This window comes from Odontesthes bonariensis, chromosome 16 (genome assembly GCF_027942865.1).
Source record: "Odontesthes bonariensis isolate fOdoBon6 chromosome 16, fOdoBon6.hap1, whole genome shotgun sequence".
In the NCBI taxonomy this organism is placed as follows: domain Eukaryota; kingdom Metazoa; phylum Chordata; class Actinopteri; order Atheriniformes; family Atherinopsidae; genus Odontesthes; species Odontesthes bonariensis.
This window is the reverse complement of record NC_134521.1, coordinates 32731524-32802839: the sequence shown is the minus strand read 5'-3', so window position 1 is coordinate 32802839 and position 71316 is coordinate 32731524. Positions and strand designations below refer to the sequence as shown.

Sequence of the window (71316 nt, the reverse complement as noted above, 5' to 3'; positions counted from 1 at the left end):
ATACAATAGGGTCCTTGCAGTTTCACTGCTCGGTCCCTAATAATAATAAACCTTACAGATACAATAGGGTCCTTGCAGTTTCACTGCTCGGTCCCTAATAATAATAAACCTTACAGATACAATAGGGTCCTTGCAGTTTCACTGCTCGGTCCCTAATAAACCTTACAGATACAATAGGGTCCTTGCAGTTTCACTGCTCGGTCCCTAACTAGAAAGCTGCAAGCAGCTGTGAGCGGGACCGAGGTGTGCGTACGTTGGATGTGCGCGCGTTGGGCATGCGCTGGATGCCGTAGTCGTGCAGTTCTGCCCACACGCATGATACCCTCTGCGTACGTACGAGCACATAATGACCCCAATGCGGAGGGGTTTTTGAAAATTTCTAGGGGGCGCCACTGAGCCATTTTGCTCCGCCCACACATGATACCCTTTATATATGTACGAGGTGGTGAGGGTGGACGTGTGTGCCAAGTTTCATGACCTTACGATTATGATAAGGCTTTCAAATCACAAACGCCATCACACGATTTTCACCGACTGGCCACGCCCACATCATTCTGAGTTTGGAAAAGTTTCTCCATGAATTGTTGCCCCCATGTCTTAAGAGTAACCAGGCCAAGTTTGAAGCTTGTAGCATTAAATCTTTAGGAGGAGTTTGAGGTGTGGAAAAAAAAGACGTTTCCAACCACCATTAGGTGGCGCTGTAGGTGTTTATTACTATTTTATATGTGCGCGTTCAGGCTGGGTCCAGCTATCACCGTATGAAGTTTGGGATAGATTGGATAATGTGTCTGGAAGTTATAAGCGACTTAATTTTTCATGGCGAGTCATAAATTTGAGGCGTCGCCACGGCCACGCCCTTTGAGTTTCTCCATGATTTTATACCCCCATGTCTTAAGAGTAACCTGGCCAAGTTTCAAGGTTTTTGCATTAAATATGTAGGAGGAGTTCGATTAAATGCGAGGTGTGGAAAAAAAAAGACGTTTCCAACCACCAGCAGGTGGCGCTGTATGTGGATATCACTATTTTAAATGTGCGCGTTCAGGCTGGGTCCAGCATTCACCGTAAGAAGTTTCGGACAGATTGGATAATGTATGTGGGAGTTATAAGCGACTTCATTTGTTGTGGCGAGTGATGGCGAGTCATCGAACTTTGAGGCGTTGCCACGCCCACGCCCTTTAAGTTTTGAAAAAGTTTCTCCATGAATTTTTCCCCCCATCTCTTAAGAGTAACCTGGCCAAGTTTCAAGTCTGTAGCATTAAATCTGTAGGACAAGTTCGATCTTAAGCAAGGCGTGGAATCGGTCAAAAATGGCACGAAAACGCACTTTCCATCCAAAATGGCCGCCTTCCTGTGTACGTGGGACCATGGCGGCAATAGACCTTTTTGTGCGTCTGGGCATGATGAATGAGTGTACCAAATTTCGTCGTTCCACGCGAAACTAATCCTATTGCGGAGACCATTTTTAAGCATCATAGGGGGCGCTACAGAGTCAATGAGCGACTCCCAAAAATATAAAGTTTAGATTCTTTCATGTCGTCGACTGGCAGGTGGCGCTCGCAAAATTTCCTGAGTTTTCGCATACCCTTTGCAAAGAATAAGAAAGAAAGAAAGAATAATAATAACTAGAAAGCTGCAAGCAGCTGTGAGCGGGACCGAGGTGTGCGTACGTTGGATGTGCGCACGTTGGGCATGCGCTGGACGCCGTAGTCGCGCAGCTCTGCCAACACGTACGATGCCCTCTGCGTACGTACGATGCCCTCTGCGTACGTACGAGCACATAATAACCCCAATGCGGAGGGGTTTTTGAAAATTTCTAGGGGGCGCCACTGAGCCATTTTGATCCGCCCACACACAATACCCTTTACATACGTATAAGGTCGTCAGGGTGGACGTGTGTGCCAAGTTTCATGACTTTGAGATCATGATAAGGCTTTGAAATCACAAACGTCATCACAAGATTTTCACCGCCTGGCCACGCCAACGCCATTCAGTTTGGAAAAGTTTCTCCATGAATTTTTGCCCCCATGTCTTAAGAGTAAACTGGCCAAGTTTGAAGGTTGTAGCATTAAATCTGTAGAAGGAGTTTGAGGTGTGGAAAAAAAAGACTTTTCCGACCACCAGCAGGTGGCGCTGTAGGTGAATGTCACTATTTTATATGTGCGCGTTCATGCTGGGTCAAGCAATCACCGTATGAAGTTTGGGACAGATTGGATAATGTATGTGGGAGTTATAAGCGACTTAATTTTTCATGGCGAGTCATAAATTTGAGGCGTCGCCACGGCCACGCCCTTTGAGGTTTGAAAAAGTTTCTCCATGATTCTTTCCCCCCATGTCTTAAGAGTAACCTGGCCAAGTTTGAAGTCTGTAGCATTAAATCTGTAGGACGAGTTCGATCAAATGCGAGGTGTGGAAAAAAAGAGATGTTTCCAACCCCCAGCAGGTGGCGCTATAGGTGGATGTTGCTATGATAATATGTACACGTTCAGGCTGGTTCCAGCATTCACCGTATGAAGTTTGGGACAGATTGGATAATGTATGTGGGAGTTATAAGCGACTTCATTTTTCATGGCGAGTCATAAATTTGAGGCGTCGCCACGGCCACGCCCTTTGAGGTTTGAAAAAGTTTCTCCATGATTCTTTCCCCCCATGTCTTAAGAGTAACCTGGCCAAGTTTGAAGTCTGTAGCATTAAATCTGTAGGACGAGTTCGATCAAATGCGAGGTGTGGAAAAAAAGAGATGTTTCCAACCCCCAGCAGGTGGCGCTATAGGTGGATGTCGTTATGATAATATTTACGCGTTCAGGCTGGGTCCAGCATTCACCGTATGAAGTTTGGGACAGATTGGATAATGTATGTGGGAGTTATAAGCGACTTAATTTTTTTTGGCGTGTGATGGCGAGTCATCAAACTTTGAGGCGTTGCCACGGCCACGCCCTTTAAGTTTTGAAAAAGTTTCTCCAGGATTTTATCCCCCCATGTCTTAAGAGTAACCTGGCCAAGTTTGAAGTCTGTAGCATTAAATCTGTAGGACAAGTTCGATCTTAAGCAAGGCGTGGAATCGGTCAAAAATGGCACGAAAACGCAGTTTCCATCCAAAATGGCCGCCTTCCTGTGTACGTGGGACCATGGCGGCAAGAGACTTTTTTTTGCATCTGGGCATGATGAATGAGTGTACCGAATTTCGTCGTCCCACGCAAAACTAATCCTATTAAGGGGACAATTTTTAAGCATTGTAGGGGGCGCTACAGAGTCAATGAGCGACTCCCAAAAATATAAAGTTTAGATTCTTTCATGTCGTCGACTGGCAGGTGGCGCTCGCAAAATTTCCTGAGTTTTCGCATACCTTTTGCAAAGAATCGGAAGAATAATAATAATAATAATAATAATAATAATAATAACTAGAAAGCTGCAAGCAGCTGTGAGCGGGACCGAGGTGTGCGTACGTTGGATGTGCGCACGTTGGGCATGCGCACGTTGGGCATGCGCTGGACGCCGTAGTCGCGCAGCTCTGCCCACACGCACGATACCCTCTGGGCACGTACGAGCACATAATAACCCCAATGCGGAGGGGTTTTTGAAAATTTCTAGGGGGCGCCACTGAGCCATTTTGCTCCGCCCACACACGATACCCTTTACATATGTACAAGGTCTTCAGGGTGGACGTGTGTGCCAAGTTTCAGGACTTTGCGATGATGATAAGGCTTTCAAATCACAAACGCAATCACACGATTTTCACCGCCTGGCCACGCCCACACCATTCTGAGTTTGGAAAAGTTTCTCCATGAATTTTTGCCCCCATGTCTTAAGAGTAACCTGGCCAAGTTTGAAGCTTGTAGCATTAAATCTGTAGGAGGAGTTTGAGGTGTGAAAAAAAAGACGTTTCCGACCACCAGCAGGTGGCGCTGTAGGTGGATGTCACTATTTTATATGTGCGCGTTCAGGCTGGGTCCAGCATTCACCGTATGAAGTTTGGGACAGATTGGATAATGTATGTGGAAGTTATAAGCGACTTAATTTTTCATGGCGAGTCATAAATTTGAGGAATCGCCACGGCCACACCCTTTGAGGTTTGAAAAAGTTTTTCCATGACTTTTTCCCCCGAAGTCTTAAGAGTAACCTGGCCAAGTTTGAAGTCTGTAGCATCAAATCTGTAGGACAAGTTCGATCAAATGCGAGGTGTGGGGAAAAAAAGACGCTTCCGACCACCAGCAGGTGGCGCTGTAGGTTGATGTCACTATGTTATATATGCGCGTTCATACTGGGTCCAGCATTCAACGTATGAAGTTTGGGACAGATTGGATAATGTATGTGGGAGTTATAAGCGACTTCATTTTTTGTGGCGAGTGATGGCGAGTCATCGAACTTTGAGGCGTCGTCACGGCCACGCCCTTTAAGTTTTGAAAAAGTTTCTCCATGATTTCCCCCCCCCATGTCTTAAGAGTAACCTGGCCAAGTTTCAAGTCTGTAGCATGAAATCTGTAGGACAAGTTCGATCATATGCAAGGCGTGGAATCGGTCAAAAATGGCACGAAAACGCACTTTCCATCCAAAATGGCCGCTTTCCTGTTTACGTGGCACATTGGCGGCATGAGACTTTTTTGTGCGTCTGGGCATGATGAATGAGTATACCGAATTTCGTTGTCCCACGCAAAACTAATCCTATTAAGGGCACCATTTTTAAGCATTATAGGGGGCGCTACAGAGTCAATGAGCGACTCCCAAAAATATAAAGTTTAGATTCTTTCATGTCGTCGACTGGCAGGTGGCGCTCGCAAAATTTCCTGAGTTTTCGAGTACCTTTTGCAAAGAATAAGAAAGAATAACGGAGGAGAAAAATTATAACTAGAAAGCTGCAAGCAGCTGTGAGCGGGACCGAGGTGTGCGTACGTTGGATGTGCGCACGTTGGGCATGCGCTGAACACCGTAGACGCGCAGCTCTGCCCACACGCACGATACCCTCTGCGTACGTATGAGCACATAACCCCAATGCGGAGGGTTTTTTGAAAATTTCTAGGGGGCGCCACTGAGCCATTTTTTTCCGCCCACACACAATACCCTTTACATACGTACGAGGTCGTCAGGGTGGACGTGAGTACCAAGTTTCATGACTTTGCGATGATGATAAGGCTTTCATATTGCAAACGCCATCACACGATTTTCACCTCTGGCCACGCCCACACCGTTCAGAGTTTGGAAAAGTTTCTCCATGAAGTTTTGCCCTCATGTCTTAAGAGTAACCTGGCCAAGTTTGAAGATTTTAGCATGAAATATGTAGTAGGAGTTTGATCAAATAAGAGGTGTGGAAAAAAATGAAGCTTCCAACCACCATTAGGTGGCGCTGTAGGTGGATATCACTTTTTTATATGTGCACGTTCAGGCTGGGTCCAGCATTCACCGTATGAAGTTTGGGACAGATTGGATAATGTATGTGGGAGTTATAAGCGACTTAATTTTTTATGGCGCGTCATAAATTTGAGGCGTTGCCACGGCCACGCCCTTTGAGGTTTGAAAAAGTTGGCCAATGATTTTTTCCCCCCATGTCTTAAGAGTAACCTGGCCAAGTTTGAAGCTTGTAGCATGAAATCTGTAGGAGGAGTTTGATCAAATAAGAGGTGTGGAAAAAAAAAGAAATTTCCAACCACCAGCAGGTGGCGCTGTAGGTGGATATCACTTTTTTGTATGTACACATTCAGGCTGGGTCCAGCAGTCACCGTATGAAGTTTGGGACAGATTGGATAATGTTTGTGGGAGTTATAAGCGACTTGATTTTTTATGGCGAGTCATAAATTTGAGGTGTCGCCACGGCCACGCCCTTTAAGTTTTGAAAAAGTTGGCCAATGATTTTTTCGGCCCATGTCTTAAGAGCAACCTGGCCAAGTTTGAAGGTTTTTGAATTAAATATGTAGGAGGAGTTCGATCAAATGCGAGGTGTGGAAAAAAAAAGACATTTCCATCCACCAGCAGGTGGCGCTATAGGTGGATGTCACTATTTTATATGTGAGCTTTCAGTCTGGTTCCAGCATTCACCGTATGAAGTTTGGGAGAGATTGGATAATGTATGTGGGAGTTATAAGCGACTTCATTTTTCGTGGCGAGTGATGGCGAGTCATCAAACTTTGAGGCGTCGCCACGGCCACGCCCTTTAAGTTTTGAAAAAGTTGGCCAATGAATTTTTCCCTCCATGTCTTAAGAGTAACCTGGCCAAGTTTGAAGTCTGTAGCATTAAATCTGTAGGACAAGTTCGATCTTATACAAGGTGTGGAATCGGTCAAAAATGGCACGAAAACGCACTTTCCATCCAAAATGGCCGACTTCCTGTGGACGTGGGACCATGGCGGCCTGAGACTTTTTTGTGCGTCTTGGCATGATGAATGAGTGTACCGAATTTCGTCGTCCCACGCGAAACTAATCCTATTGCGGGGACAATTTTTAAGCATCGTAGGGGGCGCTACAGAGCCAATGAGCGACTCCCAAAAATATAAAGTTTAGATTCTTTCATGTCGTCGACCGGCATATGGCGCTCGCAAAATTTCCTGAGTTTTCGCATACCTTTTGCAAAGAATAAGAAAGAATAATAATAAACCTTACAGATACAATAGGGTCCTTGCAGTTTCACTGCTCGGTCCCTAACTAGAAAGCTGCAAGCAGCTGTAAGCGGGACCGAGGTGTGCGTACGTTGGAATGTGCGTACGTTGGGGCTGGAGCTGGACGCTGTAGTCGCGCAGCTGTGCCCTAACACACGATACCCTCTGCGTATGTACAAACACATAATGACCCCAATGCGGAGGGGTTTTTGAAAATTTCTAGGTGGCGCCACTGAGCCATTTTGCTCCACCCACACACGATACCCTTTACATACGTACGAGGTCATCAGGGTGGACGTGTGTGCCAAGTTTCATGACTTTGCGATGATGATAAGGCTTTCAAATCATAAACGCCATCACACGATTTTCACCGCCTGGCCACGCCCACACCGTTCAGAGTTTGGAAAAGTTTCTCCATGAATTTTCGCCCCCATGTCTTAAGAGTAACCTGGCTAAGTTTGAAGCTTGTAGCATTAAATCTGTAGGAGGAGTTTGAGGTGTGGAAAAAAAAGACGTTTCCAACCACCAGCAGGTGGCGCTATAGGTGTTTATCACTATGATAATATGTACGCGTTCAGGCTGGGTCCAGCAATAACCGTATGAAGTTTGGGACAGATTGGATAATGTATGTGGAAGTTATAAGCAACTTAATTTTTAATGGCGAGTCATAAATTTGAGGCGTCGCCACGGCCACGCCCTTTGAGGTTTGAAAAAGTTTCTCCATGAATTTTCGCCCCCATGTCTTAAGAGTAACCTGGCCAAGTTTGAAGCTTGTAGCATTAAATCTGTAGGAGGAGTTTGAGGTGTGGAAAAAAAAGACGTTTCCAACCACCAGCAGGTGGCGCTATAGGTGGATGTCACTATGATAATATGTACGCGTTCAGGCTGGGTCCAGCATTCACCGTATGAAGTTTGGGACAGATTGGATAATGTATGTGGGAGTTATAAGCGACTTAATTTTTTGAGGCGAGTGATGGCGAGTCATCAAACTTTGAAGCGTCGTCACGGCCACGCCCTTTAAGTTTTGAAAGAGTTTCCCCATGAATTTTTCCCCCCATGTCTTAAGAGTAATCTGGCCAAGTTTGAAGTCTGTAGCATTAAATCTGTAGGACAAGTTCGATCTTATGCAAGGCGTGGAATCGGTCAAAAATGGCACGAAAACGCACTTTCCATCCAAAATGGCCGCCTTCCTGTGTACGTGGGACCATGGCGGCATGAGACTTTTTTGTGCGTCTGGGCATGGTGAATGAGTGTACCGAATTTCATTGTCCTACGCGAAACTAACCCCATTGCGGGCACCATTTTTAAGCATCGTAGGGGGCGCTACAGAGCCAATGAGCAACTCCCAAAGATATAATGTTTAGATTCTTTCATGTCGTCGACTAGCACGTGGCGCTCGCAAAATTTCCTGAGTTTTCGCATACCTTTTGCAAAGAATAAGAAGAAGAATAATAATAATAATAACTAGAAAGCTGCAAGCAGCTGTGAGCGGGACCGAGGTGTGCGTACGTTGGGATGTGCGCACGTTGGGGCATGCGCTGGACGCTGGAGCCGCAGCTCTGCCCACACACACGATACCCTCTGCGTACGTACGAGCACATAATAACTCCAATGAGGAGGGGTTTTTGAAAATTTCTAGGGGGCGCCACTGAGCCATTTTGCTCAGCCCACACACGATACCCTTCACATACGAACGAGGTCATCAGGGTGGACGTGTGTGCCAAGTTTCATTAAGTTGCGATGATGATAAGGCTTTCAAATCACAAACGCCATCACACGATTGTCACCGCCTGGCCACGCCCACACCGTTCAGAGTTTGGAAAAGCTTCTCAAGAGTTTTCTTCCCCCCTAGCTTAAGAGTAACCTGGCCAAGTTTGAAGATTTTAGCATTAAATATGTAGGAGGAGTTTGATCAAATGCGAGGTGTGAAAAAAAAAGATGTTTCCAACCACCAGCAGGTGGCGCTATGGGTGGATGTCACTATGATAATATGTACGCGTTCAGGCTGGGTCCAGCATTCACCGTATGAAGTTTGGGACAGATTGGATAATGTATGTGGGAGTTATAAGCAACTTAATTTGTTGTGGCGAGTGATGGCGAGTCATCAAACTTTGAGGCGTCGCCACGCCCACGCCCTTTGAGGTTTGAAAAAGTTTCTCCATGAATTTTTCCCCCCATGTCTTAAGAGTAACCTGGCCAAGTTTGAAGTCTGTAGCATTAAATCTGTAGGACAAGTTCGATCTTATACAAGGTGTAGAATCGGTCAAAAATGGCACGAAAACGCACTTTCCATCCAAAATGGCCGACTTCCTGTGGACGTGGGACCATGGCGGCATGAGACTTTTTTGTGCGTCTGGGCATGATGAATGAGTGTACCGAATTTCGTCGTCCCACGCAAAACTAACCCCAATGTGTGGACCATTTTTAAGTACCCTAGGGGGCGCCACTGAGCCACTTTGCTCCTTCCACACACGATACCCTTCACATACGTACGAGGTGTTCAGGATGGACGTGTGTGCCAAGTTTCATGACGTTGTGATGATGATAAGGCTTTCAAATCACAAACACCATCACACGATTTTCACCGCCTGACCACGCCCGAATTGTTCAGAGTTTGGAAAAGTTTCTCCATGAATTTTTGCCCCCATGTCTTAAGAGTAACCTGGCTAAGTTTGAAGCTTGTAGCATTAAATCTGTAGGAGGAGTTTTATAAAATGTGAGGTGTGGCAAAAAATGACATTTCCGACCACCAGCAGGTGGCGCTATAGGAGGATGTCACTATGATAATATGTACGCGTTCAGGCTTGGTCCAGCATTCACCGTATGAAGTTTGGGACAGATTGGATAATGAGTGTGGAAGTTATAAGTGACTTAATTCTTCATGGCGAGTCATAACTTTGAGGCGTCGCCACGGCCACGCCCTTTGAGGTTTGAAAAAGTTTCTCCATGACTCTTTTCCCCCTTGTCTTAAGAGTAATCTGGCCAAGTTTGAAGCTTGTAGCATTAAATCTGTAGGACGAGTTCGATCAAATGCGAGATGTGGAAAAAAAGAGATGTTTCCAACCCCCAGCAGGTGGCGCTATAGGTGGATGTCGTTATGATAATATGTACGCGTTCAGGCTGGGTCCAGCATTCACCGTATGAAGTTTGGGACAGATTGGATAATGTATGTGGGAGTTATAAGCGACTTCATTTTTTGTGGCGAGTGATGGCGAGTCATCGAACTTTGAGGAGTTGCCACGCCCACGCCCTTTAAGTTTTGAAAAAGTTTCTCCATGAATTCCCCCCCCCATGTCTTAAGAGTAACCTGGCCAAGTTTGAAGTCTGTAGCATTAAATCTGTAGGACAAGTTCGATCTTAAGCAAGGCGTGGAATCGGCCAAAAATGGCACGAAAACGCACTTTCCATCCAAAATGGCCGCCTTCCTGTGTACGTGGGACCATGGCGGCAAGAGACTTTTTTGTGCGTCTGGGCATGGTGAATGAGTGTACCGAATTTCATTGACCTACGCTAAACTAACCCCATTGCGGGCACCATTTTTAAGCATCGTAGGGGGCGCTACAGAGCCAATGAGCAACTCCTAAAGATATAATGTTTAGATTCTTTCATGTCGTCGACTAGCACGTGGCGCTCGCAAAATTTCCTGAGTTTTCGCATACCTTTTGCAAAGAAAAAGAAAGAAAGAAAGAAAGAACTAGAAAGCTGCAAGCAGCTGTGAGCGGGACCGAGGTGTGCGTACGTTGGGATGTGCGTACGTTGGGATGTGCGCACGTTGGGGCATGCGCTGGACGCTTGAGCTGCAGCTCTGCCCACACGCACGATACCCTCTGCGTACTTACGAGCACATAAAAACCCAAATGCGGAGGGGTTTTTGAAAATTTCTAGGGGGCGCCACTGAGCCATTTTGCTCCGCCCACACACGATACCCTTTACATACGTACGAGGTCATCAGGGTGGACGTGTGTGCCAAGTTTCATGACCTTGCGATCATGATAAGGCTTTCAAATCACAAACGCCATCACACGATTTTTACCGCCTGGCCACGCCCACACCATTCAGAGTTTGAAAAAGTGTCTCCATGAATTTTTTCCCACATGAATTAAGAGTAACCTGGCCAAGTTTGAAGCTTGTGGCATTAAATCTGTAGGAGGAGTTTGAAAAAATGTGACATGCGGAAAAAAGAGGTTTCCAACCACCAGCAGGTGGCGCTATAGGAGGATGTCACTATGATAATATGTACGCGTTCAGGCCGGGTCCAGCATTCACCGTATGAAGTTTGGGACAGATTGGATAATGTATTTGGAAGTTATAAGCGACTTAATTTTTCATGGCGAGGGATTGTGAGTCATCAAACTTTGAGGCGTCGCCACGGCCACGCCCTTTGAGGTTTGAAAAAGTTTCTCCATGAATTTTTGCCCCCATGTCTTAAGAGTAACCTGGCCAAGTTTGAAGGTTTTTGCATCATATATGTAGGAGGAGTTTGATCAAATGCGAGGTGTGGAAAAATAAAAATGTTTCCAACCACCAGCAGGTGGCGCTATAGGAGGATGTCACTATGATAATATGTACGCGTTCAGGCTGGGTCCAGCATTCACCGTATTAAGTTTGGGACGGATTGGATAATGTATGTGGGAGTTATAAGCGACTTAATTTTTTATGGCGCGTCATAAATTTGAGGCGTCGCCACGGCCACGCCCTTTAAGTTTTGAAAAAGTTGGCCAATGATTTTTTCGGCCCATGTCCTAAGAGTAGCCTGGCCAAGTTTGAAGCGTTTAGCATTCAATATGTAGGAGGAGTTCGATCAAATGCGAGGTGTGGAAAAAAAAAGACATTTCCAACCACCAGCAGGTGGCGCTATAGGTGGATGTCACTATTTTATAGGTGCGCGTTCAGGCTGGGTCCAGCAATCACCGGTTGAACTTTGGGTAAGATTGGATTATGTATGTGGAAGTTATAAGCGACTTAATTTTTCGTGGCGAGTGATGGCGAGTCATCAAACTTTGAGGCGTCGCCACGGCCACGCCCTTTAAGTTTTGAAAAAGTTGGCCAATGAATTTTTCCCTCCATGTCTTAAGAGTAACCTAGCCAAGTTTGAAGTCTGTAGCATTAAATCTGTAGGACAAGTTCGATCTTAAGCAAGGCGTGGAATCGGTCAAAAATGGCACGAAAATGCACTTTCCATCCAAAATGGCCGCCTTCCTGTGGACGTGGCACATTGGCGGCCTGAGACTTTTTTGTGCGTCTGGGCATGATGAATGAGTGTACCAAATTTCGTCGTCCCACGCAAAACTAATCCTATTGCGGGGACAATTTTTAAGCATCATAGGGGGCGCTACAGAGTCAATAAGCGACTCCCAAAAATATAAAGTTTAGATTCTTTCATGTCGTCGACTGGCAGGTGGTGCTCGCAAAATTTCCTGAGTTTTCGCATACCTTTTGCAAAGAATAAGAAAGAATAATAATAATAATAATAATAATAAACCTTACAGATACAATAGGGTCCTTGCAGTTTCACTGCTCGGTCCCTAATAACTAGAAAGCTGCAAGCAGCTGTGAGCGGGACCGAGTGTGCGTACGTTGGGATGTGCGCACGTTGGGCATGCGCTGGACGCCATAGTCGCGCAGCTCTGCCCACACGCACGATTTCCATTGCGTACGTACGAGCACGCAATAACCCCAATGCATAGGGGTTTTTGAAAATTTCTAGGGGGCGCCACTGAGCCATTTTGCTCCGCCCACACAAAATACCCTTTACATACGTACGAGGTCGTCAGGATGGACGTGTGTACCAAGTTTCATGACTTTACGATGACGGTAAGGCTTTCATATTACAAACGCCATCACACGATTTTCACCTCTGGCCACGCCCACACCGTTCAGAGTTTGGAAAAGTTTCTCCATGAAGTTTTGCCCTCATGTCTTAAGAGTAACCTGGCCAAGTTTGAAGATTTTAGCATGAAATATGTAGGAGGAGTTTGATCAAATAAGAGGTGTGGAAAAAAAAAAAGACATTTCCAACCACCAGCAGGTGGCGCTGTAGGTGGATATCACTTTTTTATATGTGCACGTTCATGCTGGGCCCAGCATTCACCGTATGAAGTTTGGGACAGATTGGATAATGTATGTGGGAGTTATAAGCGACTTAATTTTTTATGGCGCGTCATAAATTTGAGGCGTCGCCACGGCCACGCCCTTTAAGTTTTGAAAAAGTTGGCCAATGATTTTTTCGGCCCATGTCCTAAGAGCAGCCTGGCCAAGTTTGAAGCGTTTAGCATGAAATCTGTAGGAGGAGTTTGATAAAATGCGAGGTGTGGAAAAAAAAAGAAATTTCCAACCACCAGCAGGTGGCGCTATAGGTGGATGTCACTATTTTATATGTGCACGTTCAGGCTGGGTCCAGCAATCACCGGTTGAACTTTGGGAAAGATTGGATTATGTATGTGGAAGTTATAAGCAACTTAATTTTTCGTGGCGAGTGATGGCGAGTCATCAAACTTTGAGGCGTCGCCACGGCCACGCCCTTTAAGTTTTGAAAAAGTTGGCCAAAGAATTTTTCCCTCCATGTCTTAAGAGTAACCTGGCCAAGTTTGAAGTCTGTAGCATTAAATCTGTAGGACAAGTTCGATCTTATACAAGGTGTGGAATCGGTCAAAAATGGCACGAAAACGCACTTTCCATCCAAAATGGCCGACTTCCTGTGGACGTGGGACCATGGCGGCCTGAGACTTTTTTGTGCGTCTTGGCATGATGAATGAGTGTACCGAATTTCGTCGTCCCACGCGAAACTAATCCTATTGCGGGGACAATTTTTAAGCATCGTAGGGGGCGCTACAGAGTCAATGAGCGACTCCCAAAAATATAAAGTTTAGATTCTTTCATGTCGTCGACCGGCACATGGCGCTCGCAAAATTTCCTGAGTTTTCGCATACCTTTTGCAAAGATTAAGAAAGAAAGAAAGAATAATAATAATAATAATAAACCTTACAGATACAATAGGGTCCTTGCAGTTTCACTGCTCGGTCCCTAACTAGAAAGCTGCAAGCAGCTGTGAGCGGGACCGAGGTGTGCGTACGTTGGGATGTGCGCACGTTGGGGCATGCGCTGGACGCTTGAGCTGCAGCTCTGCCCACACGCACGATACCCTCTGCAAACTTACAAGCACATAAAAACCCAAATGCGGAGGGGTTTTTGAAAATTTCTAGGGGGCGCCACTGAGCCATTTTGCTCCGCCCACACACGATACCCTTTACATACGTACGAGGTCATCAGGGTGGACGTGTGTGCCAAGTTTAATGACCTTGCGATCATGATAAGGCTTTCAAATCACAAACGCCATCACATGATTTTCACCGCCTGGCCACGCCCACACCGTTCAGAGTTTGGAAAAGTGTCTCCATGAATTTTTCCCCACATGACTTAAGAGTAACCTGGCCAAGTTTGAAGCTTGTGGCATTAAATCTGTAGGAGGAGTTTGAAAAAATGTGACGTGCGGAAAAAAAAGAGGTTTCCAACCACCAGCAGGTGGCGCTATAGGAGGATGTCACTATGATAATATGTACGCGTTCAGGCCGGGTCCAGCATTCACCGTATGAAGTTTGGGACAGATTGGATAATGAGTGTGGAAGTTATAAGCGACTTAATTCTTCACGGCGAGTCATAACTTTGAGGCGTCGCCACGGCCACGCCCTTTGAGGTTTGAAAAGGTTTCTCCATGACTCTTTCCCCCCATGTCTTAAGAGTAATCTGGCCAAGTTTGAAGCTTGTAGCATTAAATCTGTAGGATTAGTTCGATCAAATGCGAGATGTGGAAAAAAAGAGATGTTTCCAACCACCAGCAGGTGGCGCTATAGGTGGATGTCGTTATGATAATATGTACGCGTTCAGGCTGGGTCCAGCATTCACCGTATGAAGTTTGGGACAGATTGGATTATGTATGTTGGAGTTATAAGCGACTTCATTTTTTGTGGCGAGTGATGGCGAGTCATCGAACTTTGACGCGTCGCCACGGCCACGCTCTTTAAGTTATGAAAAAGTTTGTCCATGATTCTTTCCCCCCATGTCTTAAGAGTAACCTGGCCAAGTTTGAAGTCTGTAGCATGAAATCTGTAGGACGAGTTCGATCTTAAGCAAGGCGTGGAATCGGTCAAAAATGGCACGAAAACGCACTTTCCATCCAAAATGGCCGCCTTCCTGTGTACGTGGGTCCATGGCGGCATGAGACTTTTTTGTGCGTCTGGGCATGATGAATGAGTGTCCCGAATTTCGTCGTCCCACGCGAAACTAACCCCAGTGCGGGCACCATTTTTAAGCATTGTAGGGGGCGCTACAGAGTCAATGAGCGACTCCCAAAAATATAAAGTTTAGATTCTTTCATGTCGTCGACTGGCAGGTGGTGCTCGCAACATTTCCTGAGTTTTCGCATACCTTTTGCAAAGAATAAGAATAACGGAGGAGGAGGAGAAAAATAATAATCCTTACAGATACAATAGGGTCCTTGCAGTTTCACTGCTCGGTCCCTAATAAACCTTACAGATACAATAGGGTCCTTGCAGTTTCACTGCTCGGTCCCTAATAATAAACCTTACAGATACAATAGGGTCCTTGCAGTTTCACTGCTCGGTCCCTAATAATAAACCTTACAGATACAATAGGGTCCTTGCAGTTTCACTGCTCGGTCCCTAATAAACCTTACAGATACAATAGGGTCCTTGCAGTTTCACTGCTCGGTCCCTAATAATAATAAACCTTACAGATACAATAGGGTCCTTGCAGTTTCACTGCTCGGTCCCTAATAAACCTTACAGATACAATAGGGTCCTTGCAGTTTCACTGCTCGGTCCCTAATAAACCTTACAGATACAATAGGGTCCTTGCAGTTTCACTGCTCGGTCCCTAATAATAAACCTTACAGATACAATAGAGTCCTTGCAGTTTCACTGCTCGGTCCCTAATAAACCTTACAGATACAATAGGGTCCTTGCAGTTTCACTGTTCGGTCCCTAATAATACTAATAAACCTTACAGATACAATAGGGTCCTTGCAGTTTCACTGCTCGGTCCCTAATAATCCTTACAGATACAATAGGGTCCTTGCAGTTTCACTGCTCGGTCCCTAATAATAATAAACCTTACAGATACAATAGGGTCCTTGCAGTTTCACTGCTCGGTCCCTAATAATAATCCTTACAGATACAATAGGGTCCCAATGAAAAATCAGACAAAAGCTGCTACACCTGTAAAAAAAAAACTGAAGACAATCCTCGGCTTTTGTGGGGAATCCACCCTTAGAAGCACCAGGAACAGGTGTAGGCAGACAAGCAGAGAACAAACAAAAAAGCACAAGCAGCAGCAATCTCTTATAATACAACTGTGGTAACAGATGACCTTAAACTACAGGACAACACAACAACTGCTTAGTGAGCATGCTACTGGGCCAATGAATGTGTGTGTGAGAGTGTGTGTGTGCGTGTGTGCATGAACATGCAATACACACAGATGGTCCCACATAATAACCATGCTTAACAGTAGAACTACCAGGATTTTTCTGCCTACCTAGAAGTACCAGAGAGGGGTCATTTGACCCGGCGGCTTTTACCGAATACACTAATCACTCATTTTGTTATGGTAATGAGGCTGTTAGGGGCCGTGTGTGGGGTGAGGGGTGAGGGGGTCACACCTTACAGTGGTAACAGCCAAGACAAACAGGGACAGACAGCTTCTTCCCAAGGGCTGTCAGCCTCCAAAATCACCACAGGTAAATAGCAACTTGCATGAAGATATCAGCAGCAAAGACAGATAGCACAGTTTGGCGGACAGTGTGTTACAGTTTTTCTCCATTGGTTTGGCTCATTTCTTGAAACTGAGATGTCATTCTCAAAACATGGACAAATCCCAAAACTAATTTGCAGTTCCTCACAACAGAATGGCATTTATCATTGCTTTCATCAAATTTCAAATGCTTTTGTACATGTCTCAATCATTTAGTACATCCTTGCAAATGGCTATGTACAAGTATCCTACAGTTAACACAATCAGCTTACATTTAGTACAATTTTCAAATGAATGTACCTTGCTGATCTATCCCAATTGGTTATCTATCGCAATTGTTAGATGGATAAATACCAGTGCATGTGGACTACTGCTTCATTTCCCTCAAGAATTTTGTGGTGAAAGAAGCTCCTCTCCAAGGAATGAAGATGCAGAGATACAGCACTCAACCCACATTTCCACAACAAAAGGAGTGTCCGCAGGGGGTCCAAAGGGTCAAATGACCCTCTTGTGGGTCTTTTAGGTAAAAAGGTCAATTGACCCCTGGTAGTTCTAGTGTTAAATATCAGTATATAGGGCCACAATCCCCACCCCCCCAGCGATCAGAAGCAAGCCAAGAGGGCCCCCAGACCCAGGCCACCAACAGCCCCCAAGGAGCACAGAACCCGGGAAGCCCACCATAGGGAAAACCACGCATCCCCCCAGAAGACATCAGAGGAAGCCCCCGGACAGAGCCCCCACAAGCATCGGGAAGAGGCCCCCCGGTGACCAGAGGTGGCAGCCTACAAGCCCTGCCAGTCCCCCGCCACCCAGACATGGGCCGCGCGCCAGAACCGGCCCCCGCGAGCCCGAGCGCCACCAAACCCCCCGGCAGAGGCCCCGCCCAACGCCCAAGAGGGCCAGGCGCCCCAGTCAGCCAAGCGCAGTGGGCCACCGCACGCCCCAGTGCCCCTGGGCAAGCGCCCCGGGAGTCAAGACGCGTCCACAAGTGGGTGAGGCCGCGAGCAGCGGGGAGAAGCAATGCCCCCCATCCCATCAGGAACAGCACAAGCAGGCCAGAGGACAGCAACACCCAGACCCAGATCCAGTCACCCCATAAATCATATAAGAAAGAAAGAAAGAAAAAAAAAACACATCCACACACACTCGCACAGCACATGCATCCATCCCCCAACTCTGCTGGAGTGTCGCGCAGTGGCCCCAGCCACCACAGACCCCGAACCAGCAGGACGCCTCCTCGTCCTGGCCACCCCCGCCCCAGGCAGCCACCAGGCAACAGGGGTGTGGGAAGACCCCTCCCCTCGCCTCTCTGTCTCTTTGATATTTCCTAATAGTGAGCATTTAAAATTGAGGGGCAAGCAACCTTGTGGAACTGGGAGCGTGGCCCTCCGGGCAGCCTACATACCCAAAGAGCCCCGCCCACCAGATACCACACAGGGCTATCATCCCCCAAAACCTAATGTGTGTGTGTGTGTGTGTGTCATGAATAGTGATATCTAAGGTGTAATTAAAACAAGGGCGGGGGGCTGCAGAGTGTTGCAAAGGGGACCACCTACGTGGACCCATCCGCTGCACCTCACAGAACACACCCGCCCTCTAAACACTACGTGTGTGAATATGTGTTGTGTACAGAAGCCACAAGGGAGAGGGGTATGGGGATCTAGAAGACCGGGGGAGAGAGGCTCCCCCGGAGAGGGCAGCCATATAATGGCTGCAATAGGCACCCCTGTCTCCCGGGATCCGCCACAGAGCAGGAGGGCCCGATGTCCACCAGATCCGGGGCCCGCAGCGTATTTGGGGAGCCACTTGGCAACCCAAAGGCACCCACCCGCCCCACCCCAGACGGCCCCCACAAATAAAGAAAAGAACAAAACAAAACTCCAGTCATATCAGCCCGGGCCTGAGACCCACCATCACCCAGCCCCATCCAAGCCGCCCCCAAGCACCGCAACACCCCACCGCACGCCACCACACCCTAACAAAGAACAGCCTGCAGGCACATCAGAGATCCCAGAGCAACCAGCCGGACACCAGGACCCGCACCGACCCACCTTCACGGCGGCGTGCCCAGGGCAACCAGACAATCTCCCTCTTAATGATCTCAACTCAACCTCTTCTGCCCAGCCACATCAGTGCTCCCTCTCCTCATTTTCACCACTCAGTAACAACCAGGTCATGGACTTTGTGTCAAAAGCTAAAACCACCTCTAGCAAACTGGACCCCATGCCCACGGCACTGGTAAAGGCTTGCCTACCCACGCTTTGCCCTACCATGACTGACATCATTAATACCTCCCTTACATCTGGTGTGGTGCCCTCCAGTTTTAAAACGGCTGTGGTCATTCCCACCCTCAAAAAACCCAGCCTGGACCCTGATGACCCTGGAAATTACCGCCCTATCTCCAACCTACCCTTCCTCAGCAAGATTCTGGAAAGAGCAGTGGCTGCCCAACTACAAGACCACATGTCCCACCATGAACTCTATGAACCCCTCCAATCTGGCTTTCGACCTCACCACAGCACGGAGACGGCGCTCATTAAGATCATGAACGACCTCCTCATAGCTGCAGACAATGGCCTCATCAGCCTTCTCATCCTCCTAGACCTGTCTGCAGCTTTTGACACAGTCTCCCACACCATCCTGCTGCACCGTCTCCATGATCACTTAGGCCTCTCTGACTCCGCCCTCTCCTGGTTTCACTCCTACCTCTCCACTAGGACGCAATACATCGCTATCAAGGACTCCAACTCGACCCCAGCTCCAGTCAACCACGGTGTGCCCCAAGGCTCAGTGCTTGGCCCCCTGCTGTTCACCATCTATATGCTCCCTCTCGGCCAGATCATCCGCCAACATGGGCTCAGTTTTCATTGCTATGCTGACGACACCCAGCTCTATATTAGCACTACACCATCTGCCCATCTCCCTCCCCTATCACTAGTTCACTGTTTGAGAGACATTAAGACTTGTGTTAAAATTGGCTTTGTTCTTAGACATTATGAATGAAATAGGGCTCAGTACTTTTCCATTATGACCTAAAGTGATCCAGGAGTAGAAAGACAAAACAATCAGGAAAGCCTGGGAAAGCAAGGGCAGATTCACACACACACATTGTTTTGGGCTGATCCAGAGAATATGACGAAGCATGTTGAACCTACTCATGTCCAATCATACTCGGTCGAATGTGAGTCCAACCTATGAGACTATAAATAAACATGATAACCGGAAATCATGGCCAGTCTGACAGACTTCCTGCAGGAGCTCTGTTCCACTGAGCCCAGCGCTGATATGCTTTGATGTGTGACTACCAATAAACACTTCATTTTCACTTGAATTACTGCGGTCCGTTCTTGAGCCTCCTACTAAAAGAACCGAATCTAATATCATATTCTCTGGATCAGCCCAAAACAATGTGTGTGTGTGAATCTGCCCTTGCTTTCCCAGGCTTTCCTGATTGTTTTGTCTTTCTACTCCTGGATCACTTTAGGTCATAATGGAAAAGTACTGAGCCCTATTTCATTCATAATGTCTAAGAACAAAGCCAATTTTAACAATCCCCCTTTTGAAGTGATTTTATCATTTCAACTAATTCAGTTAAATAACTGAGGTAGGACTGTCATTTTCTGTATTGTGTCACATCTGTATTAGCAGTAGCAAGACTTTAGCAGTCACCCCCCAAACTGCAAGAGCCACTTACCTTTTGAGATGTAGCACAACCAGTTAGGAGACGTCTGTCATCCCCCTTTTGATGTGACTTCATATATTATTATGTAAGCTCATGTGTAAGCTGGTCTTCTTTGCAATTAAAAGCAGCAAGCAAATCTTCATTGCAGAGGCATGGAAATAGCAAACATAATTGTAATGCTTAAGCTACACCTTCAAATCCGGACTATTCCATCATTTCATTCGGAACAGAAACTCTTTCCGAGAGGGTTAAGACCTTCATAAGTCACTGATTATAACTCTGCAAATAAGCACATTTAGAAAATAATTTTGATGCGTTAGCAAAGCCTTCTATATCAGGAGTATTAATCAAGATTCTAGAAATAGAGACTCTTTTCTAGTAAGTTTAAAACCTTCCTTACTCAACTGATAATAACTCCGCAAATGAGCACATTTCTTAATAGATTATATGTAAATAATAATTTGCTATATGTATTGTGTGTATGTGGCCCCGAACCTATCCTCTGTGGACCCTTTGTTCATAATGGCCTAAAACCTTATGTGGTTAGCAAGGCCTTGCTTCCCCATAAGTACCATAACAACACAATACTGATTAATCCAAAAAATTCACATCATTTCCATACTACTGACACTCAAACATTGCATACGGCCATTAACATTACCAGCAGGTTCGTCCACCGTTTGCAGCGAATAGGAGCGAAAACCCGATGTATCCGGGAAAAATTCACCTATGGCCCCTAGTTCCACTTGGCGACCGACCAACTTATTACCGTTCTAAGTCTAAGGTCCCGCTCCAAACAGCCGAGTCACCCCACTGGTAATTGACATCCTAAAAATGATTCATTATCAGCCTTTAAGAGGAATCAGCTAAACACTTTACAAATGAAATACAACACATTTAATTTTAACCAAGGCTCGACTATATGAGTATATTAGCCTCTTGAACAATTATGATTAACTTTTCTTTTAGATTATATATCTTTCTTAGATGACCACGTGACGAGTCGTGTGGTCTCTTGTGGTCCAATCCTGTCGGTGCTCGGTTTTCCTCTTGGCTGAACGTCTGTTCAGCATTCTGATCCGGAACTAATCTTGGAAGGAGAGGTCACCAGTACATCGCTTCCTTGAGGGATATTCAGCATCCCCTCCCTAACTAATTTTCTTTTGGGACAATTTCGTTTTGTAGTTCTCCACCATCATCTTGGCATGATGGGAAAGGCCTCCCAGAACTCAAGCTTATGAGTCCTCCGGCCGTGCGTCCTGTAGTGGTTCTGAATCTGTGGAATAATATTAGCAAATCTCGCAGCGCAGTAGTGCAAAATGTCATTTGCATTGTATTTTTATACTTGGGGCATGTCTCTTTGAAAGGTTCAATTTTAATGCCCAATTCTTTATTTATTTATTTTTCATATGTACCCCAAACCAAAACAAAACCAAAATAAAGAAAATAAATGAAAATCAAATAAAAAAATCATAAAACAAACATAAACGAAAACAAAACAACTGGCCAGTTGGTATAACCCTTGCTTTTAGGAACTAGAATAGTCATCAAACTGCTGTGCAGCCTTAATGAGAAATCCAGTGCCATGTCCTTTCTTTTGCTGTGAAAAAACTTCAAATTATTTAGAGAACACATCATCACGATCAACATCAACATCAACACAGTTGGTATAATCCTTGTTTTTAGGACAATACTAGAATTCTCAACAAGTTGCTGTTCAGCATTCATGAGAACTTCTGTATTATCCACTTATTCTGCCGTGGAAAAATCGTCAGACAGTTTTGGGATCATGACAACACACAAACAACACTCAACACCAGACAACACAGGTTAGGACAACAGATGACGAACATATATTGCATTTCTGGGTTTGATGAGGCAAACCTCCTGTTTTCATTGCGGTCTAAGTATACAAAAAGTGGTCTTCTTATTCTGAGTTTGATTCCATGTCTTCCTCTTCCAGGTCCAGGAAGTCTTAATGCAAAAGAAAATATAAACAAACACAGAATTTTTGGGAAAATTTGAGAAGTTTTAGTAAACCATGATTAATTGTTAATTAATTGCCGAACTGCTCCACTGCAGTTTCTCCTCCTGTGTTGTTGTTTGCTGTAGGACAGAAATGTTTGTGGTTAGATGTCACTTTGGTATCAGCACAGCATCAAGAAAGCAGACATTTCCTTTCCATGCCTAACTGATTAAGTTGTTTTGGATAAATATTGTCTGTCCTCTCTTAATTCAGGTCAGAGCGTTAAAAATAAAATTTCAGCATAATCTGCTTTTTTCTTACTTGTTAGTTAGTAATAATGTTGTTTAATTTTTACCTGTGGCCGTTTCGTGATGCTGAGCCGTACACAGACAGTTCAGGATCAGCATTAAGTTTTTTCCGGTTCTAATTGAATCAGAAACACCTCATGTGGTATCAACGGTGTGACATCAGAGCCATTCCTAACCATAACATGATACCATAACATGTTTCCATAAAGATATTAAAAGCCTAGTTTAATTTTATTTCTTTATTTATCCTAATTCATCCTTTATTTTTCTTTGAGGAGCACATTGTGGTCCGTGCTTCCAGTATGTGTGGCGTGTGTGTGTGCGTGGCTCTATATGTGAGTGTGCATGTGTCTGTATGTGGCCTTGGGTTTCACTGCTTCGTTCGATCTGAAAGGTCTTTGTTCTATATTTTCTTGGGTTGAGAAGTGCTATATAAACTGCTATATAAATAATGTCTGATTGATCGATTTAGTGTAGTAGATTAAAAACTTTCTGGTCATCTCTAATGGAACGTCTTCCGATGACCCAAAACACCTAATTACAGAACATTTCATTCATCCCATTCATATCCTTTTTCTTTCAACCACAGGCAATGACTCAGCACAGTTTGAATTTCCATCACGCCACCTATTGGCGTCCTTCTCCTTCTCCCTCAGGTAGCCCTTGTCCCCCAAGCCGTTAGTGCCCCCTTTGGGAACTCCCCCTTTGGGATCTCCTCAGCCCCCACTCACCATGGCTGTCGCTTGGCAACCCAAATTTTCCACATTCACACAATATCTCCTAGTGTCCCAAAAAAGCTATGGACAGGGTATTTTCTCCTCGTCCAGGCCTCATGTGGGACAACCTGAAAACATTCATATATAGGTCATATATTATATATCATATAAAATAGTAGGTTCAATAATGCATAATATAATGCATACTAGGGATAGCTTCATCCAAAGTTAAGTCTGTGAATGTATAGATTTTGTTTTGGCTCACCAAGCTGCACTCTGCTCACTGTTTTTAAATGCGCCTTAAAAACAAACCTTGACTTGTCTTGTTATGGCTCAGTCTTTGCTGCAGCTGTCCTTTCTGTATTCTTCCAATGGATTTAAATCTATTTGCTTTTTTTTGTTAAGTTAGCATATTAATTATTTCATGGATCTGCTGCAGTTAACTAGTTAAATGATTTAGTTAAATAGTCAAATGGTTTAGTTTGAATCTAAATATTGGTGATAACTATTGACTATTGAATTGGTGACAAGAGGCAGGAAATTCCGAGCAGCTAGAATTTTAAAGTCAAGTTAATGTCTCCTAATAAGACTAAAGGCTAAGCCTCAATAACTTTAATATGTTATCAAATTGTTTGACATCTGATCGTCTGGCCGTGATATTAAATCCTAAATCTTGGTTTTTTAACTTATGTCATTTGGTCTGACTGCCTGCTCTCAGTCCTGTTTCAGGTGGAACATTTTTTCAGATTGTATTTTAATTAAAGGAGCACATCTCCTAAACACTCTGCTTGTGTATTTGACTTTAGCTCTTTAAGAGAGCTGTTAAATCCTATTTCAGCAACAATTTGTATGAATGTCTCAAACACTGTTCTTCCTGGATTTATTGTTTCTTATCTCATCTCTGTGATTTTTCATTGTAAAGCTGTTTTCAGTTTATCTACATACTTTGGTGTCTTTCCTAATCATATGAATGTTAAAATAGATGAATGAATCAATACTATTTGCTCTAGTACAAAATTAAATCCCGAATTATAATCAGTATATCATTATAAACAGAGGCCAATGATCACCCAGAGTCTGTTTGGATTGTTCTCACTCTCAGGGCTGAATGAGAGAAAGAAAAGACAATCTTAGGGTGTGCGCATTTATGATAAAGAGAACAACTATAAAATTAACTTGAGAATATTATGGCTCCAAAAGCGTTTGAGGCTTTTCATTATTTATTATTCATTATTCATGTAATGCTGCTGCACAGCTGATCTTTAGTTAGTAACTTCAGGCCTCAGGTCAAGCCTCCAAATCTGTTGATTTTTTCTTATAGGTCTCTTATTAGTGCTTTGATGCTGAAAAAAAATTATTAACTTTTGTCAATAAACTTTGGGATCAAATATATCATATATCAAGTTTTTCCTTCTGTACCCTGCATGTGCTTGATTCTTACTCTCTCGTTTGTTTTGAAAACATTTTGAACACACACACTCAGCCTCAGTGGAGCAAACTCGCACACTCTTTTTTCTGCTTTTCTCCAGTCCAATTTATCTGTCCCTCGTTTTTCTTCTCACCCCGGGACCATTTCTTCCATCTTTCTAACGTGTCAACCAGCACCGACCCCAGCGAGCCGGATTTGCATTTTTTCCAGTCGTCAATCAATTTTTGTGACATATTCAAAAGTTATACACGTGTTATTCAAAGTATATGGAAGGCCTTAGTTGCCCAAATGCTGAAAGTAGTGAAGAAACTTCTACGCAGAACGCTGTGTTCTGTGCGCTCCACTTATCAAAGCATTTGTTTATTCCAAAACTTTGGGTCACACCATAAAAATACTGATTTCCCCAAACAAAGCGACCCGTATAGCACGCGCAGCCACTCGTTTTTCCCCCTTTTTATCTATGCCAAACCCCAATATTGAACAGAAACCACTCGAGATCTGCTGGCGCAGTCAAATATCTTCGAGCGGTGAACCCCACCCCACAGTTGCATGAAAATTAAAAAATCTGACCCTGTGTCCTACAGTATAAATTTATAGAGTACATCCGACTTTGTTTCGGGAAACTTCCTCGAACACCGGAAGTCTCAATCCCTCGTCCTAACTTTCGTCAGAGGAGAACCCTTCCGTGTCGGAATCCACTAATTTTATTTATCTAGTTGACCCCCCTCAATTTGGGGATTTTATAAACTACTTGGTCACACTTAGCTATTAGTGCACGGAAAAAATTTGAAGACAAGCTCCCCGCATGGGACATTCATTTATAAAATGAATTTATCTTGTCACTTTGTTCGAATTCACTTGTCAGGACACTTATTTACTTTCCCTGCATGTAACTATGTGTAGTTATACTTCACGTGTTACCATTCAATGCAAACATCAGACAGTACATTAACACTTGGATTTACCATGACCAGAGGACAACTTAATTCAGACAACTTCATTTAGGTTATTCAATATGCAGAAATTACACATTTAGTCATTAAGTGGTGTTCTGCTCACCTTTTTCTTGGCGCCTGATTGTCTGAAAAAAGCTGTCTCTCCTATCACCTCGAGGCGTCCTCCCTCGGACGGGGTCGGTCGCACGGAACGGTGGTCCTTTAGCCTTCCAACCTCGTGTCACGGCACCATTTGTTAGATTCAGTTCTTTCAGTAGGAGGCTCAAGAACGGACCGCAGTAATTCAAGTGAAAATGAAGTGTTTATTGGTAGTCACACATCAAAGCATATCAGCGCTGGGCTCAGTGGAACAGAGCTCCCGCAGGAAGTCTGTCAGACTGGCCATGATTTCCGGTTATCATGTTTATTTATAGTCTCATAGGTTGGACTCACATTCGACCGAGTATGATTGGACATGAGTAGGTTCAACATGCTTCGTCATATTCTCTGGATCAGCCCAAAACAATGTGTGTGTGTGAATCTGCCCTTGCTTTCCCAGGCTTTCCTGATTGTTTTGTCTTTCTACTCCTGGATCACTTTAGGTCATAATGGAAAAGTACTGAGCCCTATTTCATTCATAATGTCTAAGAACAAAGCCAATTTTAACATGACGAAGCATGTTGAACCTACTCATGTCCAATCATACTCGGTCGAATGTGAGTCCAACCTATGAGACTATAAATAAACATGATAACCGGAAATCATGGCCAGTCTGACAGACTTCCTGCGGGAGCTCTGTTCCACTGAGCCCAGCGCTGATATGCTTTGATGTGTGACTACCAATAAACACTTCATTTTCACTTGAATTACTGCGGTCCGTTCTTGAGCCTCCTACTAAAAGAACCGAATCTAATACTTGGATGGCCACCAACCTACTCAAACTGAACAACATCAAGACAGAGCTCATGGTGGTGGCCTCTCCATCTCAGTCCAAGGAAGTTGGGGATGTCCTACTGAATGTTGATGGCTGTACAATCAGGCCCTCCCAAGAAGTACGCAACTTGGGTGTTATCCTGGACTGTAACCTCTCACTCCAAGCTCATATCAGTAGCACCACCAAATCCGCCTTCTTCCATCTCACAAACATCTGCAGACTCCGGCCCTCACTGTCAGACCCAGTTGCAGAGACTCTGATCCATGCCTTCATCACCTCCCATCTGGACTACTGTAATGGTGTCCTCTATGGTCTTCCAAACAAAGCACTGGACAGACTACAGCGTGTCCAAAACTCGGCTACCAGGATCCTCACCAACACAAAGCGGTGGCAACACATTACCCCCACACTGAAACACCTTCACTGGCTCCCAGTGAAGTCACGCATCACCTACAAAATCCTACTCCTCACATACAAATCCCTCCACACTCTTGCTCCCCAGTACCTCTCCGATCTCATCCAGCAACACTCCCAACCAAGGTCCCTGAGGTCCTCTGACAAGAACCAGCTCGTCACTCCCCGCTCCAGACTACGGACCTTTGGAGACCGAGCCTTCTGTGTTGCTGCCCCCACTCTTTGGAACAGTCTACCTCTCCATATCCGCCAAGCTCCCACACTGGAAACGTTCAAAAAGCACATCAAATCCCACTTATTCACTGAGGCCTATGGTCCTTAATCACCTTGGCCCCATCCCCATTTCTACCCCCTCCCCTCTTCTTTCCTCTTTTCCCTAGCCCCATCTCCTTTTTGTAAAGCGACCTTGGGTTACTTGAAAGGCGCTATATAAAACCAAGTCATTATTATTATTATTATTAATGTGGATAAGACGAAGGAGATTGTTGTCGACTTCCGGAGAGCCCCCACCAGTCACCCTCCACTGATGATAAATGGTGCTGCCCAAGAGAGAGTGAGCAGCCCCACGTTCCTGGGTGTGCACCTTACTGGGGACCTCTCTTGGAGCACCAACACCGCATCACTGGCCAGGAAAACTCAGCAGGACCTCTACTTCCACCGCAGACTGAAAAGAGATTGGTTTTATCAATTTGTCCGACCCAAATGCAGATACTCTCAGGAGACTCAGGGAAGTTTTAAAAGGTTTATTTTACAGGTTGGAGTGAAAATACGGCAAGATAATTCTCCTGGGACTCGGGTCGGGGTTACACACAGGAACGGGTCCTTTGGAGAGAGCACAGAACAGGGTGAGTTTGGAGATGGTGAATCGGATCCAGTACTTATTTGAAGTGCAGCTTACTGGGAGTTTTGGGATGATCCACCAAGGGGGCTGCTGGGGTTTCTTATTCCAGTGGTCTGTGGATTCTCAGGTGGTCTTGCGCCTTTCTTGGGAGCACGGTGGAGAGCGGACAGGATTCGATCTAGACCAAGAAGCGAGGAAAGGAGTCTGAAGTAACTTGGGTTGGAGGTTGACGGAACCTTGTAGGTGAGATTTCAGAGCTCTGTGAACCAGGCAGGAACCAGGCGTGGAACTGAGGGAACCTTGGAACAAGGTAAGTTTTTGCAAGAGATTCTCTAGAGGCAAACGTAGGGGCTTGAAGTTACCAAATATGGCTAACACTCAGACACTGGAGGACTGGCAGCATGCTCCTCAAATGCTCCTTCCTGATGAAGGATAATAGATCACAGGTGTGCCTAGTTGGATGGAAAAACTCAGCCCACCGACTCCCTGGCGCCATCTGCTGGATAAAGAAGAAACCACAACACCTTCCGGAAAACCCCCAACAGATTTGATTCTTTTCTTATGTTTTTTAGCTTGTATATGTAGATTTTTTAATATATTTATTTTATCTTCTACACCATATTTTATTTTCATGTTTATTGCTGTTTGCGCCAGGGATAAGAGGGAAACGCTATTTCAATTCCCTGTATGTCCTGTACATATGGCAGCATTGATAATAAAGTTGACTTGACTAGATCTTTAATTCCCTTCTTGAGTATTTTATGGATCTGGCACTGGAGCCAGCTGGTGCTCGTCCAAGGTCGTCCAAGTTTTGGAGTCTTATGCTGGTGAGGTGTTTAGATAATTTCTGGTCATCACCCCATACACATGAAGCCTTCATCTCAATTTCAGATTCTTAGTTAAATTTTTAAACTCTGTAAATAACTTTCTCTTGTGCAATATCTCCACCGGTGTAGAACAAAATGTTCTTCCAGGAGAAGATCAAAACTTCCCCTGAGATCAGTGACGTTCATAAAACGCATGCACGTTATTCGACATGCACACGAGAGAAAGTATAAACCTGAAGGGTGATTCACTGGACAGTTTATTACTTCACTCAAGGTGTTGGGCCGGTAGCTGAATGTGATGGGAAAACAGTTTACCGTTAAAAGTAAATTTCTTTAAGTTTGTGATGTGCAAAATGTGAATGTTTTTCTTTGCTTAGGTCCTCTGGTTTAGTTTTTGCTTTGAACCCTTTTTCTCTGATCTCTGCTTTTCCTTCAGACAAGCTCAGATGGAACACGATCCTCCCGGCAGCCTAACACTTCAGCTTCAGGGGATGAGGCTCAGCACGAGCAACAAGTATACAATCTGTCTTCTTCTTGTTCGTCTTGTGCAAACTAACAGTTTTGTGTAAATTGGAAAGGCTGTACTGTAACATAAAATAGATTCAGATGCAGAGATCAGATTACCTGTGAAGTCAAAGACCTTGTTTTGTCCTTTCAGGTCAGTGGAAGGCTACACCTACAACAGCTTCACGCTGCAGCTGGAAGGTTTAAACGTCTCACAGGAATCCACATACCCCGTGTTTCTGTTCATCCTTTTCTCCTACTTATTTATTATAGTCGCTAATCTTGGCCTTGCCGTTTTGGTTTTTGTTGATAAGAGCCTCCATCAGCCCATGTATCTCCTCTTCTGTAATTTGTCTGCAAATGACATCTTGGGTAACTCTATCATGTTGCCCCGTTTGCTGATCGACATGTTACGGCTTCCGTCTGAGCGACTCATCAGTTATTATGAGTGTGTGGTTCAGGCTTTCACCTCACACATGTTCGGCACCACGTCTCACACGGTGCTCATGATCATGGCCTTTGACAGATATGTTGCCATCTGTAATCCTCTGCGTTACGCTGTGATAATGACGAATAGGATGCTGATAACTCTGACGGTTTCTGCCTGGGGAGTCCCCTTGGTTTTGGTCGGGATTCTGCTCGGTCTGACCATCCGGCTGAACCGATGCAGGACTCTTATGAAAAGCCCCTACTGTGACAATGCTGCTTTATTTAATCTCTCCTGTGAGAGCGTTTTCATTAATAACATCTACGGTCTCACCTTCACTGTGGTCCTGTTTACAGCCTCCATAGGCAGCATGGTTCTCACCTACACCAAGATTACAGTCGTCTGTCTGACCAGTAAGAACAAGTCTCTGAATAGCAAAGCCTTGAAGACCTGCAGCACTCACCTGGTGGTGTATCTGATCATGTTGTTCAGTGGAATGGCCATCATTACCCTGCATCGCTTCCCTCAGTATTCGGACAGCAGGAAACTCGCTTCTGTTTTGTATCATATCATCCCGAGCAGCCTCAATCCCATCATTTATGGTTTGCAGTCCAAAGAGATACAGAATTTTTTATCAAAGTTGTTTAAGTCCAATAAAGTGTTGGCATCAAAATAAGGGCAGCATCTAATGTTAGTTTGTACTTTTATTAATATCATGTGAGCAGGAAATGGTTAGTAAAGCTGTCAAGTGATTCAAATCTTAATCGCAATTCAATTTCAGATTTCTGTAGTTTCGTATTATGTTAAAAGTTTTTTCAAACTGAAAGATTTTAAAAAAAAATTGGCTGAAATTTAATATTTTAATATTCAAACATTCGAAGGAACAAAAAGATACAACGTTATCTCTCTGTATCTCCTCATCACACCATAGTTGGGAACAAGTAATCAGCTATGAGCTAAAGATTAGAGACTCTACTCTGTTGATTCACTGGAGGTTCTCGTTCAAACTGTGCAGAACTGATTGTATCACATGCTCTGCAGCATCTGGCTCAAACAGAGGCAGCCGACCTCTGGTCACAGCCTTTTCAGGACAGTTTTCTCTGTCTGTGGTGGTGGTTTTGTGCTTGGCCTTTGTAACATCATCAGCTGTATGTACTCTGATTTAAAAAATAATAATAAATTCAATGACTGAAAGCATAAAGGGTTTTTATTTCTTCCTTGTGTGTGCTGTGGGCAGTCTTAAAACCCGATGATGACCAAAGTCACCTGATCTTGCAGCAAAATGTAACATAGTAAGAAAGAGATGAGGCGACGGTCATATAAAGTTATTAAAATAAATTTTTTCTTTTGAAGAAGTGGCATGGGAAAGGTGGATTTAGGAATAGGGCTCCAGTCCTGTGACCTTAGGGGAAGGTATATAATAGAGGAACTATTATATTCAAATTAATATTTCAAAACGTGTCATGGAGTGGTGGACTTAGGGTTAGGGCTATGGTCCTGTGACCCTTAACCCTCTGGAGTCTAAGGCCTTTTCAGAGACTTTGAGGCAGTTGTCACCACCTTGACATTTTCAAGTATTTCAACTAACTGTAAACATCTATGCAAAAGTGACACATATGGTTGTATTCTGAAAAGCCTAACAAAAAACAATATGAGAGTGAAGTGAATGTAATACAAACAAGTTTTATTTAAATTGAGGGGAAACACAACTGTACAAAAAAACAAGTTTTAGAGGTCTTCAAACAGTGCAAGAAAACACACTATAAATATATCTAGCCAAGACTTTTGAAGGTTGAGCTTGTAAACAAAAGTGTTGGCTGCATAAAAGTAAAAAGTGCAGTCAGAAATGTTTTTTTGTTTTCACACAAACTGTAAAAAAAGTCATTGTAACTCCAGGCAGTGTCTCTGTTAGTTGAATACTAATTAGATGGGTGTGTAACACCCCTGATTCCCCCCACCCCCCTGTCACTCTCCATGTGATAATTGTCTGTCACTGGCAGGACATTGCTGCCTTCCCCCACATGCTGGCTGAATGGGGCGTGTTCTCACCTGTGAATAGCCACTCAATCACCTGGTACTTTACATGTGAATAGCGATAGGTGTGGCCTAGGAAGCTGCTGCAGTCTGAGACTACAGAAAATCCAAAGATTTCTGTTCACTCTCTTTAAAAAGGGCCAGCTATATAATTTATTTTAATATATATATATATTTGAAAACTAGAAGTTGCAAGGTTTTTAATGGTGTCACTTACATGTTTGAATGACACAAACTCACAGTTACAGATGTGTTTTTGGAGATGTGTCAAAAATCCCGCCAGCGGGTTTTAGACTCCAGAGTGTTAAGGTTAGGGTATGTGGGAGGGAAAGTTATAAAAAAGGAAGTGTTACCAAACTAGAGCTGGCTGACCCTCGAACCGTAGTAGGTGGAGCCCTCTTGGAGATAGCTCTGTTTAGCTCGTTGTGGTAACATACAAAATGATCGGGACCACGTCTGAAGAATGGCACTTTTTATTTCCAGTACTTCTCGCATGAAGAAAGATACAATCCAACACACACGTAGCTGCCGAGTCGCGTCACCAGCCTGCTCACTGAACCAGGAAAAACAATGCACCTTCCCAACATGCCCTGCTGACGTACTACCTGAAAAACTACCCCCTCCCACATAACAAATCACAGTAAACGGCTGAGCCTGTAACACTACCCCCACACTGGATAATGATTAAAACCTCAACATCACTCCAGTACTATTACAAAATACAATGAACAATTCTCAATAAACATTTCCCATGAGTGTCCATTTTTCCCACAGTCCTTGAAGAAATCCTCTGGAGGAAAAAAACAGCATAACACCTTGGCAAATGCTCAGTAAATGTCCATACTTTCTCACCTGGAAGACAAGTTACTTATCGGCGAAGCTTACAACACAAAATTAGCAAAGTCATTACATTATCATGGTAATCACACTATTTCTGTCAGCAAAGATACACAACGATACTTCAAAGCCCAGGAAAATGTGCATGTACATATATGACTTCTGCCCGACAACAAACCCTGTAGGGGGTAGTTAGGCTAATTCCCCAGTAAAGGTTAAGTGCATATAAAAAATAAAAAATAATCTGCAGCCACAATGCATAAAACTACAAATAACATTCAAATAGGTCTGTGCCTTTACACAATCTGTAAACTCAGATACTGGTTTAGTGCAACTTATGAAAAATATAACTATAAAATGTAACTGTAACACTCTTGTAAAATGTAACGGTAAACGGTGTCAGGTGAAATACCTCTCAGTCTTTAGAGAATAACCAGGCACCAAACCTCTCTGGCACTCTCCGGGGGCTCTGTAACAATGCAGAGGGGGGAGGATGGCCCCTGCTGTCGACCTCAGCCGGCTGCGGCATGCTGATGTTGTCGAGATGCTGGCTGCTGCCTGGTGGAGCTGGAGATGATGAGTAGGGGTCCGGTGAAGCTCCCACAACTGCGTCCTGTGTCTCCGATGAGGCGTTCCACAGGTTGAGAGGATCAATGTCTGGCTCCACGATGTCTTCATCAGCTGGGGGTGGTGACACCTCCACTGGTGACCACGCATCAGCGCTCTGGAAGACCCAACCATTGTCCAGTTCCGTTCGGGAGTAGTAAGGTTTAAGCTTGTGATGGACGATCTTGACCTTTGACCTCTGAGTTTTCTGGATACGATAGACCAAGTCATCCAGCAGGCCCACGATGAAGTAGGGGCCCTCGTATGAAGGCAGGAATTTCTTCACCTTGTTCTTCACGGCCTTGGTGCCTTTGATCAAATGCCATACTGCATCCCGACCTCGTATTGGACTTGGCAGATGTTTTTGTCATACTGCCGCTTGGCACGTTCTGCAGATCGTCCCAGCGTCTCTCGGGCAAGCTGGTGACAGAGCTGTAACCATTCTCGGAGCTGCATGACATAATCTGGGAGGGGGGCGACACTGTCACTGTCTGGGGGCGGGCCCGCAACCAGATCAATAGGCTCAGTGATTTCTCGTCCAAAGAGCATCATATTGGGGGACAGTCCGGTGGAGCTGTGCTTAGTTACCCGATAAGCCATGACGGCATAAGGAATCATCAGATCCCAGTCCCAATGGCACCTGTCAGCTGTAGTGGCCAGGATCTTCTGTAGAGTGGCATTAAAGCGCTCCACTTGGCTGTCAGATTGGGGCCGAAATGGAGTGGTGTGTGTCTTTTCAATCTGCAACAGACTGCACATCTCCCGAAACACCGCCGACTCGAAGTTGGTGCCTTGGTCACTATGCAGTGAATGTGGGGCCCCATACCTGCATACCCACTCAGATGCAATCTTGTCAGCCACTGTGGTTGCTTCCTGGTTGCGAACAGGATATGCTTCCACCCACTTACTGAAATAGTCGCTCACCACCAGTATGTAGCGATTATGTCTTTCCGTCTCGTTTAGTGGGCCCATCAAGTCGACTGCAATCCTCTCCATGGGGGCACCCACTTTAACTGTGCCCATTGCTGCTCGAGGACTTTTCTTTGTCAGTCGGTTCGTACAGTGAATGGTCGTCCCAGTAGATACTGTCTCAAATGAGAGGTGAACTCTACTACTGCCAGGAGCTCACGTCTGGTAGTGCAATAGTTCTGTTCTGTGGAGGACAGTCTTCTGCTGCCATATGCCAGAACTCTCTCCTCTCCCCCCTGCAGCTGGGAGAGGACAGCTCCTATTCCCCAGTCACTGGCATCAGTATCCAGGAAGAATTCGCCACGGTCAAGGGGGTAGTCAAGAACAGGCGATGATGTTAGTCTTTTTTTTAGTTCCTCGAACCCCCCCTGACACTCGGCTGTCCAGTGAAAGCGTGCATACTTCTTTGTAAGTTCATGCAGTGGCTTGGCTATGGTGGCGAAATCTTCCACGAAGCGCCGGTAGTAGGACACCAAACCAATGAAATGGCGCACCTCTGTCACGTTCTGGGGCATTGGCCACTTTCCTTACTTTCTCTGGATCAGTGGCAATGCCTCTGGCGGAGACAATGTGTCCGAGGTAGGCAACCTGTTCCTGGAACAAGCAACACTTGGATGGTTTCAGTTTTAAGTTGGCCTCACGTAGCCTGCTGAACGCTTTTACGCCTTGATGCTATTCTCATGACTCAACACTTCCTGGCACAGGAGAGGGGAAGCACAGCCTTATATGGTATTATTTAGGACGTGGGGTATGCAAATCTATTATCCTCGTGCACGTGCACTTAAATACACACGGGTGGGATTCATCATTTAACCACCTGAAGGCGGAGGGAGTCTACCCCCTCATCTGGGGTAAACCCTAATGTGCAGGTACACAGCTGGGGGGCAATGAGTGTGCCCAAGTCAAGTCAAATTAATTTGTATAGCACATTTCATGTACAAAACAATTCAAAGTGCTTCACATAAAATAAAAGCATTGCAGCAGGGAGTGTAAGAAGCATTAAAAATACATAAAAGAATATAAAGAGAAACCAATAAAATAATTAAAATGATTACAAACAAGCAACAGTCCGGATAAGTTCAAAGATATCGTGCAGATTTCATGCATAGACACATGAGAAAAGAAATGTTTTTAACCTGGATTTAAAAATGTCTCCATTTGGTGAAAGTTTAATCTCCACTGGCAGTTTGTTCCACTTGTTTGCAGCATAACAGCTAAATGCTGCTTCTCCATGTTTAGTCTGGACTCTGGACTGGACCAGCTGACCTGAGTCCTTGGATCTAAGAGCTCTGCTGGGTTTATATTCTCTGAACATATTACAGATGTAAACCATCAGCAGGCTTTTAAAATCTATTCTGTGACTGACTGGAAGCCAGAGTAACGATTTTAAAACTGGTGTGATGTGTTCAGATCTCTTAGTCCGGGTTAAAACTCCAGCAGCAGAGTTCTGGATGAGCTGCAGATGTTTAATGCTCTTTTTGGGAAGTCCAGTTAAAAGAGCATTACAGTAATCAAGTCTACTGGAGATGAATGCATGGATGAGTTTCTCCTGGTCTTTTTGGGAGAGGAAACCTTTAATTCTGTTGATGTTTCTGAGATGGTAAAAAGCTGCCTTGGTGACAGCTTTGATGTGGCTGCTGAAAGTCAGATCTGAGTCTATCAACACTCCGAGGTTACCGTCTTGGTCAGTGATTGTAAGGTCCCGCTGAGTTGGGTAGCAGCCAAAGGCAGTGACCTTGGCGGTCTGATCCTAGGCTACTGAAGCTGGCTCTTGGGATGTGGAATGACACCATTTTTTTTTTTGTTTTATACCTAATGTGGAACATCCACCCAAACAACTGTTCAGACTGAGCATAAACCTTGAATGCAGACATCTCCCTCAGCATGGCAATTAACCCCACCATACTGCAAACACTGCTAAAGTAATAAGGGGAATAAGCAGAGACGAGCTGAAAGGTTGAAGAAAATGTATTGGTTTTCAGTAATTAGAAATAGTTGGGTGTCGAATAGAAATAAAGTTTGGCGGTTAGACTCTGGTGTTGTCCCCTTCACTCTGTTATGATAGTGTTTCATTATGATGATCCCATGATATTACATAATTTTTTATTCAAGGTAGTGCTTAGTCCCCTACAGACACGATCATGTCTTTAAAACACTTACCCGGAGAAGCTTGTTGTCCTCTGTTGCAGGGACAGATGACAAAGAAAAGACAAACCAGACACAACTCAGGAAAGTTCGAGTCATTTCATAGAAACTGTTTCAGAATTTAGTGCATTTTTTAAAGAATGTCTGATCGAAGTATATGTGAGGGACATTTATTCAGGTAAATAGATCATTTACATGAGGCAGCAGCTCTCCCAGGATGATGGAAAACTACACCTACAACAGCTTCACACTGCAGGTGGAGGGCTTAAACGTCTCTGAGGATTCTATGTATCCTCTGTTTCTTTTTCTGTTTTTCTCCTATGTGTTCATAATGATTACAAATGTGGGAATCGTTGCTCTAGTTTTCAAGGACAGAAGCCTCCATCAGCCCATGTATCTCCTGTTTTGCAACCTGCCTTTTAATGATATACTTGGGAACTCTATCCTGTTGCCTCGTTTGATGTCGGACGTTCTGCTGCCTCCCTCTGAGCGCCTCATCAGTTATTATGAGTGTGTGGTTCAGGCTTTCACCACTCACATGTTCGGCACCACGTCCCACACGGTGCTCATGATCATGGCCTTTGACAGATATGTTGCCATCTGTAATCCTCTGCGTTACGCTGCCATCATGACCAACAAAATGGTGATGAAGCTGACGGTTTCTGCCTGGGGAGTGGCCTTCCTTTTGGTCGGGATTCTGCTGGGTCTGACCCTCCGGCTGAACCGATGCAGGACTCTGATCACCAACCCCTACTGTGACAATGCCTCGTTGTTTAAGCTGTCCTGTGAGAGCGTTTTCATTAATAACATCTACGGTCTCACCTTCACTGTGGTTCTGTTCACAGCCTCCATAGGCAGCATCATTCTCACCTACACCAAGATTACAGTCGTCTGTCTGACCAGTAAGAACAAGTCTCTGAACAGCAAAGCCTTGATGACCTGCAGCACTCATCTGGTTGTGTATCTGATTATGGTGTTTAATGGAATGTCAATCATTACTCTGCATCGCTTCCCTCAGTACTCAGACTACAGGAAGCTCTGTACCATTTTGTTTCACATCATTCCCGGCAGCCTGAATCCCATCATTTATGGTCTGCAGTCCAAAGAAATCAAGAAGTTCTTGTCAAAATTGTTTGAGCCAAAGAAGGTGTCATCATACCCATGAAGTCTGTCTCAGTAAGTATGTTAATAGAGTTAAAAGAGATCAGATCACATCACCCCAGTTCTCAGGTTTTTACATCGGCTTCCGGTCAGATACAGAATAGATTTTAAAGTTCTGCTGCTCGTCTACAAATCACGGAATGGTTTTAGGTCCAGAACACATGAATGACATGCTAGAGTATATCCCCAGCAGAGCTCTGAGATCTACTGACTCAGGTCAGATAGTGGAGCCCAGAGTTCAAACTGGACCCGGTGAAGCAGCTTTTAACTGTTATGCTGCACACAACTGGAACAAACTACCAGCAGAACTGAAATCAGCCCCAACTGTGAGCACTTTTACATCCAGGTTAAAAACATTTCTCTTTCTGTGTGCTTATGGTTGAGTTTATATTTTTCTTTTTCCCCTCTTCTTTGATTGCTTTTAACTGTGTTTTAATTTGTATTCTCTTTAAATTGCTTGTTTTTATGCTGCTTTATGTTGTTCTTTTAAATGCCTTGTCTATGTAAAGCACATTGAGTTGCCTGTGGTATGAAATGCACTAAATAAATAAAGAGGCCTTGCCTTGCCTAATACTCCTGGAATATTGAGTTCATCAGTGTCAGTGGGTAGGCAGACACTAAGCCCACCGTTACAGATGAGGAATACTGAGGCAGTGAGGCCTGACTTAGACACAGGAACAACATTGGAATGATGATGACAAATATGACGAAAAATATTTTTTGTACTAAATAAACGATTTAAAAGAAAAATTATAAGAAATGTCAGAAAAAAATATTGTGCTCAAATATCATGGCATGATAATCATGTGAAATATTTATGTAAAAACCGTCCAGTTTCTAAAAGAGTTTTATAAATCTCCACATCAAAAACATTGTTTCCTTTTGTTTCCTTTCAGCCTGAATTGAACAAAGAAAAACAGACAGTTTGGAACCACATCCTCCCATTTGTTTCTGAATGTCTTTAAGATCTTCTGCTCATATGAAGTGCAGCTGAAGACATTATTACACATTCAAACCTCATTTCCAGGACTGTTGGAGAGCTTTATGAAATGCAATGAAAACTTAAATCTGTAAATTGTTGATTGTTTGAACCTTTATTTAAAAGACCAAAGAAATTATTTTCAGTATCTTCACTGAATGACTTCATTATGTTTAAAAAGATGTCACAAAAGCAGAATCTGAAGCATCAACACTAAGTAAAAGTTGTTCCAGAGTCGTGTTTCCCATCGGCTTCCTTTTAATGACTCTTTTTATTAATTCAACAGTAACAAACGCATGGAGATGCATATTAATTCATTCCTTTCTCCTTTTTACAAATCTGTCCATTCTGATGTACACAGATACTTACACACACCAACATACACGCCTACATCTGTACATTCACATTAGTTATACATCAAGTAACATTAGGTACATGTAATCCCTGCAGTGGCCACAGTGTAATTGGCTGTACCTCCGATTCAAAACCAGAGGAGGTTTGGGAAAGAAGAGGTGAAACTAAATAAATAAATGAGGAAAACAAACAAACAACAAAAAAAGCAAACAGAACCCTCCCCCACAAACATTAGAATACAATAAAGTAAAATACAGTGAATCAAACATGAGATCTAGAGCTCTCTTATTTGTGTTATTGGTTTCCATCTTTTCTTAAATGTCCCTTTTCTTAAATGTCCTTAAAAGTCTTGCAGTGGTTTGTTCCATGATAAAAACCTGTTTTACTCTGTTTCTCTGCCGCTTTGCATTGCTAAACTTACCATATTAAAAATATGACCTCTGTCCTTTCAGGCTGCTGCTCCACATTTACAGTAGCCGATAATGTAAAACAACCTACTGGCTGAAGTATTTGCATTAATTTCATCATCTCCCTCAGGCTTCGCTAATGTTACCGGTGCACTACACTGTACCCATGTACGCATCCAAGGCAAGGCAATTTGTAGAGCACAATTCGTACACAAGGCAATTCAAAGTGCTTTACAGCTACAAAAAAATCACAAGAAGGCAATAAAATCATTCCAAAAAACAAAAAAATCATTAATTAATTAATTTAAAAGTGAAGAGTGCAGATAAAATACTTTCAGGTGTCATATGCACATCTAAATAGAACTGTTTTCAGTCTGGATTTAAACATTGTCACATTGTCCAGGCCCCTGCTGGACCTGTGGAGGCTGACTATGTCAACCGAACATTTTTCCATATCCTAAATGTACAGGTACACTTGGGGATAATTGTCCATAGACTCTGAACTGGATTTCTCATTTTGAAAAATACCACATCAACCCCTTTGAGTAATGCTGAGCAATGTTACATTTATGCCCTGTGAAACCTCATCATTGACTCCTATCCTCCGTGGATACAGATGATCTGTGATGGAGGTCATTTCATTTCCAACATTGAGGCTAAATGGCCGGGATCAGTTCATGATTCTAGGATCTTCCGAGCATCCTCACTGGCGCAGAGGTTTGCACAAGGCGCAAGAATTTTACTGACCTGAAGGAGTGTACTTTTGAAGTAAGGTGTAGCATGGGCAGAATTTTGGTAATGTAATGAGAGGTCAGGTGTAGAGGTCATCTTAAGGAATTTAAAGTGCTCGTCATACTTTATTATAGATAGCCATATAAGGCACATATTGCATCAAATTGCCTAAAGTCTTAACACATGTATATCCATCCAACATTTCTCTTATTCTGCAGGAGAGTTCAATGGTGTCCTGCTTGGGGACAGAGGCTATGCATGCTGGCCGTACCTCCTCACGCCATATCCTGATCCAGGAACAAGGGCATTCACATGCACATGCTAAAACAAGGGCATGGATAGAAATGACCTTTGGCCAAATTAAATACAGGTTCATTGCTTAAAGTTCTCAGGCACCATGGCTGACTTCTGACAGAGCCATCTTAAATTAATAGTATACTTCATATTTTATACATTTTGTCTTGTGGACAACTTTTCAGGCTCAAGTCTTTTCTTCGTTGAGTTCTAGTGCCTGAAAGGACTCAGTTTCTCCTGACACAGTGAGGACCTATATACAGGGACACATATTTCCTTTGATCCTTATTGTTGTGACCTTTGAGTTAGAACTTCTTTTCATGATTTAGCATTGACACAGTAGCAGTTTAAGTCAGAGCAAGTGTAAGAAGGCTAAATGGACAGAGATGATTTATAACTTTCCACAAGTTAGGTCATGGCACCCCACTGTGAATATAAATGTAAAAAACACATTTCTAACACTTTGCATGAACCGTACAATAATGACAAGTTTGAGTTCAAGTTGTGTTGAATTGTTTAATTATTATTACATGTTTCTCAAGCTGTGGATAGAAAACAGAATTGAATACAGTTCACAACACGAAATTCTCCTTTATCTGAATTTATACTAACATCCCTCTCCAGTTTCATAATCTCTAGCTTGATCTTTTTTATTTTCAGGTGTTCCATATCTAGTTTGGCGCTCTCTTTATTGGACAAACACATTTCTTCAAAGGCTACTTACCACTCTGAAATATGTTCCTGTACTTTACCTTCACTTACTGCCAGGTACGCTTTTGGCTGTTAAGATTGCTCCTGTTGAGATGTAACAGTGAAAAATTAATATGTGGGTCACACACACAGGATAGTCACAAAGTATGATGATGCGTGTCGATTATTGGGTTATTAATAAACTGAGCAGGGCCAGTATATGTGTGCAGTACATCTCATACAGAGACAATTCAGCATGCTTTATGTAAACAAATTATAACACAAAGAGGAGAGCATAAATACATGAGGACAGTAAAATGAATGTCAATGGTATGAAACTTTCATAACTTACGCATTTAGTCTGTCTGCAGTTGTTTGCCATGCCGTTTCTTCGCTTTATTGATCACAGCTGTATTACCATTTCTGGCGATGACACTTTTAAAATCCTCATACAGCTCCATAAGCATTATTTGTTCAGCTGACGAAAAAATAACAGCTCTTGTCTCGCTCTCATTTTCACACAGATCTCCATTTTTCCACCATCCACTCGTCAGGGCTTCTTACGTTCCTCGTGCACTCGCACTAAGCTAGGCTATGTAAGCCTCGCTTGGATTAGCCTCACCGAGATGCAGCTAAAATGTCTTCAAGGAACGACTTGAGGCTTAAATGGGAGATGGCGCTAGTTCAAGCGACGCTTACCGGCTATAGCCTGGCTTTCTTTAGCTACTTTCTAGGAATACCCCCCAGGCCGTACCTAACCCAACACCGTAGATGATGGGGTTGAGACTGCTGGGAATGATCTGTAACAGAATGGCTGTAAACTTCCTTTGGTCTGAGTATTGAGGAAAGCGATGCAGAACGATGACGATGAGTCTGGTGACGATCAGGATGAGGTACACCAGCAGGTGGGTGCTGCAGGTCTTCAGGGCTTTGCTGTTCAGAGACTTGTTTCTGCTCCTCAGACACACGGTTGAAATCCTCCAGTACGTGAGAACTATGCTGCCGATGGAGCTGGAGAACAGAACCACGGCAAAAAGAAAGCCGTAGATGTTGTTGATGAGCACACTCTCGCAGGGCAGCTTGAACAGCGAGGCGTTGTCGCAGTACGGGTTGGTGATCAGAGTCCTGCACCGGTTCAGCCGGAGCGTCAGCCCGAGCAGAACCGCCACCCAAATGAAGGCCGCCCCCCAGGCGGAAACCGTCAGCTTGATCACCGTCGTCTTGGTCAACACAGCGGCGTAGCGCAGAGGATTGCAAATGGCCAGCTCCTGGTGCAGGCCATGTTCATCTCCTGCCTTGACTACTGCAACAACCTCCTAACTGGTCGCCCAGCCTTTGCTGTGAAACCTCTGCAGATGGTCCAGAATCAGCCTGGTCTTCGGTCAGCCTAAAGGCTGATTTATGGTCACCTACGGAGAGCCCTCTCCGTCAATGGAGACCCTCCCGGAGACGGTCTTCGTTGCTTGTGTGCGTCAGCCAACATTCCTATCTATCGTCGAGGCGACGGGGACCGCAAGGGTTGTGATTGGTCGGCTAACATCATCATTTCCGGAATCACTTATCCGGCTTAGCACGGCACAGCATCGCACAGCATCGCACCGCACGGCATCGCCCCGCACGGCATCGCACCGCACCGCACCGCACCCCATCACACCGCATCGCACCGCATCCCATCGCACCGCACCGCACCGCACCGCACCGCATCACACCGCATCGCACCGCATCCCATCGCACCGCACCGCACCGCACCGCATCGCACCGCACCGCACCGCATCGCATCGCACCGCACCGCACCGCACCGCACCGCATCGCACCGCATCGCACCGCATCGCACCGCACCGCATCGCACCGCACCGCATCGCACCGCACCGCATCGCACCGCACCGCACCGCACCGCACGGCATAGTGTTCCTGTGAAAAAGGTTGCAACCGGAGATGCAAGTGCTTCAGATCAGGGCTCCCTTGCACAGCACTCTTCAGCTGCATTTGTGACCAGTAGCAGCCAGAGGAACTTTTGTGTTTTGTGTTACACAGTTATATTGTTTTCGTTATCCAATGTTTCGTTCCAATAAAGTTATATATTAATATTTTTTCTCGTTTTCCATTAATAATGTCATCTATGTCTATATACAAATACAACACAGTGTATCTTAAAGAAAAATGTACACTTATGTCATTCAAATATATCAACTACACATATTTCTATGAAAAATTGAACTTCGGGAGGCTTCGGGAGGCCATCTTCAAAAACGGCCACCATTTTCACATGTCCAATCGGACACATTTCATCAATAGGCCCTAGAGAACAACCAAAACAAATTTAATGCTTGTATCATAATTTGCACAATTTTTCTGTTATCTGCTCCACTACTATGCCTGCATAGAGTCAGAGTCTAACTGGTGGTTTCCTTCTATGTAGCTTATTGTTAGCTTTGATGTTAGATGTAATGTTATATCCTCATTTGTAAGTCGCTTTGGATAAAAGCGTCTGCGATGCGGTGCCGTGCGATGCCATGCGGTGCGGTGCCATGCGGTGCGGTGCCATGTGTTGTGGTGCCATGCGGTGCCATGCGGTGCCATGCGGTGCCATGCGGTGCGGTGCCATGCCATGCGGTGCCATGCCCTGCGGTGTCATGCGGTGCCATGCCGTGTGGTGCGGTGCCATGCCATGCGATGTGCCATGCGGTGCCATGCGGTGCCATGACCTGCGGTGCCATGCAGTGCGGCGCAGTGCCATGCCATGCAGTGCGGTGCCATGCCATGCCATGCCATGCCATGCCATGCGGTGCGGTGCCATGCCCTGCGGTGCCATGCGGTGCGGTGCCATGCGGTGCGGTGCCATGCCCTGCGGTGCCATGCGGTGCGGTGCCATGCGGTGCGGTGCCATGCGGTGCGGTGCCATGCGGTGCGGTGCCATGCCCTGCGGTGCCGTTCCATGCGGTGCGGTGCGGTGCCATGCAGTGCGGTGCCATGCAGTGCGGTGCCATGCAGTGCGGTGCCATACGGTGCGGTGCCATGCCCTACGGTGCGGTGCCATGCGGTGGGGTGGGGTGTGGTGCGGTGCGGTGCCGTGCCATACGGTGCGGTGCCATGCAGTGCGGTGCCGTGCGGTGCCATGCCCTGCGGTGCGGTGCCATGCCATGTGGTGCGGTGCCATGCCATGCGGTGCGGTGCCATGCGGTGCGGTGCGGTGCCATGCAGTGCGGTGCCCTACGGTGCGGTGCCATGTGGTGCGGTGCCATGCGGTGGGGTGCGGTGCGGTGCGGTGCCATGCGGTGCGGTGCCGTGCGGTGCGGTGCCGTGCGGTGCGGTGCCGTGCGGTGCGGTGCCGTGCGGTGCGGTGCCGTGCGGTGCCGTGCCGTGCGGTGCCGTGCCGTGCCGTGCCATGCGGTGCGGTGCCATGCGGTGCGGTGCCATGCGGTGCGGTGCCATGCGGTGCGGTGCCATGCGGTGCGGTGCCATGCGGTGCGGCACCGCTCCCATCCTTTTGTCAACCTTTGTTACGGCCACATCACATCGAAATAAATCTATTTATTTTAATTTTATTATTTATTATTTATTTTATTTTATTTAATCACGTGACCTCTGTGTTGCTGCCTTACTTTCTTTTCTTCATCGCCTCATGAGTTACGATGGAGTGGACGTTTCATCACATCTTGTTTTCACAGCGCTGCCTCTCAGAGTTAACCAGGATGGAGTCCCCTCTGAATACAGGAGTGACTGAATAAAACCAGCAGCTCAGAGACAGATGCCACAGAAGGCTCAACGCCGGTGAAACAGTCTGTAAGATCTCCTGTTTAATTTTTCTTGCTTTATTCTTCAGTGGAGCTCTGTTATCCGGTGAATTAAAATGTTGTTTGAAGCTGTGCTGAGCTCTGATGTTTGTCATTGCAGGTTGATGGAGAACCACACACTCAACAGCCCCACGCTCCAGATGGAGGGGCTGAAATTATCCAGAAATGCCGTCTACCCCGTCTTCCTCTTCTTCCTCTTCTTCTACACTTTCATAATGTTTGTGAACGCGAGCGTTGCCTTTGTTATCATCGCTGAGAGGAACCTCCATCAGCCCATGTATCTGCTCTTTTGCAACCTTCCAGTTAACGATATGATGGGTAATTCTGTCACAGTGCCCCGCCTGCTGGTGGATCTTCTGAGGACTCCGTCGGAGCGCCTCATCACTCATCACCAGTGCGTGCTTCAGGCGTTCGTCATGCATATGTTTGCCACCGGCTCCCACACGGTGCTCATGATTATGGCCTTTGACAGATACATGGCCATCTGCAATCCTCTGCGCTATGCCGCTGTGTTGACCAAGTCGACGGTGATGAAGCTGACGGTTTCCGCCTGGGGGGCGGCCTTCGTTTGGGTGGTGGTTCTGCTCGGGCTGACGCTCCGGCTGAACCGGTGCAGGACTCTGATCACCAACCCGTACTGCGACAACGCCTCGCTGTTCAAGCTGTCCTGCGAGAGTGTGCTCATCAACAACATCTACGGCTTTCTTTTCGCCGTGGTTCTGTTCTCCAGCTCCATCGGCAGCATAGTCCTCACGTACTGGAGGATTTCAACCGTGTGTCTGAGGAGCAGAAACAAGTCTCTGAACAGCAAAGCCCTGAAGACCTGCAGCACCCACCTGCTGGTGTACCTCATCCTGATCGTCACCGGACTCATCGTCATCGTTCTGCATCGCTTTCCTCAGTACTCAGACCAAAGGAAGTTTACAGCTATTCTGTTACAGATCATCCCCAGCAGTCTCAACCCCATCATCTACGGTGTGCAGTCTGCAGAAATCCTGAAGTCCTTCTCCAAGTTGTTCCGAAAAAATATTTTATGTGTAAAAATGATCAAATGTTTGAACTAATTTAAAACTTCCTGAACCTCAGGAAGCTGAGGAGAAATTAATTCTCCTTCATATCCTGGTGTTTTTCTGTGTTTTTCTGTGTTTTTTTGTTTTTTATCTCATATCCTGCTTCAGGTGATATTGTGATTAATCTCACTTCCTGTTTTATTCAGAGCACCTGGGAGCTCGTGTTATCTGCACCTGGATTAGTTCAGCTAATCACCACCACCTGCCTCAGGATAAACATTTCTGCTTTCCCTCCTGGTCCAGCCGGGAATCAGAGCACATCCTGCAGCCGTTTGAAGCTGCCACAACGTTCAGAGTCCAACATGTCAGAGGTGTTTCAGTCGTGTGTTTTGGCTGAATATCATGATAATAATAACTAGAAAGAGCTGTTCCAGCGAAACAGCAGTGAGAATGTTTATGTGCTGAATGGGGATAGCTGACCATGCTAAAAAAGCTGAAAACAGTTACATTTTAGCAATAAAAGCTGTTGCTAAGGTATTGGTTGAAGGTATTTTGTGATTTTTGTGTACTACCAAACTTAACATTGGAGTTAGTCAGAGAATTTGAGAGGTTGATCTCGGTTCAAGGCTCATAGCTGAAATTCTGAAAGAGGACACTTTTTCCTACATTTTAAGGTATAATTTGTTTCTCTAAGTTAAACTGTATGGAAGTTGAGAGGAATTTGTTTGAAAAAACGGAGTAATTTGAAACTTGTCAGCACATACTCAACTGTGTGCTCATTCATAAACATCAAGAAGGAGCAAAGTGTTAATGTTTTTGAAACTGTCATATTGTGCCAAAATTTGCTGAAGATTTAAAAAAGCTGAAACAATTGGTAATAGCTGAATGTATTGTGACCCATTTAAAGTTTGAATGGTGTCTTTAGCTGAAAGCATGCAGAAATAGTTAGGTTGGAAAGAGGGAGATGATATGGAAGAGCTGAAAGCAGTTTCCATTCATTTGAATGATGGAAAAATTTGAATAAAAGTTGAATATCTTAAAAAGTGTAAAAGTTAAAAACACCAAAAATGATAGCAGGAATCTGCTGAAAGAGCTGAACGTTTTGATACCTAAATTGTAAAAATAGCTGAAAGTATGCAGGAGTAGTTAGGTGCCGAAAACTGGCGGAATAAAAATAATAAAGAGAAACAGGAACTTAAAGTGTTAGTTCGCCATTTTGCACATTAAGCCCTGTTTGGGGGTATTCTGGGATGAGTTAGAGATGTTCTGATCACAATTTGGACATTTGGTGCTGAACGTAGCATTTAGGTATCCACTGCTGCAGCCCCCCCACCTTTGCATTGAGTCAATGACCACTCAAGCAAACAATCATAAAACGGCATTAAACTTTCGTTTGCAGAGACATGAAACTCACCGTGTGGTCTGTGGTGGACAGCGATACGTTGGCTCGAAAATCACCGCGAAATACGCTTCCAGAGAAGTTATATTACCATTATTGTCCGTCTTCATTGATTTGTATTGGCTGCTGCTATTCAACGGTGTCTGGAAAAATAGGTCCACCAAATGCTAAAACAACTGTTAGAAGGCACATTTCGCTGCGATTTTCGGGTCAATTTCTCGCTGTCCACCACTGACCACACGGTGAGTTCCATGTCTTTTCAAACGAAAGTTTAATGCCGTTTTATGATTGTTTGCTTGAGTGGTCATTGACTCAATGCAAAGGTGGGGGGGCTGCAGCAGTGGATACCTAAATGCTCCGTTCAGCACCAAATGTCCAAATTGTGATCAGAACATCTATAATTCACCCCAGACTACCTAAAAACAGGGCTTAATGTGCAAAATGGCGAACTAACCCTTTAAGGCCAATTTGGTAATTTTGCTATAAACACAAATTCCTTTAGTCAAAACAAGTTCAAACTCCTTTGTCCTTCATATATATCCATTCTAAGTAGGTTCCATGTATAAACCTCTTTAAATGACCTTGTATGAGAAAGAAAAACAGGAATAGCCTCACTTTGGCGAATTAAGGCCAATGTGGTATTTTTGCTATAAACACAAATTCCTTCAGTCAAAACAAGTTCAAACTCCTTTGTCCTTCGTATATATCAATTCTAAGTAGGTTCCATGCATAAACCTCTTTAAATGACCTTGTTTGAGGAAGAAACACAGGAATAGCCTTACTTTTGCGAGTTAAGGCCAAATTGGTATTGTTGCTATAAAGTGAATTCCTTCAGTCAAAACAAGTTCAAACTCCTTTGTCCTTCATATATATCAATTCTAAGTAGGTTCCATGCATAAACCTCTTTAAATGACCTTGTTTGAGAAAGAAAAACAGGAATAGTCTTACTTTTGCGAGTTAAGACCAAATTGGTATTTTTGCTATAAAATGAATTCCTTCAGTCAAAACAAGTTCAAACTCCTTTGTCCTTCATATATATCAATTCTAAGTAGGTTCCATGCATAAACCTCTTTAAATGACCTTGTTTGAGAAAGAAACACAGGAATAGCCTTCTTTTGCGGAATTAAGACGAAATTTGGATTTTTTCTTATAAACACCAATTCCTTCAGTCAAAACAAGTTCAAACTCCTTTGTCCTTCATATTTATCCATTCTAAGAAGGTTTCATGCATAAATCTCTTTAAATGACCTTGTTTGAGAAAAAAAACAGGAATAGCCTTATTTTGGCGAGTTAAAGGGTTAGTTCGCCATTTTGCACATTAAGCCCTGTTTTCAGGTAGTCTGGGGTGAATTATAGATGTTCTGATCACAATTTGGACATTTGGTGCTGAACGGAGCATTTAGGTATCCACTGCTGCAGCCCCCCCACCTTTGCATTGAGTCAATGACCACTCAAGCAAACAATCATAAAACGGCATTAAACTTTCGTTTGCAGAGACATGGAACTCACCGTGTTGTCTGTGGTGGACAGCGATACGTTGGCTCGAAAATCACCGCGAAATACGCTTCCAGAGAAGTTATATTACCATTATTGTCCGTCTTCATTGATTTGTATTGTACACAAACAACGCACTATCTCCACCTAGTGGCTGGATGTCTTGCTGCTGCTATTCAACGGTGTCCCGAAAAAATAGGTCCACCAAATGCTAAAACAACTGTTAGAAGGCAGATTTTGCTGCGATTTTCGGGTCAATTTATCGATGTCCACCACTGACCACACGGTGAGTTCCATGTCTTTTCAAACGAAAGTTTAATGCCGTTTTATGATTGTTTGCTTGAGTGGTCATTGACTCAATGCAAAGGTGGGGGGGCTGCAGCAGTGGATACCTAAATGCTCCGTTCAGCACCAAATGTCCAAATTGTGATCAGAACATCTATAATTCACCCCAGACTACCTAAAAACAGGGCTTAATGTGCAAAATGGCGAACTAACCCTTTAATAGTGAGAATGCCTTAAAGCATTCTCACAATGAGAATGCCTTAAAGCATTCTCACAATAATATATCACTGCCACAACATAGCTGCTCTTTGATGTTATGGGTGTTTCTATTTTCCTATTTAAACCTTTAAGCTGTTTAAACAACTCATATTTTTATTATCCTGCAAAATCTTACTGCAGATCCTTTTGTTATCATTTGATACTTAATATTTATACGTAAATATATATGATTAAAAGCAAAAAAAATCTCCAAATAAAGCAAACTAAATTGGACTTTCTTAGATTTCTTCAAACAAGTCTTAAAGTAAATTAAATCCTCATTAAAAACTAAAGTTAATTCATCTTATTTAAACTCTGTTTTATGTTGGTCTGGTGGGCAAAAGGCAGTGAAATCCACGTCTTTTTGGTTTTTACACACATGTAATAGATATAGAAATAGAAATAGAAAAAATACTTTATTCATCCCCCAATGGGGGAAATTCAAATTAGTCAAGTAGCTCAAAAATTTTTTAAATATTTATGATTGTATATTAACAACAACAATAACAATACCAATTCTAGTAAAAACACTACTACTAACTAATAATAATAATAATAATAATAATAAATGACTAATTAAACAAATAAATTAAAAAAAAAAATCAATACATTTTTTTTCTTCTTCTTTTTCCCTTTTCCCTTTTTTTCCCCGGGAAAAAAAGGAAAAAAACTTTTTAAAAAATTTTTTTACATTTAAAAAAAAATAATAATCAATCAATCAATTTGAGCAGAACTCAGCAGTCACTGTTAAAAAGCCTTATGGCTGTAATAAAGACTGCAGTAAATATATAAACAGATATAGTTTCTGAGGTAAACCTGTTTATGAGGTTTAGATCTGATAAGTGTTAATCACAAAGTTCAGGACCAGGAGTTAAATTTTTCTTCCACCTGCAGATGAAGGCTGCATCTGAGTGTGTGTGAGACACTAAAACACAGATATCAATGTTCACTTTACAGCTGTAGGATCTCACTGAGCCAAGAGCACCTTCATATGGATAAAATGACTGAGAACGAATGTATCCTGATGATGTTCTGTTGTTGTATGCTCGTGTTAGAAGCAAACAAACTTAATATTACAGCGGTGCAGAGGAAGATGTAATTCATTACTGACATACCTCTCAGGTGGAGCTTCTGCTTATTCTAAAACGTGCAGAATGAAAAACAAACATGAGTCGGCGTGTGGCCACACAAATATGACATCACACTCATGATGTCACACTGTATCATAACACAAAAACATTTTTATTACATGTAAATGTACTTTATTTCTACAGCCCTTTACAGACAATCCTTACGATGTACCAAAGTGCTTTACAGCAGGTAATAAATAAAGAGAAGAATAAGTAAAAACAAATAAAAACAATAAAAGAACAGTGAAAGCAATAAAATACAACAAAATCGAATAAGATAAAAGTGTCATCATACTACTGGGTATTAAAAGCAATCCTAAATAAGTAGGTTTTTAGCCTAGATTTGAAGAGGCCCAGGTCAGAAGTAAGACGCAGATGGACGGGGAGCTTATTCCAGAGCCTGGGGGCAGCGACAGAAAAGGCTCGGTCACCCCAGGGTTTGTATTCTGACCTGGGCACTTCCAGCAGAAACCGATCTGTTGACCTCAGAGCTCTACCAGGACTGTTAAAAGCTCAGATAAATACGATGGGGCGAGGCCGTTAAGAGCTTTAAAAACAAACATTAAAAGTTTAAAATCAGTTCTATAAAGGACAGGAAGCCAATGGAGGGAGTTAAGAACAGGAGTGATGTGCACACGTCTGTTGGTGTTGGTTAAAAGACGGGCAGCAGCGTTCTGCACAAGCTGAAAAAGTGTATTATTATTATACCCCAAACCCACCCACCAGAGAGCAACACCAAGACTCCTCTCACCCGGTGGAGAGTGGACCATGAGGGTTGACCTGGGGAGACAGCTCCAGTTTCCCAGGGAGATAGTGGAAACATCACTCCGGCCAGATCTGATCTTGTGGTCAGTCCCAGGCAAGACCATCCTGATGGTGGAACTCACTGTCCCGTGGGAACAAGGGATGGAGGCTGTCAATGAACGCAAGCGTTCCAAGTATGCAGACTTAATAATAATAATAATAATAATAATACATAGGTTTTATATAGCGCTTTTCCAAATGCTCAAAGACGCTTTACATAAGGAACAAACAGAAAGCATAGACAAAAAAAAAAACAAGACATTATAAACAAGAGAAAAACACTGTTACAGACTTTAGGCACATGGGGGGGGGGGGGAGAGGAACATTTTATCAGGTGTTGTAGGTGATTTTGAACAGGTGGGTTTTGAGCTGGCTTTTGAATGAGGGGAGTGTATCGGAGTTCCGGATGGTGGGGGGCAGGGAGTTCCAAAGGGTAGGGGCAGCGATGGAGAACGCTCTGTCCCCAAGGGTGCGGTACTTGGTCTTGGTGATGGGAGTGAGGAGGTTTGCATCAGAGGAGCGGAGATGTCGAGTGGGGGAGTAGGGGTGGAGGAGGTTTGTGAGGTATGGAGGTGCAAGGTTATTGAGGGCTTTGTAGGTGATGAGAAGGATCTTGAAGTTGATTCGCTGTTTTATTGGAAGCCAGTGAAGTTGTTGAAGGATGGGAGTGATGTGTTCTCTGGAGGGGGAGTGAGTGAGCAGTCGGGCAGCTGAGTTTTGGACATATTGCAGTTTTTGAAGAGCAGAGGAGGGGAGGCCATACAGGATGCTATTGCAATAGTCGAGTCTGGAGGTGATGAAGGCATGGACAAGTGTTTCGGCAGCTGAGGGGGAGAGAGTAGGGCGAAGGCGTGCAATGTTGCGAAGGTGGAAGAAGGCTATTTTAGTAACCTGGTTTATGTGGGATTTGAAGGAGAGTGTGGGGTCCATGATGATGCCGAGATTTCTGACCAGGGGGGAGGGAGTGATGGAGTGACCATCAATGCAGAGTGAGAAATGCTGGGAGGTGGGGAGGGTGGATTTTGGGCCAAAAATTATAATTTCAGTTTTATTGCTGTTGAGTTTGAGGAAGTTGTGATTCATCCAGGCTTTGATGTCAGTTAGGCAATTGGTGAGGGTGGAGAGAATGGCAGGAGTAATGGCAGTGGTGGTGATATATAGCTGGGTATCGTCGGCGTAACAGTGGAAGTGAAGACCATGGTGGCGGATAATGTGACCCAGTGGGAGCATGTAGAGGATGAAGAGGATTGGTCCGAGCACTGAGCCTTGGGGAACTCCGTGTGAGACAGGGGCGGTGCGGGATTTGTGGTTGTTGATGGAGATGTAGTGGAGTCTTTCAGATAGGTAGGAGGTGAACCAGGAGAGAGCGGAGTTGATGATGCCAATGGCTTGCAGACGGTTGAGGAGGATGGAGTGATTGATGCTGTCGAAGGCAGCACTGAGGTCGAGGAGGAGGAGAATGGTGAGGGAGCCGGAGTCGGAGGAGAGTAGGAGGTCATTGGTGACTTTTAAAAGTGCTGTTTCAGTACTGTGATGGGTTCTGAAGCCAGATTGGAATGTTTCGTACAGGTTATTGGAGAGGAGGTATTGCTTTAATTGTGCTGCGACGGCTCTTTCCAGAATTTTTGAGAGGAATGGGAGGTTGGAGATGGGCCTGAAATTGTTGGGGTCGTCAGGGTCAAGGCCAGGTTTTTTAAGGAGGGGGGTGATGGCAGCAAGTTTAAGAGGAGAGGGGACGGTGCCGGAGGTAAGGGAGGAGTTGATGGTGTCCGTGATGAGTGGGGCGAGGGAGGTGAAACAGGCTTTGACAAGCTCAGAAGGCATGGGGTCCAGGGGGGAGGTGGATGATTTCATGGTGGAGAGTATTTTGGAGAGGTCGGCAGTGGTTATAGGGGAGAAGATGGAAAGCTGGTGGTCGGGGGATGAGGGAAATGGAGGTTCAGAGTTGGGGGTGATGGCAGTGGAGGTGACAAGCTGGTTGTGTATGTTATCGATCTTAGAGTGGAAAAATGATAGGAGGTTGTTGCACTTTTCCGGGGTGAATGTGGATGAGATATTGTCCTGGGGTTTGAGGAGTTTGTTTATTATTGAAAAGAGAGTGCGTGGGTTGGAGGATCCAGAGTGAATGATGCCAGAATAGTAAACAGAGCGGGCTTTGTTAAGTGCAGATTTGTAGAGGTGCATAAGATCTTTGTAGGCGAGGGCGTGAACTGTGAGACCGGTTTTCTTGATTAATCGTTCTAACTGTCTGAGTTGTTTTTTAAGTTTGTGAAGTTCCGGGGTGAACCATGGGGATGAGTGAATGAAAGTGACAGTTTTGGTTTTCAGGGGGGCCAGTTTGTTGAGAGAGGTAGACAGCGTGTTGTTGTAGATGTTGACTAGGTCCATGGGGGTTGGATTGGTCGAGAGGGGGAGGCCGGAGAGAGTGCTAGATATGCAGGTGGAGAGAGCGACTGGGCAGACGGACTTCAGGTTGCGGAAAGTTATTGTGCGGTCCTGTTTTGGTTGGGGGGCAGGAATGTCAATAGCGAGTGTGATGGCCAGGTGGTCGGAGATGGAGAGGTCGGTGCTGGAGATGTTGTGTATGTGGAGGCCGGTAGAGCAAACCAGATCTAGGATGTGTCCACCTTTATGGGTGGGGAAATTGATGTGTTGGGTGAAGCTGAAGCAGTTGAGTAGGTCCAGAAAGTCCATGGCATGTTTACAGTCCGGGGAGTCAATGTGGAGGTTGAAATCACCAAGGAGTAAAACAGATGGCGAGATGGAGGACAGTGCAGTGATGAATTCAGAGAGGTCTGATAGGAATAATGGATTGGGCTTGGGGGGGCGGTAGATAATTGAAATTATGAGAGGTTTAGGGCCAGGGAGTTTGAAAGCCAGGTGTTCAAAAGATTTAGCGGCAGGGATGGAGAGTGGGCGGGGTTGGAGGTCGTGATGGTAGATGGCAGCAATGCCCCCTCCTTTGCCCTCGGAACGTGGGTTGTCCAGGTATGAAAATCCGGCAGGGGTAGTTTGGTTGAGTGAAAAGTAATCCAAGGGTTTTTGCCAGGTTTCATTTAGACAGAGAAGGTAGAGTTGTTTGTCGATGATAAATTCATTGAGAATAAGACTTTTATTGTTGAGGGATCTTGTGTTGAAGAGGGCGAGTTTCAGGTACTTTTGTTTTGGAATTGATGGGGCGGAAGTAGGGATAGGGCGGAGGCACAGCCCTTTTACTCTCTGGCGGAGGTTACAGGTGTTGGCGTTTGGCCCGTTCAGATGACGTGTGTTGTTGTGATGACGCGATGAGGAAGTGCGGGAGCCGGTGCGTGAGCTGTGGTCAGACCACAGCGACGGAATCCCGCCCATGGTGGCGGAACCAAAAACAAACTTGCGGCGGGAGCCTCGGTGAATATAGCGAGGACGGAGAAGAAGTCGGTGCAGTTCCAGTGTGGCAGTGAGCTCGGTGGAAGGGGGCAACTGGGAAATCAGCTGGCGGAGCTGCATGGATGTATAGCGGAGCTCCATGACCGAGGCTGTGAGGAGGCAAACACTGCTGGAGGTGGGCGGCGGCTGCAAAGCGCAAAAAGAGAGATGATGGACCAGGACCAACAGCCACAGCGTGGCAGATGGAGAGACCAGCCCGCCTGGGCCCGAAATTAATTCAGGCACAGACAAACGCAAAGCCGGCCAGCTCAGGGAGGCAGCCGTCCCAGCCAGCCAGGAGCTAACCGCACCGAGACAGATGGAAATCTGCCCGGATCTCTACCCTCAACCGAGTGGCGATGGAAGACGTCTGCTGAACGGGGGCTAGGTATAGCTCGGAAAGGAAGGCAGCTGGCCCCGGCCAGTAGAGAGGGCCAGTTAGCCGCACCGGTACAAGTGGAGGCCCCTCCGGGTTTACCTTTAACCTTGGCGGCAAAGTGCCAGGAGGCTGGCTGGAAAGCCATTACATGCCCTGTTGAGGTGAGGTGTAGGGGCTTCGTGGGCTCCTCAATAGTTCGCCTGCTTCGAGACATTGGCTGTACAGGAGCAGGGAGCCAGAAAGCCATTAAGGAACTGGCGGAGGCAGAGAAGGGCAGCTTCTGGCTATGGCTAAGGAGGAGAGATAGAGGGTGGGGGCAGAACACCTAGGGCAGGGGTACGCAAATAGAAATGATGAGGGGCCACAAATTTTTTTTCAATGACTCAAGGGGCCATTTATTGGGACCTTGTATGATAACGTATCATAACAATATAACATAACGTATGTATAACATTTATAACATATTTTATAACATAACATTTCCTTTTTATTCAAAACAAAAATATTACCTAAAATAAAAATATAATTTGCATTTGGGCATAAATTAAAATTAATAACTAAATAAAACCAAGCATAACCCTGTTCAAGATCCAAAACAAATAGTCTTCAGGCAGCCTATTTCTTGTGCTTTGTTTAACAAACTATGCATCGCTGTGTCAAGAACTATTTCACTTTTCTCAGCTTAATGTGTGGAGGATTCGGTTGGATGATGATGCTTTAAGAGCATTTAATTTTTTTGTTCTGATCTCGGAGTTTTGCGGAAATGTCTCTTCAAAATGCTTGTGTTTTTTTTCATAGTGTCACACGTTTCACATTGCACATTTTTATTGCCGTGACAGTTTCTTGACATATTAAGCACAGAGGGCGAGTGCTGGACGGTGGTAGAAAGAACGCAAACCTCTCTGTCCATTCTGGCTGGAACTGGCGGTTTTCGCTGTCCAGTTTTCTTTTTGGGGAAAATTTTGAGCATGCCATTATTGCTCCGGTCGGTAAACGTGTTGCTGCTGCTGAGCGAGTGACTACTATCTCGAGTTTACGAGGGCTCTACTGCTAGAGCCTATCTGTTTATCGTTACCATGGAGGCAATCCCCAGCCTTGTCTCGAGATCGCAGTGCGTGATTTCAAAATAAGAGCGGACAGCGCGATTGAAAAAAAAAAAAAAAAATCATAATAAAAAAATTAAAAAAATTTAAAAACAGCTCGTGGGCCAGAAATAGATGCCCAATGGGCCTAAAAAGGCCCGCGGGCTGCCATTTGAGTATGGCTGACCTAGGGCATCAGCAGGGGGTGGCAGGTAGAGATACCAGCCATTGCTCTGCCACCAAGAGATGTACTGGGGTTAAAGGAGCGAAACATCTGTGACTGGTGGTCCCCAGCTGATGACCCGTTCCTGCTTTCAACATAAGTTTTAAAAAAACTCCTGCATTTACAGCCAAGTTGAATCGTCTTCTCACCGTAGTAGTTCCAGTCTAAAATATCACTTAAAGCTGCAGTCTGCAGGATTTGTTGTTGTCATACGTAAAGTCCTAATTTTTGGCATTTTAAGAGTTTACATGATCTATCAGAACGCTTGAAGTTGAAAACGGTGACCTCCATAGTCGCAAAATGCAAGAAATGCTTATTTTTTAACCGAAAAATAAAAAGTTATTCAACTTCCTGTCCCGCCCCATCAAAACACATGAGAACTCGTGCACGTAGACGTGCACGCCAGATGCGCTTACACGACTCCTCATTCATCAACTCACCTGTCATTTGCGATCATGGAAGACACAGTAAGTAGACTAGCCCGTAATGAAGTTCAATAGTCTAGATAAATAAGCGTGGGGACAGCCTACCTTGTATCGCGCGTGCACAATCGGTGATTGACAGGCAGCAGCAGAGCCCAGCTCGTAACCTGATTGGTTACCTTTTACCGGTCTGGTCTGCAATTTTGTAAACAAACCTGCTGGCTTTGGAGGGACCTAGCGGGACATATAGGGGACCTAGAGAACTCTTTTTTTTTTTGTATTGGGGTATATAATGTACTACTTTCAGAATCCCCGGACAGTTCCAGGCATTATGCTTGAAAAAGAGTTGCAGACTGCAGCTTTAAAGGCAAAACACACAACTGATACCAGCAAGACATTCAAGGAAACAGACAGTGGAGCGAGGCTTCTACATAAAAACTACATAAAAATGCTGAAGTTAAAAGTGTGTTTGCACAATGTGGAGGGGGCATGGCGCATCAGCTGCAGGAGAGGAGTGTGGAGAGAGCTCAGGGGAGCAGCACCAGGTGAGTGATTAGCACACCAGCATCCACTCGTCTAATCACTCTCCTTTATAAACAGTAGCGTGCTGGAACTAGGAGGAGAAGGAGAAGGAGAACAAGCCTGGACGAAGCCTGGGAAGGAGGCCGTGCAGGAGGAACACAGAAGAATTGTGTATACCAATAAAGCATTGACGAACCGTCAAAGAGTTTCAGTCCTAACTTACCGCTGAAAGAACCCGCAGTAGCAGTACAGTACACACACAACAAATGTTATGGCACTTTCATTCATATGGCAGCACATTTAAAATAAAATTAAATGCTAAAAGCTATACACTACTTTTGAATTCATTTTTGGATTCTGCATACAAATGTGATTAATCGTGATTAATTAGGAAAATTATGTGATTAATTAGATAAAACATTTCAGGGGGCGGTCGATGGCGTTGTGGGTTAAGCAGCCGCCCCATGTACAGAGGCTACAGTCCTCGCTGCAGCTGGCCCCGGTTCGAGTCCCGAACCGAGCGGCCCTTTGCTGCATGTCTTCGCCCTCTCTCTGCCCCCTGCTTCCTGTCTCTCTCCAGCTGTCCTATCATTAAAAGCATAAAAAAGCCCAAAAGCATATTAAAAAAAAAAAGATTAAACATTTTAATCGTTGCCCAGCCCTGGTTTATTTACACGGAAACAAAAATGTCTTGATAGGCAAATGTAAACTAGGAAAGTGTCCGTCAGAGGGTGTAAATCAGGTCTGTGTAAGTGCTTAAACACTACTTTATCTGGACAAAAGCCATCGTTTTACACATGTGGCCCCTCGGCTCAGCTGAACTTTACCTGAATGACTTGTTTCAAACACAAACTCAAAAGGCTTTAAACTTGGAAAATTCAAACAATGAAATACAACAGCATAAAAAGAGTTAAGAGCATAACAGAACGACACAAGAACAACTGAAAACTGTGGTTAAATATTAAGATCAATGGCAAAAAATATAACATAAGAACAAAAGGGTTGAAAGCAGATCACATGAAGCTCAGGCACGGCAACAAAAGAGAAACTGGGGCAATGGTGCAGATGGTTTTGTTCCCTCCGGGGCAAAATGTGACCGTGGTTTACCAGGGAAGGGTGGCGGAGGAAGGAGCCCTAGGAGTGTCTGGGTAGAGGACTTTCCCTGGGTGCAGATGGTTTTGTTCCCTCCGGGGCAAAATGTGACTGTGGTTTACCAGGGAAGGGTGGCGGAGGAAGGAGCCCTAGGAGTGTCTGGGTAGAGCTCTTTACCTGGGTGAAAATGTTTTTTTTTCCCTCCAGGGCAAAATGTGACCGTGGTTTACCAGGGAAGGTTGGCGGAGGAAGGAGCCCTAAGAGTGTCTGGGTAGAGGACTTTCCCTGAGTGCAGATGGTTTTGTTCCCTCCAGGGCAAAATGTGACCGTGGTATACCAGGGAAGGGTGGCGAAGGAAGGAGCCCTAGGAGTGTCTGGGTAGAGGACTTTCCCTGGGTGCAGATGGTTTTGCGCCCTCCAGGGCAAAATGTGACCGTGGTTTACCAGGGAAGGGTGGCGGAGGAAGGAACCCAAGGAGTGGAACCCACTGTCCATCTGCACCCAGGGTGAGGGAGACAGTGCTCAGAGCACCAGGATGGCAAAAGAAGAAATACCCCCACTGGTTAACCTGCAAACGGATGCCTTCCGCTCACCTCCCTGAGCAGCTGTTTTTGGCCCAGTTAATCCATTTCTGCAGCACGTTTTGAGAGAATTGACCACCGGCGTTAAATTTGTTAGCAAAACTTGGCCAAAGTAAAGAAAACGTTTGTTTTTGGCAGGCCTGGGAAGCGAGTCAGCGGAAGAGAAGCTAATATTAGCACCAAAGGCTGAGCCATGATGGTGAAACCTCCACCAGAATCTTACCACAGATATTCACAACCTCATTAAAGTGTTTTTGTTTACTTTTATGGCTCAAAAGGAGGACAACTGTGTATACTTAATTATGTCCTATAAATGTCCTAAAAACACACACACAAGCAATTGAAGAAGGAATTAATCTTTAATGAGGACATTACGTGAGGTGCTCGTTACCGTGGCAACAGACAATTATGTATCTTTGTTTTCTCTTTTTAAAACCACAAAGGAGATTAAAATGAGTCCCTTTGGTGTTCTTTTTCTTTTCTGTGTGCATTTTCGTCCAAGGATCTGATGTAATAAGGTCCAATTAATGTCACTCGGTTTGTCGTTATAACCAGATAAAGGCGAGAAGTGTGACTGAGGCGAGCTTCAGTTACGGTTGATCTCTGTAATCAGGTGAGAAGGTGAAACGTCATTTACAGCACTACCCTGTGTTTTTACACTCAGGTTTTAAATGTTTTTTCTGCGCTTGTTGGCAGGAAACTATCAGCCTGCTGAGGACGGATGGAGCTGCTGATGTTTGAAACATCCAGAGGTCTGTGAGTTTTTCCCTGCTTTTAATCCAACTTGTGTCTGATATGTGAGCAGAACAGTTTCCACTCTTCATCTGTTATTGTGTGAGACAGGCTGAGTCGCAGGGGATCGAAGGATTCTGCCGTTTCGTCTGTTTCATCTTTAAAAACTCTGATTGTTTTCATCAATCCGCAGGGTTCTGTTTTAGGCCCCCTCCTCTTCTCGTTATATATGTTGCCCTTGGGATCTATTTTTAGAAAGTACAACATCTCTTTTCATTGCTTTGCCGATGATGTACTAATCTATTTACCCCTAAAGACCACTGAGCGAGCCTCTGTTCAGGCTCTACTGGATTGCCTTAAAGATATCCAGACCTGGATGGAAGTAAACTTTCTGTCTTTGAACAAAGACGAAACTGAAATAATTTCATTTGGTCAACAAAATCTGCTAGATGGATGTGACAGCGCCATTGGCTCCTTTAAGTTTCATTGTCATCCTTTTGCAAGGAACCTTGGCGTTACCCTAGAGAGTAACTTTAGGTTTGATAAACAGAACAAGCTTCTTTCAACTTAGACTGTTGGCAAAAGCGAAAGCTTATCTCCCAGGAAATGTCCTTGAAAGATTAATTCACTTTCATTACGTCACGTTTAGATTATTGTACTTCCTTGTTTGTTGGGCCGTTTGCAGGTCGTTCAAAATGCTTCTGCCCGCTTCTCTGGAAAAAATCAATGTCTTACCAAGTATATTTGTCTCATTTCTAGTCAAAATATCTCATTATACTTAATATAAGACACAACTGCCTAACAAGTACCATTTCAGCCAGATATAGGGACTTGTTTGAAGACAATACATCTGGAATATCTTGTTAAATGAAAAAGTCTTGAAAACAAATTGTTTTGAGTCACATATCATATGAAACAAGCTTTTTTTTTAAGGTTTTTAAGCTAATTTCAAGATAACTTTTATCTCAAAAGTCCTAAATATCACATTTTATTTCAAGAAATCTTGACAAGCCGATTTTCACTAGTTCCATTGGCAGATTTATTTGCTTATTTCAAGCAGAAACGTCTTGTATTTGCTGTTTTTTTTAACTTATTTTTGGAGGGGCATTTTTTCCAGTGTTGCTGACTGGAAAGAAAAGGCATGAACACATCACCCCTGTCCTCGCCTCTTTTACACTGTCTGCCTGTTAATTTTAGGATTCAGTTTAAGGTTTTATTCATTGCTTTTAAATGTGTAAATGGTTTGGCAACACCTTATTTATCAGAGCTTCTACAGCTCCCCAGTTCTACTCGGGCACTTCGGTGGTCAAACCAGCTGCTCCTGGCAGGACCTCTGTCCAGGCTCGAGCCTTCTCAATAGCTCCTAAGCTGTGGAACAGCCTCTCCATGTTAGAGTCTGTTGGGCATTTTAAAACACTCCTCAAAACGCATCTCTTCTCCTTGGCGTTCAATTCCAGCTGAGCGAGGAATCTTGGCTCTCTCGCCTTCTCTTTATCCCTCTTTTACTCTCTTTTATTTTCACTATTAATCTGAATTTGTTTTATAATGAATGATTAGTATCCCTAGTGTTGTATTTGTTGTTGTAGTGTTTGTGATTATTTTTATTATGCTTTTGCGTCTGTGCAGCAATTTGGTCGACTGAGATTGTTTTAAATGTGCTCTATAAATAAACTATGACTAACTATGACTATCAGTTTACGGACGAGTGACCGCGACAGAGTCTGATATGCAGCTGGTTAGACTCAAATTAAGAAGAAATGGAGCCAATTCAGGAATAAAACTGGGGAATCTAGATATTTTGTTTCACGTAAACACAACTTCTGTGTTATTCAATTGGCTGACTTTTTGTCTGGATGGATTTTAAATCTCTAAAATAAAGGTATTTGTTATGTTTTGGTGTTAGCAGCCATATTAAGTCTGATTATTTGTCCTGCGTAATAGTTGCTGCGATTTATTGTGCAAACATAGATTCCAAAGCACAATCACAAATATTCACTTATTTTCTGACATTCTAAATAATTATTGAGCCAATTGTTTTTTTTTCTTTTTTTAAATTTTGTCATGAGCACAGAAATTAATATTTCTGAGAGAAATTGGGCGTCTGTAGCTCAGGAAGAGGAGGGTTAGGGTCAGGGTTAGGGTCAGGGTCAGGGTCTGCCGGTCGGTCGGTTGTTCGACTCCGGGCTTCCTCGGGCTACAGGTCCAAACGTCTTTGGGTAAAACAGAACCGCACCGATGCCTCCATGATCGTGACAGAGGAAAAAAGCACCGTGTAGCCTGTAAATCTGTTAAATTAAGACTGAATGTGGGATGTAGAGTAACAGTACTTTGAGTGGAAAAGTGCCGTGTATATATATACATATATATACTTATATAGGTGGGTGATATACTGTGATATATATATATATATATATATATATATATATATGCATGCATGGGGGGGGGCAGCTACTGTTGGTGTGTTTGCAGCAGCTCGGGTGCTGAGAGCGTAACTCTTTCAGTGGAAGGAGCGGGATCGTTTGCATTTTGATCTGTCAATCATTTAGGCTCCTGATTTGGGTTTTGTTTGAATAGAGTTACCTTTCTAAATAAATAACTCTTTAGCATCACCCATCAGCTCTCCTTGTTGCATTTCCTCAGCCCGGGACCCTTTATTGTTAGTGGAAAATACAGTGAAAAATCTGTTCAGTTTCTTTGAGGTGAGGATGTTCTGCACGGGGGACAAATGAAAGACCAAAATCCTGTTGAACATCCTGTAGGTCCAACACAGTTGATCAAAAACAGGTCAACAAGCTCCAGGAGCCTCATTTATGCTGATGTTGAGAACAGCAAACATCTCAAAATAAAACCAGAAGTGACCAAAAAAAGGTCAAAACCATCCCAAATCCTTGATGCTTGTTGGATGATAATCCTTCCTCGCCTCTTTGCTTCCCTTCTCCAGATTCAGACCATCCCTTTTGGACCAATCAAAGATGGAGCTCTAACAGCAGCTCCCTGGAGTCTGATGGCATCACCTTCTTCATCATCCAGGGCCTCGCCAGCCTCGGCGAGAAGAGGATGATCCTGTTTGTCATCCTGCTACTGATTTACATCGTCATCCTGGGAGGGAACAGCATGATCATCTTCGTGGTACGAAGCAGAGCCGACGGTTGTGTCATCATTTGGTCTCATTCAGTGGGGTCACATGGCACTGAAAGGATCGGATTATTGGCTAAATTACAATAAGAATGAGTTGAGCAAGGGTAATTCTCCTTGGATATATGGCGGTGAATGAATCGGATCAGAGGCACAAAGCATGTCAAAGCATGTCGTATGATAGGTGGCACTGTACCCATTCCAACTATTGCTAATAGAGCCACTTCCTGTTGACCTCTTCACCACCAACAACAACAACAAACTCAGGCATTGGAGAAAGATGGAGAACGAAGAGCAAGATGAAGCTACGTCCCTCATTTGGTCTGTGATGAGCTGCTTGTGGCACAAACGCGATGCACAACGGCGCATTCTCCATCGCGTTGTTTGTTTGTTTCTGATGGCGACAACAACAGTAATATCGTCTCCTTTGACTTCCGGGTCACGACCCCGGGAAAAAATCTGGAGCATGCGCAGAACGCAAAGTCTAATTCACCTAGTGCTTCAGCGTCTACAAGCAGGTTTAGTGTGACTTTCAACCCACTTTCAACGACTTTCGGTCTTAATCCGATCCAATCCAATTCTTAGTCAGATTAAGGTGTCTACATGCACTTAATAACTCAGACTGATTGTAATTTAGCCAATAATCCGATCCTTTCAACGCCATGTAACCCCACTGAGTGCACTGAAAAAAAATGCCCCTCCAAAAATAAGTAAAAAAACAACAAATACAAGACGTTTTTTGCTTGAAATAAGCAAAAAATCTGCCAATGGAACTAGTGAAAATCGGCTTGTCAAGATTTCTTGAAATAAAATGTGATATTTAGGACTTTTGAGATAAAAGTGATCTTGAAATTAGCTTAAAAACCTCTTCAAATGAAAAAAAAAGCTTGTTTCATGTGAAATATGACTCAAAACAAGATGTTTTCAAGACTTTTTCAATTAACAAGATATCCAAGATGTATTGTATTAAAACAAGTACCTATATCTTGCTGAAATGGTAATTGTTAGGCAATTGTGTCTTATATCAAGTGTAATGAGATACTCAATGAGACAAATATACTTGGTAAGATTTAGATTTTTTCCAGTGTGTGGGAAACATGTCATAACCGGTGTCTCGGTCTCTGTCCTCCTGGTGCAGACGCTCTCCGATCCAAAGCTCACGTCTCCCATGTATTTCTTCCTCCACAACCTGGCCTTCGTGGACATGGTCTACACCACCACCACCATCCCCAACATGCTGGCCGGCTTCCTCACGGACGAACTAACTATCTCCGTCCCAGGCTGCTTCCTCCAGATGTACTTCTTCATTCAGCTCGCCGTCACCGGTCGAGGGATCCTGACCGTGATGGCGTACGACCGCTACGTGGCGATCTGCAACCCTCTGCGGTATGCCGCCATCATGACCCGGCCCGTCCGGGTGCTCCTTGTCGCGGGAGCCTGGGCATTCGGGACCCTGTGCACCATGCCTGCCACCGTGATGGCCTTACAGCAGCCCTACTGCGGCCTGAACGTGGTGCGACACGGCTGGTGCGACCCGTCGTCTGTAAGGCGGCTGGCGTGCGCCGACACCTCTGTGGATAACATCGTGTCGCTTTCCTCTGCTCTGGTGTCGCTGCTGACGACGGGAGTCCTTATCCTCACCTCCTACGTCCTGATCGCCGTTTCCATTTCCAGGAAAAGTGTTGCTCAGAGGCTGAAGGCCTTCGGGACGTGCGCTGCTCATCTGACCGTTGTGTCCATCTCCTACAGCGCAGCTTCCTTTGTGTACATCTCCTACCGGGTGGGAAACTTTTCTCCAGAGGTATGTGAACCCTGTAGTCTGAGTTCAGTCTCCATCGTTGCCTTAGGTTTGGTGTTAAAAGTTAAAGGTCACCCCAAGGTCAAAAACCCAAGAGCTACAGACTCTGCAGGCCTCAGTTGGCATGTTAAAGGTTAAATGTCACCCCAAGGTCAGAAACCCACGAGCTACAGACTCTACAGGCCTCAGTTAGCATGTTAAAGGTTAAAGGTCACCCCAAGGTCAGAAACCCAAGAGCTACATCTCAGACTGCAGGCCTCAATTAGCATGTTAAAGGTTAAAGGTCACCCAAAGGTCAAAAACCCAAGAGATTATTCACAAGTGACCTCAAACAGATCAAACAAAGTGGAAACTCGGCCCTTCGTGGGTGTTTTAAGTCTCTTTTAGTCTTCTGTGGAGGAGAATATAAAGCCTTATCGCAGAGTTTACTCTTTTTGTTTTTCCAGGTGCGTATCATCGTGTCTGTGCTGTACTCCGCTCTGACTCCATTTCTGAACCCGATGATCTACAGTCTGAGGAACAGGGAGCTGCAGGAGGCCATCAGGAGGACTGTGAGCAGGTTCCGAGCTGCTGCCGTGTTACCGTGAACTGACTGACGCTCAAACCTCTGGGAGTTAAACTGCTCTTTCTTTTTAATCCAACATGTGAATCTGCCTTTTATCTACTCACACGTTTGTTTATCCTGGTTTTCATGAAGCTTCCCCCGAGTCCTCCCCAAAGATAACCCCACGGGTTTATTGTTCAAGCTAGCGATAACGAGCTATACTTACATGGGTTACATTTGGTCTTATTTCACTGTTCACTTTATATTTTTAAACTGTTTTTTCATTTTTAGATTGTTTTTAAATAGTTTATAATTGTATAAGTTTTAATAAGTATTTTTATTGCTTTATTATGTCTTGCTACTGGATGCTTGAATTTTGTTCGGGATCAATAAAGTATCTAAGTTTTAAAATGGTGAGAATTTGGCAAATGGTTTGCCCTGCAGCGCCCCCTATGGCTGTGGAGTGTAACAACACTGAGCCCTGCAGGACTGTGCTTTTTGGTTTTAGGGTTCACAAACCTGTTCGATGTATTTTAGCCTCTCATGATCTGAACCGAGTCCTTTTATCACCTAAACCCTGATGTGACAGAAGCGTTTCAGCACAATGGCGTCGGATTATTGACTGAATGTAACCAAAAGTGAATAAACGGTTCTCATATCTGTATGTTGAACTCCGGCCTCATGACTGAAATCGTTGCACATCATCGTGTCATCCAGAAGTTACAGGCCTGAAGCCAGCGTGGCAGCTGTTTCTGTCATAAAAAAGATTCAAACTTGAGCTTCTAAACCACATATTTCCCATAAACGCTCCACGCCATTCTCTGGAAACCACAACTATGCATCAACTTTAAAAAAAAACTAAGGCTGGGCAAGTTAAAGGTGCGGTCGGCAGGTTTTCAAAATCCTGAGTCTAAAGTCGGAAAATTCGAACTGATACAACTTTCAGGTCCCTCTCCCAACCTCTACCAAGCTCCAAACCGCCCCCCAAACCCCTCCCCCTCTGTGGACGAGGTTGTGCACCTGAGTTCACACCAGTGTGCACGCACACAAGCTGGGGCAGACTCACGCTCAGCAGCGTGCGCACAAGCTGTGATTGACAGGTAGCGATTCCTCCACCCTAACGTGATTGGTTAAAAATTTTTGCTATTTTTGCAAGCACAATTACAGGCTTTAGAGGGAGCTACAGAATTCGGGATTTTTCCTAAACAGCCTATTTAATATTCTACTTCCAGAATCCCATGACAGTTCAAGCTAATATGACTAAAAAAAAGTTGCAGACGGCAGCTTTAAAGACATGCTATGCAACTTTTTCATGGTCATAAAATTGCTTGGCAATCATCAGTTTGCTTGGCTGACCCGTTCCGATGAAAACGGTGACATTTCCATCTCCATCTGGTGGCCCTAGCCTGAAACAGCGCTTGCAACTTTGCTTGTGGCGCCGCGTGCTTTGTTTAGCTCTGGAAGTCTCGCGACACACGAGAGCCGAGAACTACTGCTTCACGGCAGGTCGTAAAGGGCTCATGTGCATCTGCATCGTTTCGCATACAATGATACAGTATATAGTATAAGACAAACATGCACATATGGTTTACAATTCATTCTTTGTTTTTATACTGCTTTGATAATTACTTTTACTACATACCTTTGAAGAAATCGCAAACCTCCGTCGTCTTCTCCAACTCTCTGCCAGTGTCTTGAAAAATAAACCGTAAATTGCCTCTGGTGGGTTTACGACAGTCTGGCTAGACTGTCGCCTATTTTCTACAGAGCTCCCCCTACAGCTTTGGGGTGTGTATTGCATGGTAAACAAACCCCGTATTACTGAGCCCTGCTTTAACTTGTTAACTTGTATTTTATCGTGCATTAACGCAGGTTTTATTTTTTTTTAATAAAAACAAAAAAAACATTTTTTGGGGCTTTTGTGCCTTTAATGGAAAGTTCAGAGAGACAGGAAGCAGGGGGCAGAGAGAGGGGGAACAACACGCAGCACAGGGCTGTCTGATGCGGGACTCGAACCGGGGCCAGCTGCAGCGAGGACTATTGCCTCTTGTACATGGGGCGCCTGCTCAACTCACTACGCCACGGACCACCCCTGTTTTATTATTTATTTTATTATTGTAAAAGTCTGTTGCTCACAGGCTTTTATTTTGTAAAAGTCTGTTGCTGTCTTCTGCTGCGGAACCGGAAAAGAAAGCAATTGGCGGATCCACCAAACATGGAGAAGGGTACGTAACTTTTACTCGGCCATTTTCATTTTAAAGTTCTTCCAGACGGCGGAGTCGACAGAACCAAAGTCATCTGTAAACACTGCCAAGTTGAATTGTCTTCTCACCGTAGTAGTTCCAGTCTGAAATATCACTTAAAGGCAAAACACACAACTGATACCAGCAAGTCACTCAAGAAAACAGACAGTGGAGCGAGGCTTCTACATAAAAATTACATAAAGATGCTGATGTTAAAAGTGTGTTTGCACAACAAATGTTATGGCACTTTCATTCATATGGCAGCACATTTAAAATAAAATTAAATGATTAATTAGATTAAAGATTTTAATCGTTGCCCAGCCCTAAAAAGAACCAGTTAGCTTCTGCAGCTAATTCTGGTATAAACTCATTATCAGTTAGTCAAATCCTTTCGTTATGAGTTTAATATCACAGCCTGTGATTCCTCATTACGGGAAGGAGGACGATAACGGAAAAGTAATCCTCATGGAACAGATGTTCTCAGGTGAGAGAAAAACCATCTCAGTGACGTTTTTATCATGAGGTATGATGATAAAAAGAAAATGAGTTGATGCATAAATATCTTTATTAAGAAAGAAAAAGTTATCAGAATTACTTTAAAGAAATGTGTTCGTGTTCCAGTTGTTCTAATCAAACATGAGGAAATATAAACAATAGCTTTTAGGCATGTTGGAGCTCACAGTTTACACACAGAACAGCTGATAAAGACAGTTTCAGTGTGAAATGTGGTTGAAGAATTTGGTCGAATCTGAAGTTGGAACCGATCTCAAGCACATGCAGATTGTTTCTGTTCAGCTGAAACCTCACAGAGCGGCTCCTTCTTTTCACAGGGAAACACAATAATAACAAATATAATATTTAATTTGGTTGTTTTTCTTTTCATGATGAGTGAAGATGAGTCACGAGGGTAAAACTCTTAGCAGAACGCAGCACTTTAATAAAAACTGTTAAAACTTAGTAAATCCTCAGATAATACAACATATCACACTGAGTCATTATTTACTGAACAAAAACTGAGACTAAACTAAGTGAACCCCTGATCCAGCAGCTGGTAGCAGCAGTGAGTGAAAAACTAAGTGAACTGCTAATTGAGGCCTGCAGAGTCAAAGATGTAGCTCTTGGGTTTCTGACCTTGGAGTGACCTTTAACCTTTAACATGCTAACTGAGGCCTGCAGAGTCTGAGATGTAGCTCTTGAGTTTCTGACCTTGGGGTGACCTTGCTGGGACGTCCACTCCTGGGAAGATTGACAGCTGTCCTGAATGTTCCCCACTTGTGAATAATCTTTCTCTCTGTAAAACGATGGACTTCAGATAGTTTGAAAATGGCCTTATAACCCTTCCCAGGTTGATGGGCAGCAACAATAGTCTTTGTTCAGTAAATAATGTCACAGTTTTAATATGTTGATGTTAATCTCAGGTTGGATTTAACGAATTTCTAAGACCAGATGATTTTTTTTATCGTTATTTGTAAGGTCATGAATCAGAGATGGGACCAAGTCACACATGTGCAAGTCCCAAGTACGTCTCAATTCTTAGCTTTCAAGTCCCAAGTAAGTCCCAAATAATTTTTTCTTGGGCAAGTCAAGTCACCTTATTATTGCAATTTTACCAGCAGAATCTGATCTTAATAAAGTGAAAAGACAAGCTATAAGTAACTGTCAGTAAACATCATTGGCCAATGTGTCCAACCTGTCCACCCTGTATCATATCAAGCTAACGTTAGCTAACTACCGACTAGGCTAACAGGATAATATTAGCTAATTTGACAAGCACTTACTGGTCAGAATGGATCTTCAAAAGACGAACAAAGTTCAAAGTTATGCTAGATGCTTAACACTCAAGTCATTCAAGTCATCGTGTCTCAAGTCAAGTCAAGTGCCGAGTTTTTAACTTCCAAGTCAGAGTCGAGTCTCAAGTCTTTTGTTTTTTGTCAAGTCAAGTCACAAATCATCAAAACAGCGACTCGAGTCGACTTGAGTCCAAGTCACAGTGACTCGAGTCCCCATCTCTGGTCATGATATACAAAACATTGGACTTTAAAGAAGTTTATAGATGGTTTTTCACTTCCCAACAGTCACAATATTCCTGGTAAAGATGATGAAGATTCTTTGTCTGACAGCTTTGATCTGCAGTCCGTAGATGATGGCGTTCATGGCAGGGGGAACCACGTGGAACATGATGGAGGCCAACTTCCTGTGGGCCGATAGGGATGGGAAGCGGTGGAGGATGATGATGATGGCGCCTGACACAAACATGATGATGTACAGGCTGAGGTGGGTGGCGCAGGTCTGCAGCGCCCGGCTGTTCACCGCCTTGCTCCGGCCGCTCAGACACACGATGGCGATCTTCAGATACGTGAGCGTCATGCTGCCGAGCGAGGAGCCCAGCAGCACCACCGTGTAGCCGAGGCCGTAGATGTTGTTGATGAGGACGCTGTCGCAGGACAGCTTGAACAGCGAGGCGTTGTCGCAGAACGGGTTGAACACGACGCCCCGGCAGCGCGACAGGCGGACGCTGAGGCCAACCAGGACCACCACCAGCAGCAGGGAGACCGTCCAGGCCGACGCCGACAGCTTCACCACCATCCGGTTGGTCATGATGGCGCCGTACTGCAGCGGCCTGCAGATGGCCACATAGCGGTCAAAGGCCATGATCATGAGCACCGTGTGGCAGGTGCTGGCGTGCACGTGGGCGCAGAAAGCCTGGATGGCGCAGCTGGTGTAGCGGATGTAACGCTCTGAGCTGGGGACGAAGACGTTGCTCAGCAGGGGCGGGATGATCGCCGTGGCCCCGAAGGCATCGTTGACCGTCATGTTGCAGAACAGCAGATACATGGGCTGGTGGAGGCTCCTCTCCAGGGTGATAAGGACCACCAGGCTGATGTTGGACAGCAGGGTGAAGACATAGATTACCAGGAGGAGCACGAAGGCTGGGACGGAGGACTGAGGGGTGACCTTTAATCCCTCCAGGAGCAGGATGCTCGTGCTGGAAGTCGTGTTGTCCATGGTGCAGGAGGCTTAGTGACGCTTAGAGTGGATGCAGAGGAGTGCAGAACAGAAATGGGAGTTAATATCAAACACAAAACCCTGTTTGAGAAGTCGACTGAGTTTCAAGATGCTCTGCATCTGAAAAGGAGAGAACACCTCCAGTGAGTTCAGGTTAAAGCCAGACCGAGGGACATGTACTATTAAAAATATCTTTTTTAATAGCACTTTTTTATCTTCAGAAGTATCAAACTAACCCCTGAAATCAAAACAATGTGTCTCATAGTTAAAGGGATAGTTCGCCTCTTTTGACATGAAGCTGTATAACATCCCATTTCAGCAACATCATTTATGAACATTTTCTTACCCCCTGCTGCGTCCTGTGAGCCGAGTTCCAGCCTCGTTTTGGCGTTGATGAAGGTAGTCTGGCTAGTTGGCTGGGGTTTAAAAAATAAAGCGTTTTGCTTCTCAAAACAATATGTGTTCAAAAGAGTAATACATTTGCATCACAAAATCGTTCTCCAGGAAAAAGTCAGACCTCACAATCGCTTGGCCCTATTTTCTCTCCCTTCATATCACTGCCTGCTGCCGCCTGCCGCGCCTGTTACGGTGTTTGCTGCTCGGAAGCAGGGGACTGCTCGGTCTGCACTTCGGTCTGCACTTCGGTCTGCACGGTCTACACAGCAAAACTCTTAAAACACACCTTTTCTCCCAGGCTTTCAGACCTGGGTGAAACAAATGTCGTCTGTGTGTTTAAATTGTTTTTATCTCTTGCTGAATTTCTTTGTTAAATGTATCTGTTGAATTTTATTGTTATTTATTTATTTAAGGAATTTGGCAAACCCAGGTTGTTATGAGGTGCTGTATAAATAAACGTGACCTTGACCTTGACCTCCTGAGCTTTCCTTCTTTAAAGTCCCACACCTTTCTCAGTTTCCACTGTTGTTAATGTGACACTGAATCATGATCTGATTGAGATTCAAACTCGTTAAGTTTGAACGTCATTGTTCACTTGTGCTGCTCTCCAGAACTCTGCTTCTCCTTTCATTCCAGATGTGTGCTGTTGTGTATCTGCCTTCATTTTTTTGTTGCTGGCTCATTTGTAGTTTACACGCCTTTAAATGAAATGTTCTGCATTTCTATTTTCAAAGAGAACAGAGGTCGGTAGTAACGAGTTACATTTACTTGAGTAAGTTTTTCAAAAAATTATACCTCTAGGAGTAGTTTTAAATCACTATACTTTTTAGTTTTACTTGAGTAGATTTGTGCAGAAGAAACTGTCCTCTTAAGCTGGGCATACACTGTGCGATTTTTGGCCCGATGTCGACAAGATTTTCACTCGTGCGACTATTTTGGAGATCGGGCCGACGTTTTAACCCTTGCGATTCACTCGTACAGTATGAGCAGCAGCTGAATACCGTGATTGAAAAAATCGCACAGTGTATGCCCAGCTTTA

General features: G+C 44.5%; 5 protein-coding genes across 5 annotated transcripts; 4 read left to right on the top strand and 1 right to left on the bottom strand.

Annotated features, from left to right (window-relative positions):
- The first annotated feature begins 26308 nt into the window (after positions 1 to 26308).
- On the top strand, positions 26309 to 30011 carry LOC142401386 (olfactory receptor 8G17-like). The gene is made up of 3 exons (XM_075486784.1): positions 26309 to 27006; positions 28841 to 28918; positions 29063 to 30011. Exons 1-3 carry the CDS (start codon positions 26309 to 26311, stop codon positions 30009 to 30011), a joined length of 1725 nt encoding a protein of 574 aa, XP_075342899.1.
- A 6135-nt stretch (positions 30012 to 36146) lies between these two features.
- On the top strand, positions 36147 to 37091 carry LOC142401385 (olfactory receptor 8G17-like). Its single transcript, XM_075486783.1, has one exon. It carries the CDS (start codon positions 36147 to 36149, stop codon positions 37089 to 37091), a length of 945 nt encoding a protein of 314 aa, XP_075342898.1.
- Positions 37092 to 44441: 7350 nt separating this feature from the next.
- LOC142401384 (olfactory receptor 5H19-like) lies at positions 44442 to 45401 on the top strand. The gene has a single exon (XM_075486782.1). It carries the CDS (start codon positions 44442 to 44444, stop codon positions 45399 to 45401), a length of 960 nt encoding a protein of 319 aa, XP_075342897.1.
- Positions 45402 to 57806: 12405 nt separating this feature from the next.
- Positions 57807 to 64675, top strand: or6at1 (odorant receptor, family 6, subfamily AT, member 1). Its single transcript, XM_075486781.1, has 5 exons — positions 57807 to 57898; positions 58290 to 58348; positions 62097 to 62284; positions 63429 to 64091; positions 64535 to 64675. The coding sequence occupies exons 1-5, from the start codon at positions 57807 to 57809 to the stop codon at positions 64673 to 64675; spliced, it is 1143 nt and encodes a 380-aa protein (XP_075342896.1).
- Positions 64676 to 68936: 4261 nt separating this feature from the next.
- On the bottom strand, positions 68937 to 69881 carry LOC142401382 (olfactory receptor 5F1-like). The gene has a single exon (XM_075486780.1). It carries the CDS (start codon positions 69879 to 69881, stop codon positions 68937 to 68939), a length of 945 nt encoding a protein of 314 aa, XP_075342895.1.
- Positions 69882 to 71316: the final 1435 nt, after the last annotated feature.

Bases quoted from the DNA above. Each gene is read 5' to 3' on its own strand.
- or6at1 (XM_075486781.1), top strand. From the start codon at position 57,807: ATGGTGCAGATGGTTTTGTTCCCTCCGGGGCAAAATGTGACCGTGGTT. The intron at 62,285-63,428 runs GTACGAAGCAGA...CTCCTGGTGCAG, and splicing joins ACAGCATGATCATCTTCGTG to ACGCTCTCCGATCCAAAGCT. The intron at 64,092-64,534 runs GTATGTGAACCC...TTGTTTTTCCAG, and splicing joins TGGGAAACTTTTCTCCAGAG to GTGCGTATCATCGTGTCTGT.
- LOC142401386 (XM_075486784.1), top strand. From the start codon at position 26,309: ATGGCCACCAACCTACTCAAACTGAACAACATCAAGACAGAGCTCATG. The intron at 27,007-28,840 runs GTTCAAAAAGCA...CTTTTCCTTCAG, and splicing joins CAAGCTCCCACACTGGAAAC to ACAAGCTCAGATGGAACACG. The intron at 28,919-29,062 runs GTATACAATCTG...TTGTCCTTTCAG, and splicing joins AGGCTCAGCACGAGCAACAA to GTCAGTGGAAGGCTACACCT.
- LOC142401382 (XM_075486780.1), bottom strand. From the start codon at position 69,881: ATGGACAACACGACTTCCAGCACGAGCATCCTGCTCCTGGAGGGATTA.
- LOC142401385 (XM_075486783.1), top strand. From the start codon at position 36,147: ATGGAAAACTACACCTACAACAGCTTCACACTGCAGGTGGAGGGCTTA.
- LOC142401384 (XM_075486782.1), top strand. From the start codon at position 44,442: ATGGAGAACCACACACTCAACAGCCCCACGCTCCAGATGGAGGGGCTG.